Source organism: Crocuta crocuta, unplaced genomic scaffold (genome assembly GCF_008692635.1).
Source record: "Crocuta crocuta isolate KB4526 unplaced genomic scaffold, BGI_CrCroc_1.0 scaffold1, whole genome shotgun sequence".
NCBI classification, from domain to species: domain Eukaryota; kingdom Metazoa; phylum Chordata; class Mammalia; order Carnivora; family Hyaenidae; genus Crocuta; species Crocuta crocuta.
Window position 1 is genome coordinate 6,198,006 of NW_027527930.1, and position 72,089 is coordinate 6,270,094.

The 72,089-nt window shown below is 38.5% G+C and overlaps 1 long non-coding RNA gene across 1 annotated transcript; it reads left to right on the forward strand.

Moving 5' to 3' along the window:
* Window positions 1-13,322: 13,322 nt before the first annotated feature.
* LOC144220919 (uncharacterized) lies at window positions 13,323-19,559 on the forward strand. Its single transcript, XR_013331897.1, has 3 exons — window positions 13,323-13,528; window positions 16,104-16,193; window positions 19,422-19,559. It is a non-coding gene; the product is annotated as an uncharacterized LOC144220919 (long non-coding RNA).
* Window positions 19,560-72,089: the final 52,530 nt, after the last annotated feature.

The following is a 72,089-nucleotide window of genomic DNA, read 5'->3' on the forward strand; positions in this document are numbered from 1 at the left end:
CAGTTACTACTGTAATTATAAATTTTGATAAGAATAAGCAGAGAAAACCGAACAGCATCTTGTTCAAATAATTCTACTTAATCATAATTAAACATAAAGAGCAAATTCATTAGGTTTAGAATCGGGGTGGTTGAATGCAAATTCACAAAGCAAGATTTTTAGAGGTTTATATGCATAAGGAAGTATTTTAAGGCACCAAAGCAAATAAATGGCACCAGTGGTTATATCATTATATTGATGAAGGGACAGCCTCCGTATGTATCTTTGTGGAATGGGACCATATCCACCGAGTTGCTAATCCTATCTCATGGAGACCATCTGTGGTGTGGGTGAACCACAAGCTTGAAATCCGTACATGGCAAAGCCCACTGCTTATGTTGGGCTCTCATTTTATCATTTATTCTATTGCTCTCCAATCTTTTAATATACATACTTTAAAAACAAGAAATTCGTTTTTCTTGGTATCCAAGCAACTGAAAGGGGAAAAAGCTTATGACCATGGGCATCACAGTTTGAACTTTGCAAATCGCAGCAAACGTCCCTTTGGGAGTCTCTCAAAGTGAGTAGTGTGCTAGCTAAGAAAATACACTCTAAGAGATTCTTCTTATGGTCCTGTCAGAGAACAGCAAAGTCTTTTCTTCAGAGAGCCAGAAAGACCTATTGCTTATGGCAATACGTTTTTTAATCCTATTATTATAAATTTGCAAAGAGAATCCCTGTTACTCATGAAAAATAATATCCAGAATCACCTCTAGCCTCTCCCACACATGACTATAATTTTCTGGCGAGACAAACCCATCTTAGCCTTAACCTCAACATTCCACAGCATTACCTCTAGAAGATCATGCCATTTGTAATGATAGACATTGATGCCAATTGAAAATCAAATTTCCCAGGCATGAAATGTGATGTAGTGTATAGAATGTGAAAAGATGCCTTCATAAAGAAGTCATTCTCTGGAATCTACCTATATTAATGTAATTGACTTAGAAACACATGAAAATGAAATAATGTTGCACATTTCCTGTCAATATCTCTGGTGTCCTGTGTGTACAGCCCCAGTTTAAGCTCATTATTACTTACAAGAAAGTGAAAAGCTCTTTGGACAGTCTGAAGCAGGCCTCTAATCCAGATGGCTAACACAATTCCAACTTCAACACTCTTCCTAAAATAATCAGCTTTCCAAAATAATCAACAGACAATCCCATCAAGTTGGTAATTTGGATATGTTCAAGAGCTGTGTGACATTGCCAGAGAATTAATCTGGTTAATACATTAATAATAAAACTTTAAATCCTAAGATTTAGCCTTTTTAATGGATTCAGTCAATGTGCATGGGCAGTAGTACCCACTTAATATATTCCAAGGTGGACTGGACCAAATATCACAACCATGCTATTCTACCTGAGCAGTTTCACGGGAATTTATTGTGAAATCCCATGGCATGAAGTGTGGATGGAGTTATTAACTACAAGTCTTTGTCTTGGTTGCTTGCTTAACTTGGCTGGTCAGGACATAGCACAGAGGAAGACAAGAATGTGGTAATGATCACAGGAAGGATTTTATCTACATAAAATGACACTTGGCTTTCGGAATACTTTTAGCAATTAAAGTTAAGGTAGACTTACAAATCTAGGAATTAATGAACCAAACAAAGCTTTACCATGAAACCTTTACACAGAAGGTGCAGCAATGTTGCCATATCCTTCCTACTGCCCTTCAAATATTCCCCTTTTATAACATTTCCCTATTAATATTAATGGGGTAATATTAATACTAATATTTCCCCATTAGTTTGGGAAAAGAGAGAAACAATACTTAATACTCAAAACGTTAAATTCTCCCTTGCTCCTTCTGGCTCCAACTTGTTTCAATGGGATGATAAAAATAAATTAATAATGATAATGATATCATCTTACATCTACTGAGTACTTACTCTATGCCAGTGTTATATTAAAGGCTTTATTTTTTTAAGTTTATTTATTTATTTTGAGAAAGAGGCAGTGCAGGAGGGGCAGAGAGAGAGGGAGACAATCACCAGCAGGCTCCCGTGCTGTCCGTGCAGAGTCTGCTGCAGGACTCGAACTCAAGAACCATGAGATCATCATCTGAGCCAAAACCAAGAGTTGGCCCCTTAACCAACGGAGCCAACCAGGTGCCCCTATAAAAAAGGCTTTAAATGCTTTCTTGCATTTGGTTCTAACAACACTTTCATGAGGCAGAGAACCACTGTTAGGCTGAGGCTTCAAAGAGGTTGAATAACTTGCCCAGGATCACTTGATAAATGACAAAGCCAAATTTCAAGCCCTGCTTGACTCACGTAAACAAGACTTTTGTGTTTAATAGCATTTTCTGGTGCTAAGGCAACTCTAAGAAGAGAAACTTCTAAAACTACATCAATTCAGGAAAATTTAAAGTCCCACTCTATCCTCAACTCATATACAATCATTTGACCCTCACCACTAATCATTTAAATATTTGGTTCAGATAAACAACACTACGTACTGGTGACTAATGGAGTGTTGATAATGACCTTCTGGTTAATGAGGGAAATGTCCTGTTCTTTGAGAGGATGATGCTACTGAGATGATCCAACCATAAAAGGGCCATGAACTTTATGTTGATTTCCTAATTTTGATGATGCATTAGCTTTGATTTCCCCTGAACCATTCACTTTATTTTACGAGGATATAATCCTTTCTGTTTCCATTGTTGATACAACTGTGCAAGGTTAAAGTAAATGAACTGGGCCTCAGAGATTCTACCTACATCTTTGCCCTTCCCTGAACTGTGTTTTGAACATCTGAACTGAGAAAGTAAACCAAAGAGTTCAGTTAAAATTTCCACTCACTACCCACACTCAGCCTGAGAGTTTTACAAGAGAGTTTCTAGTGAAATTTCAGAGATGATAGTTATGAAACATAAGACCTTTGTTTCAGACCATCCTAGGACTGAGAGTACACTGTTGCTGTGCATTCTCTATGCCTATCAAATATGAATCAATTTGTTTTAGTCTTAGGGTGAACTATGGAATGACTCAGCCGTAATCAATGTCAGCCATTTGAGTTATCTTGAATACTGAATCAGTGGGATTACCAAAACAAAAGGCAAATTTCTTCTTTGGAAAGAGTACTGGAATTGAAATTGAGTTTACCACCCAAGTTCGGATGATGTCATTTTTGCCTTTTAACTAATGATAATACTAGTAATAATACCAGCTGTATTATCCTGAGTAGGACCTAAGAGAGAGGTCTCTGCAACTGTTCAGCTAGAAAATGGGTGAGATAACTGCCTCTTCAGATAACAACAAAGAACAGATGGAAAGGCAGAGGTCTTGGTAAGAATTCCGAAGAACTATATATTTAAAAAATTTTTTAACATTTATTTATTTTTGAGAGAGAGTAAGAGAGAAAGAGAGTGAGTGGGGGAGGGGCAGAGAGAGAGAGGGAGACATAGAATGTGAAGCAGGCTCCAGGCTCTGAACTGTCAGCACAGAACCCTATGCGGGGCCATAACTCAGGAACTGTGAGATCACAACCTGAGCCAAAGTCAGATGCTTAACCAACTGAGCCACCCAGGTGCCCCTAAGCAACTATATTTTAAACCCTTTAAGCCACACTGCTTTTTTAGCCAAACATTATTCACAGATTTTTTAAAATCCTTAACATGGGTCAATAATTTGGTCATGGTATTTCTGTATATGAGTAATGAATATTACTAGTCAGGTGATTATACCCTCCAGAGAATGAAATAAATGGAAAGCATTGGACTTTTTTAAAATTTTAACCTGTTAAGTCTGATCTAGCACTTTTGATTTCTTACATCAAATTTCCATACTTATTTGACTATTTATTTGGATGTATTTCGGTACTGCTGGTAGTGGTTGCGACTACAGTGATGTGTGAGAAAGAAGACACAGAAAATAACATGCTGAACTACAGTTAAAACTTTACTTTTGGGGTCTATTTTTTTAATTCAATTTTTTTAAGATTGAACTTTAAAAACTAAACTTTCTTGAAATGTTCAACTAAATAAAACAAAAAGGATTTTGGTGTGATTTGAGGGAACAACATATAACCAGGGAATAAACATTGAGATTTTTCTAGAAAAGAGTTTTAAAGGAAGTTGTGATTGCTTCAAAAATAGCTTCTATTGAGGGCCGCTTGAAAGTGTGGGAGATTGACCGCCAGCTACTTACCTTGTCTTTTGATAGTTTTGCAATGTTTCTTGCACTCTATTCAGATTAAACTGCCTGTTCTCCAAACAAGCTGGTGGGTCTCTTCACTTGATGTTCTTTCTGTGAGAAATGCTTCTCCTCACTTTCTCACCTTAACAACCTCTCCCTTCAACTCCTCCGTGCTGAGGGATTCTTGTTTCTGCAAGGCAGTGTTTGATGTGCATGCTTCCATACCTTCAATGCCCTTCATACATATTTCTACTTAGCAATTAATTTATCCATCCTTCCCTCCATCCATGAATTCATAAAGCATTTTTTGTGTACCTATTATGTAATAGGCATTGTGTCAGGTACAAGGGCTACAAAACAAATAATACACAATCTCTATTATAAAAAGTCTAAAGTGCGTTTCTTAACCTGGGCATTTTTTAACTCAAGTGAGCTTCTAGGGTTCCATTTAGCTTGTCAAAGTTTTATGCACAAATTGGTGGACATATGCACATGTGAACTCCTCGGCAAAGGTGGTTTTAGATTTCAGAAAGTTCTAGAGGAAATCAGACACCGTAAAAAGGTTTGACTCTGGTTTAGTGGAAAAGACAGATAATCAATTGATTACAATGGATTGTGTAATTGATGATAAAATAGAGGTATGCATAGGACCAAATATGTTGAATGTGTGATAGAAACCAGCAAGTGGTGATGGGATCTGATAAAACTTTGGGGAAGAGGTGCTATCTGGCTGAGTCCTAAAGGATGTGTGCGTTATCTATCTCTCCTTTTCTTCACTGGCAAATGTCTGTAATTCTTTAACTTCCTCATCACTCATTTATCTCTATTGTTATCATTGTTATTGTTATTATTGTTATTGTTTTAATTTCATTTATCTCCTAATCCTACAAAAATCTAGCATCCAGATCCACCACTGTCCTGAAACCACTCTGGTAAAGGTCATCAGTGATGTCTTCATTCCTAAAACCAACTGATTTTCTAAAACTAAGTGGCAAAATCAATTCTAATTTCAAATCGTTAATCTCAATCTCTATGACTTAACATAGCATAATTTGTCTCTTGTTCATGTCATGGCCCCGTGGGGGCGAGGCAATTCTGCATAGCTCTCCTCCAAACAGTGTTTGGGGGAATCAGGCTGCTTCCATCACACAATTTCTCCTCCCTAGAGTCCTTTTTTTCCCAGCCACAGAAGGGAAAGGGAATGCAGCTAGTTAAGAGCATGGATGGCTCCACACATTATTAACTTCAAAGGAGGTTGAAGAATGTGAGAAGAGTAGATGGGATATTTGTTGAGTCCTGCCCACCACTGCCACGTATTTAATATTTTGTACCACATCAGCCATTGTTGTCCATATTTTCTTTCATAATTTAGCAAATTTCTGGTTTCTCTTAACTTGGCTGATTGCAACTCAAATAAGGATTCCTGCTTCTTTTGTAACCTCCTGTGTAAGGAATGAAGGAGCTGGGGTCTATGTGTGTTTGCTGTTGGGGGGCCATTACCATAAGCGGGAAATACACTTCATTAGAGACTTAATGCCAAAGCAAACAAAATTTCATGTTGAGGTGATCAGCTCCATTTGATTAGACAATGAGAACTGTATAACCATTTATATCTTTCCATGTAGCCTCAGAAACTCCATTATATCTATAATTATAAATAAATCAGACTTGAATTTGAAAAATCCTATACTTTTCATCTGTTTTTGCAGTACTCATAGTTACATAAAATCCAGGAGATATATCAATTATTTTATTGCCAATTGTGTCTGAATGTCCTTTTTGCATTAAAACTACACCTACTATTACATGTAACAAGCTTGGAAGATAATAGCTAGAAACCCTTAAGCATTAATTGTTCAACCAAATATTCCCTATACATTTGTGTTTCAATCAACTTTATATGCTATTGTTATTTATCAAATTTTTACAATTTCATTAAGGGGGCAAAAGTTGGGTCTTATCATCTGATAAGGATGAGTACCTTTATTGAATTGATGGAACAGAAGATTTGAAATCAGAATTTACAAGAGGCAGCTATTGTTCACGTGTCTGGCTCATTTTAGCAATTTAATGCACATGCAAGTTAAATTTAATGAGGATCCACCCCTCTTTTTTTTTTTTGGTCTCAAAACTGTTATGGTGTTAAAACAGAGGTTATAAGAAAATTCTATGTAGAATGGTTAAGTTAAGGGTGGAAAATTTTAGGGGCACCTGGGTGGCTCAGTCAGTTAAACATTCATTCGACTCTTGGTTTCAACTCAGGTCGTGATCTCAAGGTTTGTGAGACTGAGCCCAGGTTGGGCTCTGGGCTGACAGTGTGGAGCCTGCTGGAGGTTCTCTCTCCCTCTCTCCCGGCCCCTCCCCCACTCTCTCTTACAAAAATAAATAGGCTTAAAAAAAACGATGGAAAATTTTATTGTGTACATGCCCCTGACTGGTGCAGACAAGCTGACAAAGTCTTTGAACTCACCTCGATCTTTCCCACACCCTGGCGGGCGCCCTGCCCTTGTGAAGGTGTCATCCAATCCGCCTTATCTTATTCCTCCTCCCCCTTCCAGAAAGAAATGGCAAACGACTGTCTGGTAACTTCCTGAAATCTGCCTCCTCTTCCGCAAGCAAGCTGGCTCTTCCTGCCTTCGGAGGTAACACAGCCATCATCACGACAGAAATGCAAACAGGTCAGTGCATTTTACAGTTTCTGGAGTAACTGGCCTGCCTTTGGGACCGGGAAACTGTCGGTCCTTGCTGATGCTGTGGCATTCAAATAAAGAAAAGAACAACTATATTTTATTCCCCCAAATGACATAAAGGAAAACATAAACAAATCTGGTTCCCACGTGGCAGCTTGCACAGTGAAGGCCATTGTTCCCTGGGAACTCCAACTGACACACGCCTCACTTGCTGTGCCGGATCAACTGGCTTGTCCTCAGTTTACAGGCGTGAAGTCACAGCAACGAAGGCCCCATCCCTTGGGTGATTTTCCTCTTTGGTTGCACTGTGCTGTTTCCTGATGTACCCGATGTGCCTGAATTCAAAGCCATGAAAACAGAGAATCTTGCTGACATCTTCCTTTGATCCTTGGGAGAAACAGTATCTCAAGGAAAGAATGATTATGGCAACTGGATCGCAGGTCATTTATAGATAAGTCATCCAGGCAACTAACAATGGTTTGGCCTGTTTAGTGTAAAATAGTTNACTGAAGACAAGTATTTTTGCTGCTTAGGGGATGCTTTGGAGATAAATGGAAACCTCTGGGGGAAACACATCAAACAAAAGCATAACAAGGTTTTAAGGAAATGAACACTTGCTGCTGTGCATGCCTGAGTCATGTTTATTAGTCAAGCCAAACAAATGAGGCCTATTCCCTGCGAAGGACAAGTGCCCAATGGCCACATGGCACCTCCCAGGCTTTTTTTGTAGTAAGAGCAGATCTGAGTTTCAGGAACTTATTCCAGTCTACATTTATTGACTTACTGTCTAATGAGTCTTTCTTCTACACCTCAGGACCAACAGTAAGAAGGAGTAAAATTAAAAGCACAATTTCTGTTTCAGTTCCAGGTCATGGGCAGAGGTAGTTCATGGTAGGCAGGGGTTTCTCTTTCCAACATGTGAACAGATGATATGATGGGCACAAAGAGAGATCAGTCCCATTGCCTTGTCTCAGCAAGGTTCGGCGAACTATCTACTGCATGTGTCAACAATCATGGACCAGGTGTGATGCTATGATATAAGCATACAAAAGATCAACATGATCTTCTTAAAGTACTTAAAATTTGATATGCATTGCCACACCAAACTGCTTTGCTCTGCCTCAAAGCTTAGCTGAAGCAGTATTGTTAACCATTAATTTTCTGTCTCTCTGGCTTTGATCCTGAAAGTAGGGCTTTCGGAGAGCCTGGGTGGCTCAGTCTGTTGAACACTGACTTCTGCTCAGGTCATGATCTCGCAGTTCATGGGCTCAATCACCAGGTTGGGCACTGTGCTGACAACTCAGAGCCTGGAGCCTGCTTCAGATTCTTGGTCTCTCTCTCTCTCTCTCTCTCTGCCCCTCCTCTGCTTGTGCTCTCTCTAAAAAAATAAATCAATACATACACAAACAAACATTTAAAAAAGTAGGGCTTTCATGTTGGTAACCCCAATATGTGACAGAGACTGGTGCATAGCAGTTAACTCCATTCATGAGTGACAATGAATAAACAAGTTAATGAATATTATGAACGAGCGAGTTCAGTGCATCTTATTAATTATTTAGTAGTTGTTAATCTGACCGTTTCCAACAAAAAGATAATCCTTGGAGAACAGCGATAGAAATCTCAATGGAGGGCAGAAAAGGGTGAGTTAGAGCCTGAGGTAGCCTTCAAGAACAACTAATCAAGTCTACATCTGTGCCAAAACTCAACCTTACTCGTGATATTTTTGCTGTAAATTAAATTTGAAAAAAATAGAGCTTGTAAAAAAGATTAAATCAATCCTAACTTCCCATTAAAGAAAATAAAAAGATTTTAGGAGACATCTCTTAGGCTTATCAGTCAGCGAAGGCTGATCTCCATGTGCATTCAACAGATGGATTGATCACAGCACTGGCATTTGGAATCTGAAGCCAGTAATATCTTTATTTCTGGCATTAAATAATCTCTTTTTCATTTGTGGCTCAAACTTGTTTGTTCATCTTTGTGTAACAACAGTCATCCAGGAGCTCTCCTCTCCTGAACAAAGGCTGATCATGGACCCAAAGAGAAGGTACATTTTCCCTGGGGAGCCCTGGGTTTCCACTCTGACTATCTTTCTGAAACAAGATATTTGCAAAGCCAGGTGAGTTCTTTAGGGCAATAGCCAACTATTTGGCCTGCCGGTCAGCTCGGACTTAAAAAGGCTGTCATTCTCTAACACACTGCCATCTTTTGGCAGTGAGAAGTATAGCAAAATAGACAAAAGAAGAAAGGAGCCCTTATTATGTGTTTTTTGGCCCAGGATGCAGCCCTCCCCCCACCCCCATTGTTAGACGTTCTCTGGAAATGACAAAACAAATCAAAATGGAGCGGCACTTCATGGACCTACTTACAAATGATTTACAAATGAAACAATTTTAGTTTAGACTCCACGCTGAGGTCTCCATTCTCTAATCAGTTAATGTACTCTAATTTGTTAACTACAAGACCTTTGAAGGTCTTTCTTTTTTAATTGAGGTATAGTTGACACTCAGTATTGCGTTAGTTTCAGGTGTATAACATAGTGACTTGACAAGTCTACACGTTACACTATGCTCACTACAAGTGAGCTACTATCCGTCACCATACAGGTCTATTACAGCACCACTGACTATTGCCTATGCTGTATCTCTCATCCCCAAGGCTTATGCATTCCGCGACTGGAAGCTTGTATCTCCTACTCCCCTTTTCCCATTTTTCCCATTCTTTCACCCTCGCCCCTTTGGCAACCATCGGTTTGTTCTCTGTATTTATGAGTCTGTTTCCGCTTTTTGTTTGTTCATGTTCCTGTTCTGTTTTTCGGAGTCCACATATAAGTGAAAAACGTATACTCTCATTTTGTAAGCGATCCTATAAGACAAAAATACACAACATCAGTTACGTAAAGGCTATATGCTTCTGGAGAGTCTTATAGCACATTTCACAATATTGCATGCACGTGTTATTCACTCAACAGATGTTTCTGGGCACCTCTGTTGTATGCCAAGCCACATGCGGGTGGTGGAGACTCAGCAATAAATAGGCAGATATGGTTCTGTCCCCATGGATGTTGCAGTTCAGTGTGAGTGTAAGACATGTGGAGTAAAGGTTAATGTAGAAAAGCGCGGGCTGACGTAAGAGTAAGAGGAGAATTTTATACATCCGAAATCTATGTTTGCGTGTTCAGGAAGTGACATTTAAAGAGAACCAGAGGGAGGCCAAAAGTTGGCATTGAAAGTAGGTGGCAGCGCTGCTTTCCAGGAACAAGAATGAATCTAGGAAGCACCAGGCATGGGACTTCATGAATTATCAACAGGGTTCGTGATTTGCATAAGATGCTTTACGGGAATGTTTACAATTTATATTTTTATCTCCTAAAATATATTATACACTAAACATAGTTAACAGGAGGTAGTATAGTGGTAGGCAGAGTGTTTTCAGAGACTTGAGTTCAAATCTAATTAGCTCTGCCATTTTCAGTGGCTTGCTTTTCTGACTATTTATCTTTAAAATGGTTACAAGGCTTGCTAGTTTCTGACAGTTTTAAAATGGGTAAATGTGGTTAATGGCCCAACCCAGCAGAGAGTCACACACAATGCAGACACTTAATAAATACTGCATTGTCTTTCTACCTTGACTACTTTGGGATACTTCAGATCTCCTACCTTTAGGAAGGCTCATTCAAACTTCGTCATATATGCATTTTTTAAAAGACCATTTTGATTACAGTCTTGTGATTAGTGTGTAACATGTTTGATGTGTCATTAAAACCCAGAATTTATTATTTAAAAAATTTTTTTTAATGTTTATTTATCTTTGAGAGAGAGAGAGAGAGACAGAGCACGAGCTGGGGAGGGACAAAGAGAGAGGGAGACACAGGATCTGAAGCAGGCTCCAGGCTCTGAGCTGTCAGCACAGAGACTGATGCGGGGCTAGAACCCACGAACCACGGGATCATGACCTGAGCCAAAACTGGACACTTAACTGACTGAGCCACCCAAGTGCCCCTACCCTGAATTTATTATTAATAAAATTATTTGAATGTACTGCTTCGGCAAGTGGTTGGCCAGGCTGCTTTTGTCACTCATTGAACAAAGTTTAGCAGAACGGAAAAGTGGGTGTGTCTTTAAAAAACTTAAAGCTTCTTTGATTATCCAGAATTACTCCAATTCGCTTAAAAAATTATGCCCTTCAGTAAGCCTTCACTATGTAGAATTCATCACAGGTCACTCCCCAAATAGCCGAAAGTGTGTGTGCAGTGATAGGTGGGGGGAAGGCGCAAACCCAGTCCTTTTACCTACATTAGCATATTTGGATGTGTTTTGAAAGTTTTGATAATCTTATAGATTTAACACAAGTTAGCAATCAAAAAAATACAGTAATATTTTAAAACATGGTAATAGCCCATTACCTGGTAACTTAAGTCCATTTTATAAAATGTATTTTTTTTTAATTAATTATCTCCTGTGTGGAGGCACAAAAATGGTAAAGCTGGAAGGGATCTTAACATCACCTCTTTTAGTCTGTTATTCTACAAATCAGGAAACTAAGGTACAAAACTGTCGTTTTCCTAAAGCCAGTGGGTGTCAGAACAAAGATTCTTATCCAGAAGTTCTGGTTCCCAAATCAATGCATTTTCCACCTTTTCATACCGCACCCACGAGGTAGTCTATGAGATGGGCTCTTTCTTCTGGAACAAATGTCACAAAATGCATGCAGTTAAAACAGATTCTAAAATAGCAGTATTATTATTAGTTAAGAGTAATTTAAGTGGTGCTTTTGTATTTCTAACAAAAATAAATTTTACCAAGTATTCCTTCAGATAACATTGAGAAGAAGTTGGTTAAGCATTCATTTATTTGACAAATATTTACTGAGCATATAGAGTTTGTAAGGGACTGTATTAGGTAATTGATTTCTATCCTACCTTATTAAGCAAGGTAAATAAGGGGTAAGGGAAGGCCTGCAGAAACATGCCATCAAGAACCCCCTCTCAGTCTCATCATATCCTGACCTCTATTGATAACCGGACATCTGGATAGCATATTGCAGTTTCAAAGCACTGTCTCCTGACATGAATTTCTATATCGTGTTATTTTAGCCTCATATGGCTCTTAACATTTTCAACTTGTTTTTAGTGTTCTTGGTGTTGATGTCATTAATCTAACTCTTGGGTGTTAAGTTCATTTTAAAATGGAGGCTACTTTATTTTATTATTTTTTTTTAATATAATTTTATTGTCAAGTTTGGCTGACGTACAGCGAATAGAGTGTGCTCTTGGTTTTGGGGGCAGATTCCCATGATTCATCGCTTACATACAACACTCAGGGCTTATCCCTCAAAGCCCATCACCCATTTCCTCTCTCCCCCATCCCCCATCAACCTTCTGTTCTCTGTATTTAAGAGTCTCTTATGGTCTGCTTCCCTCCCTCTCTGTAACTTATTTTTTCTCCCTTCACTTCCCCTATAGTCTTTTGTTAAGTTTCTCAAGTTCCACATGTGAATGAAAACATATGATATCTGTCTTTCTCTGACTGACTTGTTTCGCTTAGCATAATACCCTCCAGTTCTCTCCACATTGTTGCAAATGGCAAGATTTCATTCTTTTTCATTGCCAAGTAGTATTCCATTATATATATAAACCACATCTTCTTTCTTCATTCTTCAGTTAATGGACATTTAGGTTCTTTCCATAATTTGGCTATTGTTGAAAGCACTGCTATGAACATTGGGGTACGTGTGCCCCTATGCATCAGCACTCCTGTATCCTTTGGATAAATTCCTTGTAGTGCTATTTCTGGGTCATAGGGTAATTCTATTTTTAATTTTTTGAGGAATCTATTTGAGCACTATTTTCGAGAGTGGTTACACCAGCTTGCATTCCCGTCAACAGTGCAAGAGGGTTTCTGTTTCAAAATGGAGGCTATTTTAAACACCATCAAACGTGCTGCAGTGTGTAGCCTACTTTCTTGAATACGTCAGGTGCCCAAGATTTGATGAATGAATGAATGAAATTTCGTTAGGTCCACGGAAGCATAGCAGGCATAATTACCATGATGTTAGAGGACGCCATGCTGTGGCTCAGAGAAAGTCTTTGTTCTCATGGCTGGTAACCTTAGAGCTCCTAATGGGGTCTCTTTCTACTTTAATTCAATCAAAATCATGTGATAATCCTCACTCAAAAAAAGAATCATTTCTTCTGCTAGTACCCCTATTACAAAAACTACTAAGAAATATATTATGTTGACATTTGTCAAACTATCTGATTTCTTAAGTCAGTTCACTTCTTTTACATACAATCATGGAATAATATCTGTGTGGCTTTGGGCTATAATTCCCAGTTGTATTGCTAGGAAGGTGACTGTGATAAGAACACTAAGTTCTCTGGAAAAGAGCAAGGGATACAGAAGATACATTTTAATGTGTGCCATTCAATGTTACATCATTCGTGTTTTCTATTTTCCCTACATGACTTCCTCTCCTCTGTCACGAGTTTCAAAAGAATGAGACTAAGGCGCCCCATGTCTTATTACTGGCGGTGGCAGAACTCTCTGCACGGCGAACAGTGCACATGGCTTCTCAAGAATATATGGATTCCAGTAAAGGATTTTGTTTTAAAAATGAAAACGTGTCGGGGATATCTAAATGCTTAAAGGTATGTACCTTTAGCAACAACGAAAGAACTTACTCAGTTATGGACGAAAAAATGTATTTTCTTTATGTTTCTCTCTCTTTATGCCTCTCTCTTATGACCCTGCTACAGATAAAAGAATCTTTGAAAGAAATTTTCAGTCACATGACTGAATCTTCTTTAATACTGACTTGATTCAGGGCACCTGGATGGGTCAGTAGGTTAAGCGTCAGACTGGTGCTCAGGTCATGATCTAATGGTTTGTGAGTTCAAGCCCCTGGTTGGCTCTGTGCTGACAGCTCAGAGCCTGCAGCCTGCTTCAGGTTCTGTGTCTCCCTCACTCTCTGCCCCTCCCCAACTCGCACTCTGCCTCTCTGTCTCAAAAATAAATAAACATTAAAAAAATTTTAAAAAAAGACTAAAAACATTAAAAAAATTTTTTTAATATTGTAGAGGTTTCTTTATGTTTTATTTTACATTATTTAAAGGAACAAGTTAAACCCTGTTCTGAGGCTGATTCCTTTGTTCCTGGGGGAGAATTTTCTTGCCTTCACGCGAACAATTAGATGGCAGGTGACGGACATGCTGTATTACCCTGGGCTTTGTGGTTCAGAAGCCCTTTCATATACCTTATCTCTCCTGACCCTTCTCCCTGCCTTTTGGAGCAGGCAGGGGAAGCTCTCATTATCTTCCCTTTGCAGAGGAGAAAAGTGAAACTCTGGGAATGTCAGTGGCTTGCCTAAGTAAGGTCAAACCATAAAGGGGAAACAGAATCTTCGGACTTTGACCCCAGCACTGTAACTCTCTGAGCAGTAAAAAGGGAAGAATTGCAATGTCAAATCTTGCTAGGACTTTGGTGAACAAAATCCATTTACACTAAATGAAGTTGAAATTATAAGTTAAACGTAGTAGTCCTGTGAATGAGGTATTAGGTATAAATACAAGTATTATAATATGTAATTTTAATTACCAGGAAATTTTTTTTACAACCAACAGTTCAGCCCCCAGTTAAGTATTGAAAATTTCTCAACGGATGTAAACTTTAATAATTTTCTGCACTGAGGTAATTGTTCACCAATGTAGGTGTTCAATTATTTAGATTAGCTTTGTGAGTACAGATAATTAAATTCTTTAATTAATTAATTAATTTAAAGTGTTCTTATTTATTGGAGAGAGAGGGGTGGGAGGGGCAGAGAGAGAGGGAAAGAGAGAAAGGATCCCAAGCAGGCTCTATGCTGTCAGAACAGAGCCCGAGGCAGGGCCCAATCTCTTGAACTGTGAGATCATGACCCGAGCCAAGATCGGGAGTTGGACACTTAACTGACTGAGTCACCCAGACACTCCACAGATAATTAAATTCTAAGTACAAGTCCCTTTTTTGGAACAAGTCCCTTTTTTGTTTTTGAATTGAGCCACTGGGCATTAATTTGATGCTGTTACTTCATGCTTGTTTTTCAATATTAGGTTTTTCATTCTGATTTATATGTAGGATCCTATAATATATTCAACAATATGATGTTGAACAAGATTAGATATAAAATTTCATAGTTAAAAGTGTGTGTTCAAGCTGAGTAAACTTGGTCAAGTAACATAATCCTCAGTTTCTTGGAGATAATAGCACACCTCTAATTGGCTTGTTGTAAGATTAAAAGAATTGATAATACATGAGGTACTTAGTTTTTGCATATGTTAAATTTGAAATAAATTTGAACTATGGTCTTTTTATAAATTTATTATGTCACTGTTTAATTTCAATATTGTCTTGATGAAGACACTATACACAAAATTTAAATCCCTTTTTGGAAAAATTACCCTAATATTATAATTGTTATAAACCTTATCAAAATTACTTAAAGCTGTGCATAAAGTATTATAAAAATTGGTTCCTACAAAATGATTATGACTTAGAAGGGTGATGGTGTTACTGGATTTTACATGCATGAGGCATCAATCTGATCAGAAAAGTACGTTTTGCATTTACAATTTCCTTGCTGTCTGGCTTTAGTAATATGCTAATTACATGTGTTAACTGTTAAAGGTGGAGAAGAAATTTTAACAATATCAAATGTGGTTGCTTGTAATATGAAAACTGGAAAAGCATGTCTTTGCAGATTGAAATCTAAAGAAAAACGAAAGTTTGGATTGCATGTAATTGTTTTCTCTAAAGAATCCTAAACTGCATATAGTTTGCTTACATTTTATTCTGTCGTGTGTGTGTGTGTGTGTGTGTGTGTGAGAGAGAGAGAGAGAGAGAGAGACATACAGACAGAGACACAGACACAGAGAGAGAGGGAGGGAAGGAAGGAGGGAAAGTGAATATGTGTAAAGAGAAAGTGAATTTTTCTAGTGTGACTTACTTTGACTTACTCACTAAAAGTATTGGAAAGCCACTCTATTCAAAACAAATGTAATGGGATGAAATTTTAAGTAATTTTAAGTAACAAATTTTAAGTAATGAAAAAGCTTTAAAATGACTATTAGGATTAATTCAATAGAACATCAAAAACAGATAAACCAAAGAAATGCTCACAAGGCACAACTGGGGTGAAGCATGATTTCATTTGGGACCTCACTATGCTACTTTGTGGTTTTTTCACAGAAGTTTGGCTCCATCAGAGGAATGAGAAAGATGGCTTCCTCCTTGAAATGATATCTTCGCTGCAGGAAGCCAGGTGCTTCCAGAAAAGCAGTAAGTAATAAAACTGCAGGTAGGAATGAAGCTGATGACATAGCAGCTTTGATAAGGTTCAGGAGTTGATCCCATAGTTGTTAGGAACTTGAAGAGGTGAGAGAAGACAGGACTGCAAACAGAGAGGAATTTCATGTTGAAACACATGGGTGGGACCATGTTGAGTGATGTGGAAGCCAACATTATTACGGTAACATGAGCAGGTGACTGACATGAAATGGGTATTGAGATCTCCACATGGAAAATGTTGGGGAGCTCAGAGACCTGTGTGTCAGAAGGATAAGTAATGCTGAGAGCCAACTGGCCAAGCATATTGATTGCGATTGGAGCACAGTAAAATACAAAAACAGGTGCTGCTGGTATCATTGAGGATGGTGAGAATACTTTGAAAGTCAGTAAAACATACTTATGAGCACAACCACCATTTTGCCCTAACGTACATATTAATGGGTGGCAACCCTGTGGAGATCAGAAAGAGGAGACAGCCGTGTATGAAAACTCTCCCACTTAGTCACTTTTCATTGTTCGCTTGACCTCTCTACATTTGCTTTCTTCATTGGTGCTCTAGTGCATGTTTATAAAGATTTTTCAAATTCCTATATGAAGAATATATTAGAGGAAAGGGAAAAAAGTGGGACGTGATTGCAGTCTTCTAGAGAGAAGATCAGGTGGCTTGAGTTATGATGGTGACAGTAGAATGGAGAGAAAGTGTGTATTATAGATAGATTTTGAAAATAGAAGACATAGAGACAGAGAAGACATAATCAAGGTAAATTTCCAGATTTCTGTTGCCCTTTATTCAGAATGCCAAGAGAAGGAATAAATTTTAAAATGAACTTTTAAAAGTTCATTTCCAGGCATATTGTATTAGAAACACGGAAATAGAGATGTTTAATTAGGAAATAGACTATCATGATTTTGGTAGTCAGAATAGTAGTCTAGGCTCAACATGAAACTATGAAATTGGTTATTCTCTAGATAGTGTTTTAAACCGTAAGGATAGGGGTGCCTGCGTGGCTCAGTCAGTTAAGTGTCCAACTTTAGCTCAGGTCATGATCTTATGGTTTGTGGATTCGAGCCCGGAGTCGGGCTCTGTGCTGGCAGCTAGCTCAGAGCCTGGAGCCTGGAACCTGGAACCTGTCTTCAGACTCTGTATTTCCCTCTCTCTCTGATCCTCCCCTGCTTGCGCTGTCTCTCTCTGACTCTCAAAAATGAATAAAAAACATTAGAAAAATAAATAAATAAACCATAAGGTTTCTGTGATAAGGAATAGATGGAATAAGGATAGATGGAATCACTAGGGGAAGAGTGTAAGGAGAGAGAGGAGAAGCCAGGACAAAGTCCTTAGGAATCAGAACACCTGGAGCTGAGGAAGGTGATGAGCAAAGTCCTCTGAGGATGAGTGAACAAAGGGGTGAAAAGCAAGCCAGACAAGCATGGTATTCTGGAAGTCAAGAGGGGAGAGTGTTTCAGGTCAAATGTCGTGGGTAAGTCCAATATGATGAACTCAGGGAAGGGTAAATGGTTTTGATGAGCTTGGTGTGAGTTGTTCTGCAGACAGATTATTTAAATTATACCATTTCCCATTGAATAAAACCTTGACACGTTGCCTTCATGTTTCCAGCTAAAGGCTGGAGTGAATCCCTACAACAATTGAATACTCAGAAAATTTTGCTTGAGTTGCATATCTATCCTCAACCTCCCTTAGTTTGCTCTTTTACTTCCAGTCTACAGTCAGATGATTAGGTAGATACCAGTAAAGAGCTGGGCTGCTGGCCTGTGTGCTCTCCATCCCTGAATCTCCACAGAGGAGTTTCTGCTTAAAGAGCTTCTTCTACTTTATGACTAAAGTTGAAATATTTCAAGGAATAAGTCACACAGTGATCCTTTCCCCTTAGATGCCTGCCCTTCGTTGCCCTATTTACTATAACAACCCAATATGCATAACCTAAGAAGAATGGAATGCTGTATTGATGAAAATGGTAAAAAGAACTAACACTTTGGTAGCACTTATGTGCCAGACTGTGTTCCAAGTGCTTTGTATACATGAACTCTTTTGGTTTTTACAATGAATCTGTGAGAGAGTGAGTTCTCTTATTATTTCCAGGTTACACTTGAGGACACTCAATCCCAAAGAGATTAAATAACTAGCATAAGTTTAGCTATACAACTCAAGGCTCTTAGCTATTAGCATGCACACACACACACACACACACACACACATACAGACGCACATACACACTTCTTAAGCGAGTTCAAAGTAAACTTATAAAAGAGAACCAATGAACCTAAGAGCAGGAATTTAAAAAAAAATTTATAATATTTATTCATTTTTGAGAGACAGAGAGTAAGCAGGGGAGGGACAGAGAGAGTGAAAGAGAGAGGGAGACACAGAATCTGAAGCAGGCTCCAGGCTCTGAACTGTCAGCGCAGAGCCCAACGTGGGCCTCGAACTCACGAACCATGAGATCATGACCTGAGCAGAAGTCAGACACTTAACCGACTGAGCCACCCAGGTGCCCTAGCAGGGCTTTTAAATCACAGTGAACTAGCAGTAACTGGCTCCTCACGTACCTATGAGGACAATGTATGAAAATAAATCTGAGTAAGAGCTGGATTCTGGGCCTCCTTCTGGGACTCACCTTAACACATCTCCGAAATTCATTACAGGAAATTCCTAAGTATAAAGGTGGCTCCAATATTATGAGCTCTTAAGGTAGCAAACCAAGGATAAGTGCATACATTCGGTCATAATGGCAATCTTCAATCTGGGTATGAAGTTCAACTGAGTGGGAGCCGAAGATGATCTTGCCAGAGGAGCAGGCTTTTAATTTCACCCTGCCCTCTTTGTTATGGAAATGTCTTGTGCCTTCTGGTGTGTGCCATTCAGTGTGTTACCTCCTGGTGTTATCAGGTATGTTTAATTAGTAAAAGTCTCAATGAAACACATAAATAACATAAATGTTGCTGAGTTGTAACCTCACAAATTCTACCTTCTCACAGACGCCATTTCATATTTTGCTACCATTTGACATGTGTATTGAGATAAAAGTTCTAAGTAACATGAACTGAAAGACGCTTTGTAGTTATTACGCTGAGGAAAGATATTTTGGTTCTACGCCTTCTATCCAACAATTGTCAAAAGTAGATGAGAAAACATAGTTATTTTTCCTTCTTTCATTTATTCTTTCATTCAATAATCACTTATTAATGCCTACTATATTTCAGAACTTGAAGCACAATAATGAACAATAAAATTTTTGCTTGCCAAGACCTCATTTGGAAGAGATCTTTGGAGAGAGACGAATGATCAGACCACATTAGCATGGTGTGGTGAGTTTGGTATAAACATGAGTTGCTATGTGAGCATCTGGGAAGCCACTGGCTTATTTGAAATAGGCGGCATTAAAAAAAAAAATCCTCTCTCTCTTGACCCCTCGTGAGTGTGACTTTTCTCCTGAGGAATGTTTGTTTTAAAGCACTTCAGCCTATCTTTACCCTTCAGGCCTCCAAAGCTTTAACTACTGCCCAGGACTGCAGGAAAGCATGCATTTTTCTGGAGTCATCCATGGAGTGCATGAAACCCTTAAATGGGTTTATTTATTTATTATTTGTGTATTAATTTATTAAGATTTAGAACATTTTAGTGACAAATTCAGATGTTGTAGAGGGGATGAAACGTTGGGGGACCCTTTTAAGAAAAATAATACAAAATTACAAATGTAAAATTATCTATGAAAGTTATGATTATTCAGAATGAGAACACAATATTCATACTCATTAACTACATGATATACTTCCTAATACTTGTTTTCAACCATTTTTGGCTATAGTTTTCAATCATTTCTTCATGTGACAGCTGCAGTTTCTCATCTCTAATATCATTGAGTGTAATTCTCCTAGTTTAGAGGTCTTCAACATAGAGAGGAGGCTATCAGAGCATAAGAATGAAAATGCTGTCTGTAACTGACCTCATTTACTGCCCCAGGAATGCTTCCACTGGTGAGGCAGCCCAGAGAAACCAACTCTTCTTTGAGTATCAGTAAAATTCAGAAGTTTATAACACTATGCATTCACTCTCTCCATTTCTCAGCTACTGTCCTGGATGTTTTGCATGGATAATTCACTTAAACCTTATTGTAACTCTGGGAGGTTGACGTCATTCAAATGGTTTATGATGTGTAAACTAAGGCCTGGAAAGAGCTTTGCCCAAGGTCACACAGCTGGTAAGTGGATGAGCCAGGTATTAAACCCAGTTAGATCAATTCTAGAGATAGAGCACTTAACACCCATATTTACTTTTTATGAAAGTGAGCACAAGACAGAGATGAAGATGCTTCCTGCTTCTCAAAGACCCAGTCCTACATTGCCATGGGTTTCACTCTGAGGGAAGAGTGAGTGAAGAAATGATAGAAACTTCAGATACAATGAAAAAGAGTAGCTTATGCCCCCCATCTGCATTGGAACCACAAGGAGATGACTTCACAAGCTGTCCTGCTCCAATGGGGTTGGTGGCAGCAGAGAGGAAACAGCCCCATGGTGTTCTGTCAGAAAGTACTTTAGGTGGCACCATCTTGGTTCCCAACATCCCAACATCCATGTGTGTTCTCACCACAAGAAGCTACCTCAGCTATCATAGATTCCAGCTGTGGATGCCTGTGCTTCCAAAGGGTTAAGAGCAACTCCACACATCAGCGCCAACAGCAGCAGGCACCGAGGCCAAAACTCAAGGATATCCCATCAGAGGCCAATAGTGACCATGGCATTGGGCCTATTCTCGGAAGGAAAAGAATGAGTACAGACACCAAAATAAATAGCCACATATTTCAGAAGATATGATAAACCAACTTCTCTACCTACCATTGTCACGAACTTTCTAATGATACTTTTGACTTTTGAGAGGAACCTAATAATTTTCGGCTTGGAAAATTTCAACCCTATAAATACCCTTCCTACCAGCACCTGCAGATCTAGCACTTGTATAAATACATTTCCAAGATTAGTGGCAAGTGGCAGCTTTAAAAGGTGGATAGCATGTGGTGTGTGGCTGTTCAGCCAGGGTTAGTCTTATGATTTGTAGAGTAAGTATTAGGATAAATTACCCATTCAGTCTCTTAAGGAAATCATGACTTCCCATGAACATTCTTTTGTTTATAAGATTTCATAAGTTGAGCATTCAGGGTATTTCTAGAAGAAAGGAGAAGATAGAGGCACCAAACTTGGGAACTCCAAAGGAGCTTTGGTCAGTATGATTCTCTGTGTCAAGCTCATTCTCTCTGTGTGAAAGACAACAAATTCTTTCACTAAAGCCTTTGATCCCTTTATGTTTCGTTGTTCATTCTACTGATTGTGCTAGAAACAAGTTTCACTTCAGATATAATAGTTAATGACAGAGGCTAGAAAAGGAAGTGGGTGTGGAGCAGTAGACTTAATGACAAGCGCGTTGGTTGCTATTTATAGCATTTGTTAAACTTTCATCTCCTCAAATTGCTATTTTCATGCAGCAAACTTTAATCTCTCAGGCAACAGGGTAAGCAATGTGAGATTAGAGTTGGAAGTAATTTCTGGCATTAGGAAAATATGTAATGACTAAGAAAAATACCTTCTTCACCTTGAAGTGTCACCAGTTACCAACGAGGATAGGAACATAAACATTCACAAGTAATCTTGTAGTGATCAGTGTGGGAAATTGGTTAACTTGAAGACTGATGCTATATGATAAAATGTGAATATGGAACAAAAAGACCCTTAACAAGACTTGGGGGTATTTTATGAAAAAGAACTTGTCAGAAAACCCTTTCCCCATATCTAATAAGAAAACATTGGTGGGGCACCTGGGTGACTCAGTAGGTTACGCGTCTGACTTCAGCTCAGGTCATGATATCATGGCTCCTGAATTTGAGCCCCAAGTTGGGTGAGCTCAAGCCCCACTTTGAGAGAGAATGAGCCCCACTTCGGGCTCTACACTGACAGTGCAGGGCCTGCGTGGGTTCTCTCTCTCCTTCCCTCCATCTCTCTCTATGCTCTTCATGAGATTTTCTCTATCTTCCTCTCTGCCCCTTGCTCACTTGCACCCTCTCTCTCTCTCTCAAAAATAATAAATAAATAAAAAATGTTGACCCTCACCTTGCCTGCTCTTCCATTGCAAAGACTGGTTTCCTTCTCTTGTTAGACTTAAAATTCTTTGTTCACTGGAACTTTCATTTGCAACTTTCTGGACTTACTCCAGTCTGTGCACAGAACATGTGTACACTTATGTAAGATAGTGTTGCTAAGAAAATTTGGATGATTTGATCCTAATATAGCTTGTCTACTGACTTGAGTACATTTTACAAACTGGTGGCAGACAAATTGTAGACTGAGGCTAGGAAACTCGAGGAATGAATATGGGAAAGAACTGCAGTGGCTAAGAGCTGGAGGGAGTCAGACAACCATCCTCTCTGGTGAAGCCAGGGCATAGGTTGGGACTGGAAGCTAAGTGATTTTGTTGAAATCATCTGAAATGTGGTGGCATTGACTCCTAAGAATCTAGAGGTTTAAGTAACTGAAATATTATTTTATTTACAGGTCTAGCTCAAAACCCAGTTACAACATAAATTATTGCGTGTGACCAAGACCCTTATGATGCAGAGAATATTGTAAATAAAACATGAGAAATAATGAAGATACTAGCCCTGAGTCCCTCTCTACTAGCAATAGGAAATGTTCACCATCCAATATAGATGAGTTGAAAAATTCTGGTGCTCTCTCTTTGCCCTTCCCTTTACACCAGATAGCATCACCCTGAGAGCTGCAATCCTTCGTAACTATTTATCTTCCTTATGACTATGCTATCATGTATTTCATGCAAGGACTAACAAGTGGATAAGAAATATACTTATATCTATTTTTATTACATTAATTAAGGTCACAGATATGTATTGCTCACCTACTATGTATAACCTTCTATGGCAAAAGCTGAGGACACAGTACATTTAAGGACTGGCTTTACCCTTTTGGAAATAAGATTATCTGAAAAAAAAAATGACTGACACTACAAGGTCAACAATCTCTGGCAGACAAGGAATAAGAACTAAGAACACTGAGTGATGTAAGAGGTCAAGGGACGGTGAGCTCATTAGGTTGGGATATGCAAGGAAGACTTCCTGGAAAGGGTGTGGTTTGAGCTGGACTTTGTAAAATGAGCACAAGTTTAGTAGGTAAAGAGAAGGCAAGAAAGTTTTCCAAACAAAGGGAACAGAGCATATTCCAGTAGGGATTCTTTAGAGAAATCCATTTCAAGGTGTATTTAGAAACAACCTCCTTCCTAAAATAAGATTTATCAGCCCAGGTATTGAAAAGTCTAGGAGTAGCTCCAGCTTTGATATGACTGAAACAAATGCCCAAACACCATTGTGCATTGTCCTCATTCTCTGGTAAGTTCTCCTTTACAGGCGGGAATGGAAGCTCCAGATACATATCCTGCCAACTCAGCAATCTCACAGAAAGTGGACATATGCATATGTCCTGGGGTTGAGTCCCCTCAGCCTGACTTGAGATAAACCTTTCTCTGAGCCAGTCATTGAGGCCAAAATGGCAGACTATTTTTTGCCTGCTCTAGGTGATGAGCCACTGGAATTGGGTTATAAACAAGTGGGGACTGGCGGTGGGAGAATAGTACCATATTCACCTAATAGATGATGAGTCAGATAGAGATATCCGGCAAGGAAAGATCAGAGAGGTATTCCTGGAAGGAGAAATGGATGCATAGAGTCAGAAATCACGATGGTATAGATAAATATTCAGAAGTGAGAGACAGGTCAATGTTTACACCCACCTAGATGTCTGTAAATATGAGCACAAACGTCATGAGAATAAATTACTGTGTTTTCAGATGTTTGTCTTATTTGGCATCTGTTTTTCAAGTGATCCCCCAACCCAGGCTTTGAAAAACACTTAACTTACAAATCATGTGTAGTGCTCATTCTCTTCCTCTTATCTTTGACTGTTATTTTATACTACTACTAAAAAAAAAAAGTAAGCTGGGAAGTGGAGCAAAGCAAGGGATGTTCCCTGTTGCTCAGGACAGAGTATTAAGAAATCTTTTCTTGGGAATTCCCCATGTTTCAGATAGAATAGAAATTAAGTGGCTGATTCACTCCTTTACTAACAATAGGGAGAATGTTCTGAAGTGCCAATCCATCCTAACCCCAGCAGATCCTCCCTAATGCCTGTTCTTGCAAAAGGCCTCTGAAACTTCAGAGGTGTTTACTGACATTTGTTCTCACTAAATGCTAACACTCTCCTGTCACGATGCTTTGCTTCTGTCCTATACGTGTTGGCATACTTTGTCTTTATGCACCATCAATAGCATCTCAGTAACACGGACTACTCAATTCAGGTGACATTTCATGGTTGGATTTTTGTTGTTGTTACTTTCACAGTCTACTTTTTTAGCATTTCAAATTCCCAGCAATTTAGCCTAGTATACATATCAGTAAGTAGAAACTGTGGTTGAGGATGTGTTTTCATAACACATAATTATGACCACTCAAAAATCCTTTCAAAGCCCTAGTTCATTGAGCAGACTTCAGTGCCTCTTGACAGCAAAATACAGTGAATGCTTTCCCTGAGATGGATTTTTCGTCCCTTTTGGAATCTAATGAATTGATCACTTGTTTCTGACTCAAGTTTTTCCTTTATGTTTATATTTACAGAGCCTGGTAATAAATCTAAACCTAACCTCCGAATCACTTTAATCTCCTTATTTCAGTCTTCAACCTTCATTGTCCACTAGGATCTTAATATTTTATTGGACAGTAGATATCTCTAAAACTTTTTGAAAACTATGGCTTCTCTCCACAGAAAAAGGACATATAAACATCAAATATTGCTGACAGTTGTAGAAGGTTCTGTTACCCACCAATCCTGCACAAGTCTTCTACTGGGGAACACCTGCCTCTGATGTTGACAGTTGAAAACAAATCTGTATCCTATTTTCCATTTCATGGAAATAGGATGAATGCTTTATTCATCTCCTCCTTTGGCTGACCTAGCCCTTATCACCCCTCAGACAATAGAAGAGACCACAGAGAAAGAAGAGTACAGTGAATCATTTCTCTCTTCCTGCTAATCCTATTGTGGGATAAAAGGCTGCTCTGGACCCCACTCACTGAATTAGCAATGCCCGTTGAAAACAAAACAAAACAACAACCAGCCAACTGTCTGCTGACACATTAAGAGTACTGGATTGGATACTCAAGACCTAACCAAATCTTAGGGACACACCAAAAGGCTGGCCTTCCCTACCATTCATCAGATATTTCTTGGGTATCTTCTATAACCAAAACACTTAGTGTGCTTTAGTCAGATTCATCAGTGACTTGGGCAGTGCCTCCCAAATAAAAGGCACTCAATACATATTTGTTAAAAATGAATAATAACTAACATTTATTGGGCAGTTATTACGTGCCAGGAGGTTTAATTCTCAAAACAACTATGTGACAGATGTATCGTTAACTACATTGTGCAGGTGAGAAAACAGGCCCACAGAGGTTCGGTAACTTGACCCACATTATGAAGCTATGAGGCTGGATTTGTGCCGTGTATCCACTACATTCTACTCCTTCAATTTATTGTGGTAGGCATGACTGTTTAATCTTGTCCAAGAGATGACCAAGTCTAGGTTCAGATCTTATGAATAACTTAGCTCAGAAGAACATGTGGTACAGAGCCTGGATTAGGCCCAAGTTTGACTAGTTTCAAAACCTGAGCTGTTTGGTGACATCACTGCTATGTTATAGCATGAATCCCCTCTACACACCGTCTTTCCCCCTAACTTCTGGTCCCTCTGCTGTCCCACAGCCATGTGTCTGGAACTGCCGCTTTATCACTATGGACTGAGGCACCAAAGCCTACAAAGAAAATGCTTTCAATTTTGAGTCAAAGGCCCACAAAAATCCTGCAGAATTTCAGATCTCATTCAGTATAACTTCTTATCTGTCAGTACTTAGATATTTTGAACTTAGTTCAAACTTAGTGAAGTTGTAGTTCTCTGAAAAATCCATCGCAGAAGTTTGAGAGACATGGAGATGGAGGAGGGACAAAGCAAGCTTCTTAAGTTTCTTTCATTTTATTAATTCTTCCTCACAGGTTTCATATTTATTGTTTCTGAAAGCTTGCCAGTGGGGTCATCCCCTTCCCTTCATCTAGAGGGGCAGGTGGTGGGGCACCTGGGTGGCTCAGTGGGTTAAGTGACCAACTCTTGGTTTCTGCTCTGGTCAAGATCCCATGGTTTGTAAGATCAAGCCTCATGTTGGGTTCCATGCTGACAACACCTAGCCCGTTTGCGATTCTCTCCGCCCCTTTCCTGCCTCTCAAAATAAATAAACTTAAAAGAAAACAGAGGAGTATTTTCCTACAGCCAATCCATCTTATGACAGGCTTTATGTGAGAAATACCATCTACTCTATTCTATGTAGTTGATCTCTTCATCCTCTTATTTCCCTCATGTTCTCTAATTATGAGTTGATGTCACTGTCTAGAGCAAGACCTGTCAAAATTTAACTATTGGGGCAGCTGGGTGATCCAGTCAGTTGAACCTCTGACTTTGGCTCAGGTCATGATCTCACAGTTCATGAGCTCAAGCCCTACATCAGACTCACTGCTGTCAACAGCCTGGAGCCTGCTATAGATCCTCTGGCCCTCTCTGTCTCTGCACCGCCACCCCTTATGCTCTCTTTCTCTTGAAAATAAATTTTAAAAAATTTAACAAATTAAAAATTAACTATTAAAAACTATAGTTTCTGGCTGGCATCATGTTTCACATGTATCATGTGAGGCCTGAATTTCAAAATAGATTCCTAACAATGATGGCAAGCTAGGCCTGTCCTGGCTTACAGATTTACACAGGAATTTGAAGGAATTATTAGCTGACAAGGAACCAGCCTCACCATTTGGGAGCTGAAAGTCTAATCTCACACCCATGTAGACAGAGACAAGCACAAAGGAAAATAAATACAATCAAGCAATAAATACACTAAGCAGATCCTTATTCGCCAAGAGAAATAAACATTTGCTCTGTGAGACAATCTTTTCCCTTTCTGGGAAAATGGAAACACCATCATTCCTGTAACTGCACACCCCCAGGCAGCATGTTTATTTCACGTCTCTAGACTCCAATATCTTCAGTTATTAAAAGAAAGTTTTCCAAGAAAATATGTGTGTTTGCAGGTGACAGTCAATTGGAGGAATGTTCAAGGACTTAATCCAAGTCCAGAGGGAAATTCCCTTCTCTCTTGTTGCAACTGCTTTCAAGGATGGGCAGAAACCCTAAGCACAGAATGACAAGAAATCTGGGAAGATTATTTAAGAGTAGATCTCAAGCTTTCTTTGACGTTTAATTCAGTTATGCAAGAACCAACACTACACAGGACCTGTTTCCCTCTCGCTCACCTGTTTAATTTTCATTATGTTTCTTCTTAGAAATGCACAAGAAGAGATAGGCGAGCTAACAACTTTTCTAACACCAGATATGAATTTCAAACCAAAGGTACTTTATTTTATTTCAGCTGGAGATTTCCAAAGGACCACTTCCTTCTCTGTTAATTAGAATGTAGATATTGTCTTTTTGACATATTACAGTTGTCAACTCAAAGCAAAAAAAATTAAAATGCCATTGACTATTTGGACTATGTTAACACATTAAAATAAAAGAAAAGAAAGGAAGACAATCTTCCATTATTGGTGATGGCAACAATATGACATCTACTGTATACAAATATTACACTGTTGAGCCTTTTGGATTATTTTTTGTGATACGAGGGTGGGTTGTGTTGACCTTGACAAGACCACTCACCCTGCTTCCTTGTGACCACAATCACAATACATTTATAAGATGACATTAGGGTTTGGGCCACAGAACCGAAGAAAGACAGTAAAACTGTGATCTAACACTCATTCAAACAGGGCCTGGTCACCTGGCCAAAGACTGTATCTTTCCAGAATTTAAACTCTGGCTTCCTGAGACTATTCATGGATTCCTTTTCATACAGAATGTTGCACTGGATGCTCTGAGCATTTACCTCTCTGAGCAACACAGTGCAAGAGGTTGAGACTCTATCTCACTTATGTCCACACATCTAGATGGATGGGAACCAGGCTTTCAACCAGATCTATCTCCCTCCATGTTATTTCTGCTGCTATACATGCCCAACACTAGAGAGGCAGAGAGATATGTAAAATCAGCCCCTGCCAGTGGGGCCACCTTCACAGGTGTTCATCTGGCAGGTGCATGGGCTCCCAGCCCTGAAGGTCCTCAGGCTTGGTTCAGGGCTCAGCTCCCACTGTCTTGAAATTCTTAATGATCTTTGAACAAGGGGCTTTGTGTTTCATTTCAATGTGACTTTTGCTAATTATTGAGCCAGTCCTACCTATAAAGACAGCACAATGCAGAAGGAACAGTCCCATTAAGCCTCCTTCCTTGGGGACATTGGAATGAAATGAGCTGCCTTTTATACAGTTGTGTAGCAGACCAGTCATAAAATTGATATCAAAGTATTCTAGGGGCACCTGGGTGGCTCAGTCGATTGAGCATCCAGCTTAGGCTCAAGTCATGATCTCATGGTTCGTGAGTTTGAGCCCCACATCGGGCTCTGTGCTAACAGCTCAGAGCCTGGAGCCTGTCTTCGGATTCTGTATCTCCCTCTCTCTCTGACCTTCCCCTACTCATGATGTCTCTCTCTCTCTCTCTCTCTCAAAAATAAATAAAACATTACAAAATTTTTTTCAAAGTATTCTAGACTTTTGGGGAACTGCTCAGATTTCTGTTATTTTTCTTAGGGGAGATAGAAATGAAAGGTAGTATTTGTCCATTTCCCCCATAATTAGCTGTCCCCCTAATAACTTAATTTCCATTTTGAAATGTGTGGCAATGTCTTATACCATACAAGAGCTCTAACAGAAGATCGTGAAAATTAATGAAGTTTCTTCTTTTTAAAAAAGTTTTAATGTTTACTCATTTATTTTTGAGAAAGAGAGAGAGTGTGTGTGAGTGGGGGAAGGACAGAGAGAGACACACACACAGAATCTGAAGCAGGCTCCAGGGTCTGAGCTGTCAGCACAGAGCCTGGCTCAGTGCTCAAAACCAAGAACCATGAGATCATAACCTGAGCCAAAGATAGATGCTTAACCAATGGAACCACCCAGGTGCCTCTCATGAAGTTGCTTCTTATTGGGTATTAGTGTACAGAACATACACATCTCTTTGTATGCTCCAGAGAAATTAGCATCTCTTCTCAACCCCTAGATTGGTAAATGAGGCCATGTCCACTAGAAATGCAAAGGAGTCCCACGTGTTCCCAGTTTAAACTCCCCACAAGTCCTATCTGTACATATGCAACGAAAAAAACAGCTTCTCTTACTGGTTTGAAAATGAACAGTACTCTTGCTGTCAATAGATAATGATCTGGAATGCTCAGGGCACCATCTGATAATTATCCGGTGTTAACAACTACACCAGAGAGGGGAATTCTTCTCTTACAAGGCAGTGTCTAGATTAAAAAAACAAAACAAAACGATGAGATTTAGTAACCAATTGTAAGCTGGAAGGTTTGGCTTTAGATGTAGGTGGAAGATTATGTGATAACATTGTGGAGATGCAGAGAAGTTTCACCCCAAATTCTTACCTAACAACTTGATTCACTATTCAGAATTTTAACACTAAGTTATGATTCTTTGGGGTTAAAAGTTGCCTTATGAAACATCCTATCCTCATGTATTACAGTCACCAATCCCTTCTCTGAATGGTTGAGTGAACTCAGAGGTGCAAAATTAAGGGAAGAACGTGGTGAAAGAGAAAAATAGGTTGTAGAAAATGAATTTTTCCACATTTTGTCCTATTTGGGCCTCATCATTTTGTCCAAAACTAACGTGGAAATCTGACGGGAGAATCACTGCAGAAGCAGCAGTTTTAACATCAACAACATCAGTCGTGATGACAAGAAACATTGTTGTGTCTATGGCACTGACCCAAGCCCGCATGTTATGAGTATCTCATTTAATTCTCAGAACAGCTGTATTATTTGTATTTATTCAGATGCTTTCATCCACAAGACCTAGAGTTAGACTTGACTCAAAATGATGTAAATAATCAAAGAAATCTATTGTTACAAGTAATAAGAAACACAGAGTCGGGTGGCTCTAAGGATGGGTAATTCAACAGCTTAGTGATGCCGTCAAGGACCCAGATTCCTTTATACCATCTGTCCTGCCTTAATGGCACTGTTTAAGGCTTATCAGTCTATGGTTTCAAGATGGCAATAGCAGCTCTGAGCATCACAGCCCAAAGGAAAGCAGAGCAAATATGATGCATTTGAAAAAAGGAAGGCAAGTTCCCAGAAGCTGTCCTCAGATCCACTGCTTGACTTTTTGGCACCCCAAATTCTGTATCAGTTGCTCATAGTGAATAGAATTTCCTTGATTGACCTCATTTAATTAATATTGGCCTCCTTTGAAGAAGTCCACACTTTGTGCACGCAAGGCTGCCCAAAGGCTGAACAAATTAGCCACTCTGTTAGAAGGAAGCAGGAGGAGAATGGATTTTGCATAGATGACCAAAGAGTGCCTACTGCAGACCTGGTTGTGTCACATAACAAATAAGAATGCGGAAGCCCAGCAAGCCCAGTGACATGCTCCAGAGCACATGGCTGGCAGGTGATGACACCAGGGTAGAGTCAGCCCCAGTCTGTGGAAATTTAAAAGACATACTTCCAACCATTGTGCCTTTCCATGCGCTACTTCTGTGCATGTGTTCATAAACACTCCAAATTTTTGCAAAACTAACTTTAAAAAGTAAGCATCATTGTATCACCATAAGTGTCACAAGGAAATCAAGGATGACTTCTTTACAGCTGCCTGGCCTGTAGAGGATAGGCAGCATTTTGTCCAGTGGATACACACTTCATGAATAGCAAGTTCCACACTCCCAAGAAATTTTAGCCTAACAGGACCATTGTAGTCATAGAAAGAAGTTCCCAAACCCCTGAGAACGTCAACCACTGAGAATTCAGAGGACTCAAGAATTGTTCCTGTTGAAAGGCTTATAGTGTGATAACATAGTGAACTGTGCAGCAATAGCTGAATGTGGGGTATCTTTAGCCAATGACACTCCGCTAAGATAAACTTGTCTCTCACTAAGCCAGGAAAACTGGCGATTCCTAAACTACTAATTTTATTACAAAGATAACTTCTGGATCTTCTGCTGCTAGGTTTAATACAAGTTGAAGTTGGATAAAATGATAGTATTTCTTCCAGAGATTATAGAGAAATGGTTGTTTTGGAACAAAAATAGAAAGTACATGTATATTCTTTTTAATTTTATTAAAAAATGTTTTTCAACGTTTATTTATTTTTGAGAGACAGAACTTGAGTAGGGAAAAGGCAGAGAGAGAGGGAGACACAAAATCCAAAGCAGACTCCAGGTTCTGAGCTGTCAGCACAGAGCGCAACGCCAGGCTCAAACCCACGATGGTAAGATCATGGGTTTGCTGAAATTGGACCTGAACTTAACTGACTGTGCCACCCAGGCGCCGCCACATGTATTCTATATTTGTTTCTCTTGTAATTTTTTGATCACTTTTAAGTGAAGAGAATGGCGAAGAATTTATCCTGATCCTGTATTTAAATGGAAATAGCTAAACGCCGGTATATATGAGCATATTAAAATTCTTAGATAGTTGATTCTACCTAATTGAAAAAAATATATAGTATTCTTTAGATTATACAACCTTCAGTAGAAATAAGAACTGAAAAGTGGATCTGAATTTGACTACTGGTAGTAATTCTATAAAAATATCCCAAAATAAAGGGGGTAAAAAGCCTCACCAAATAAATTTAAAAATTGACTATGCCTAAGAATTTAATAAGAAGGAAACTCAATTTTGGCTTTATTTTCCCTAGTTTTTGTTTTCCTTTCCAACCCATGTCCAATTTCATTCTTATATTTAGTTGTAACTCTGAAGGCAAAAACTATATTCTTCAAATGGGGACATTTTTAAGCCAGCTAAGCATAGTAAAAAAAAGAACAAAACTAGAAAAGGCTTTTAACACTACTGTATTTATAATAAGGCTATCAATGAATCAACCAATTCCATGTTCTTTCTGACAATTCACTGGATAATTTATTATCACAGAGAGACACCATGGATTTAGCAAAAAGATTACAACTGTATTCGGTTAAAAAAAAAAAAAAAAAAGAAAGAAAGAAAAAGAAAAAAACCATTTTCCAACTAAGTGATTTCTTGTCCTCAAGATCATTTTGAATGTAAAGAAAAGAACCCTTGCTTTATTATAAAACGTTCATTACCTTTTGTCGTAGCATCAAAGGAAAAACCTTAACAATGACTATAAACAAGTACTTGTCCATAATTTTGTGACATATTTCATATTTAGATCACAAAGAAGAAGAAAAATGGTCAGGAAATGGAACTGGTTAAGATTTTATTGGGTGTAGGGGGTCCTAAGAATATTGTTTTATACTCTTACACAAACTAGAGGTGACAGCTGGGGAGTATGAAAAATCAAGGGAAACCAGAAAGCCATTTTGAATCCTGAAACTTCTCAAAGAGAGAAAATGAGATCAGGAAAATGACTTTTTTTCCCCCAGGAAGCCTGGCATTAGAGTAGCAATGAAGAAACTATAGATAGGGAGTGGTAGAAAATGGACTTCCACTTAGGCCTTCATAATAAGGGTGAAAATCAGAAAAGCTGCAGTTGCTGACTCATTCATACCCAGAAGGGAATTAGGAAATATCTGCTGAATGAATGAAGTAATCAATGGCATGAATGGAATGTATATTTAAATGTGTCTAGAGTCATTAAGATTGTTCAAAGGTTTGGGACACCTGGGTCGCTCAGTCGGTTAAGCATCAGACTCTTGGTTTCTACTCAAGTCATGATCTCATGGTTCATGACCTTGAGTCCCTCATTGGCTCTGTGTTGGCAGTGTGGAGCCTGCTTAAGATTCTCTTTCTCCCCTCTCCCTTCTGTCCATACCTGCCTCTCTGTCTCTCTCTCTTTCTCAAAATAAATACAATAACAACTTAAAAATTTTGTTTTCAAAGTTTTTTAAGGAAAGAGTCTAACATGTTTTGATGGTGAAAGAGATCAAAATAATAATTCTGGAATAAAACTAGTTAACAAAATTAAATTATTGCACATTCAGTAAATAAAATTATAATCTGAATTCATTCCAAGGAAAGTAATGGAATGGGAGTTGGATCAGCAAGGTCCAGAGGTTAAAGAAAAAAAAGATTGTGTTGCTGAAAGCATGTGTACTTCTGTTTCATTCTCTAAATGCTTTCTATTTATTGATCCAATTTCCTATTCACTGGAGTGTGTACTTTGCTCTAATCCATGGAATGTGATCCAGGAAGGGTTTGCACACCTAATCTTCCCAAAGGAGTGAGTCAGACATAGTATCCTCGGTAATCTATAAAGAATCCAAACATGGAAACTACCACCACTGGCATATGACCTACTTAGATGTCACCTGTGGCAACGCAGAAGAACCGAGTCAATCAACGTGCATGTTCTCTATGTTTTGGAAGACTTTCTATTGTACTTTTTATCTATGGTTCTACATACTAATGAATTTTGGGGGCATTCTAAAATATATTTGACCATTTCAATACTACCTTTCCTATACAGATAGAAATGTGACACTAACATAAATATTGGTTCCATCTCAACAATTGTAATTTCCATGTGACAGTTATTTGCATATAAATAGGCACACTGCCGGAACCACTCACTGAAACGTGTATGGCTCTAGACTGCACTGGCCTCTCCCAGATCCCTAAAATTACACAAATAACAGTGGCCACTTGAATTTATTGCCTTAGATACATGCTTTCTGACATACCATTGCAAACAAAAAGCATAGAAAACCTGTCAAGGGTAAGAATACAATGGCAAGAGTTCAACACCTATGCTAGACTCCCATAAGGACAGATATGCTACCTGTTCAAGGTAGGTCTCAGGCAAAGGCCAAAGTCAGGCCAGGATGAGAGAAGCTAGATTAATGATTGCCCCAAATGAGAGAAAAGTCAGGCTTCTGCACTTGTGACTGGCATGAAAAGACAAAGTGAAGGACCTACTTTAATGCTGATACAACGAAGGCTGTTGCTCACTCTTCCATTCGGCAATAGTTTTGAGCAATGTGCACAGCACTGTGCTGGGAGTGGGCCGTATAGTGGTGAATCAGACACACTAAGCATACAGACTAACAGAACAGTAAGACATTAGGAAATACTTGCACAGTTAATTAAACACAATTGTAAATCGAAGCATAAAAAAAAAGTAAAAGATGCCATAGCCATGTGTTATAGGTAGAAAGTGTCTATGTCCCGATGTGCTGGGAACAATTCCAGTTTACACCTGCTGTCCTAAAGCAATTGTTAGTGCTGCCTCCGTGCACTTGGGTGGGTGCCCCATTTGGATGGGAAATATGTGGTTACTGTTCACTCTCCTAAGAGGGGATCTGACTTCATCCAAGAGCCAGAAAGGCCTTTTTCAGAATGGAACCATTCAGCTGAGACATGAGGGTGTGAGGGCTACCCAGAGAAGGGAGGAGCACACTGTAAAAGAAAGGAAAGATGAAGTCGCATGTGCCAAGACCTAAGGAGTGAAGCCCAGTCCATCTCAAACGCTTGTGAACAGAAAGTTTTCTGGTTAGAGAGGCAGTACCCGAGGACAGGTTTAAGACCCAGAGCAATAGGAAGCCACTGAATGGTAATGATAGTAAGAAACTGCCACTAAAAGGTAGTGTTTGGGATGTGCCCACATCTGTTTACACATGGTAGAGTTCGCACAGCAACAATTTGAAGCAGGTGGAAGTATAGCCCCATTTTTTTTCAGATTAGCAGACTGAGGCACAAAACTTTAAGGTGACTTGCCCAGTCATATATGAAAGAGATGGGATCAGGCTTGCAGCCAGACCAACTTGTTTTAGAGCCCTTACCCTGTTCATCAAGGGAGTGACAATATCAGATTTGATAGCTTTCTTTCTAAACATTTAAACAAGCCTAGAGAACTTCAAATTTCTGAGTTTATTCTAAAACAATTGAATGACAGTGAAATGTTGAACTTGCTGTTACTTTCTTCTCATCAGGTTAAAAATCCCCATACTCAAATCAGTCAAGCATGATCCAGTCTGTGCTCAATAAAAATCAGGGTAAGAACATGTGCATATATATGTGGATGGAAAATAACTGAATGGGAACATTAAAAAATTATTAAGTGGTTACCTCTAAGGATTTGTTGGAATGAGGGAGTTAGAGAGCAAGAGATTTTAGTTTTCACTCGCAACTGTTGTTTTTTATTCAGTGAGTGCATCCCTTTTAACAATAAAAATCAAGGGGGGCCTGGGTGGCTCAGTCGGTTAACTGTCTGACTTCAGCTCAGGTCATGATCTCACACTTCATGAATTCAAGCCCTGCATCGGGTTCTATGCGGGCAGTGTGGAGTATGCTTGGGATTCTCTCTCTCCCTCTCTCTTTCTCTCTGCTCTTCCCCTCATGCATGCTCTCTAAACAAACAAACTTAAAAACAAGAAAAATTAAAATTAACTATCAACACCCCTGCTGTTTCTTGCTGTGAAACATACAATGTTTTTGGAGCTGAAGGGAGCTATTTGGAAGAAAGAAGTCCCTGATACCAACCTTCACAAGTCCTGTGAGAACAGAGAGTCATGAGGAGGGACTTAAACAAACTACACAGGATGTTTGTTTGAACAAGAAATTAGAGATGTTCATATTACCAAGGTACTGTACGTTCTGACAATGAGGGTAATCATGTTCTTTCCTAGTAATGAGAGCAAGCCTTTGAAGACAATGTAATGCTATCACAGGCTATAGACAATGCAGCTCAGCATCAAGACATGTTCCTGGAGTACAGACCCATGTTAAGCAAAGTTCAAGTACAATGGCTGTGTAGCTGGATGGAGTGTTAGTCCAATACTACACATCTAATTTCCAAGACATTGTCTTAGATTGATTTAATTGATCAGCAAATCAATCAGTCAATCAAGGAATCCAATTTTTAAAGGTCCTCCAGCTATCTTTTATCAATAATATAGGACTGGGTATGTGTACCGCTGATACTACTGAACCATGGTGGTGATTTTCAGGTTACAATATCTTTCCTAGAAAAAAAAAAGAGTTGCTCTTTTTCTGAATGAAGTTTCAGACTTCCCCCATTCCCTTACCTGACAAACAAACTGAAATTCCCCCTTGATTTATTTATAATCTTAGGTCTATAGTTGTGTCTATTTCATGTTTAGTCACTTTTGTAATGTCCGTGGGAATTTTTTTTAGAGTAACACTCTGGATAGTATTTATGTATGCAAGTGCTGTTTTGAAAAGAAGTCGTATTGATTTTGCTTAATTATGATACTGATGCTGTAAGATCTGGTCTATAATGGGGTCTATTATTTTCTGGAAAATTTGACAGGTTCTGGGGACTCTCAGCTCCAGGGATCCTCAGTCTCAAGACTGCATGATCCTTGTATTTAAAATGCCTTCTTTTGTCTATGAAGTAGTTATTTTCTTGTGTTATTCTGTGGAGGACAAGTGTCAGGCTATGGAATATTCTATTTAATTTTAAGTCAGGTGCAGTTGACAGTATGGCTATATTTCTGACTCTTAGCATTGGGTATATGATGCAGCACATATTAGAAACTTACAAATATTGAAATATAAGAACACATTCATCTTTCTTTTGTTCACTGGACATTTTGTTAGATTTTATGTTAAAAAGAAGATTTCTCCTTTTTGTGTCCATATAGCACAATTTTCCTAATGTTATTACAATATGCATAATTTTTCTTTTGCATTATCTTTTGTTTTTATTTCCTGTTCTAATTATGTTTTTGAAGGGTTAATATTTTATTGTTATTTCTCTAACACTGAAGAACAGTGTAGTAAGTTCTCCAAATATAGAGATTGAATGAATGAAGGAAGAAATTAATAAACACATGAGTGGTTGTAGATATACATATGGTTTGGGATAGGTCTTTTAATTTCAATAATTATGGAAATAATCAATATTCTGAGCAGGAAATGATAAAGAGTGAATTATTATACACCTTTTCCTGCATTTTCAAATGGAGTGAATCTGATTAAGAGAAAAAAAATGAGCAGCCATGATTGTATCAGTTGTGGCAGGTGCATAAAAGAGATGACATATGAAATAATTTAAAAGAAGTAGCTAACAGTTACTTCTATTTTCAGAGCAACTGGAAAACAGAGGGAAGAAAAAGAAAAGAATGTTTGTTAGCTTTAGTCTTAGAAGGCAAGGTAAGAGGGGCATCTGAGTGGCTCAGTTGGTTAAGCCTCCAACTTTGGCTCAGGTTATGATCTCATGGTCCGTGGGTTTGAGCCCCCCATTGGGCTCTGTACTGACAGCTCAGAGCCTGGAGCCTGCTTCGGATTCTGCGTCTCCCTCTCTCTCTCTGCCCCTCTCCTGTTCATGCTCTGTCTTTCTCTGTCTCAAAAATAAATAAACATTTAAAATTTTTTTTTTAAAAAGGAAGGTAAGGTAACAGTTGAACACTACTTCTTCAGACAATAGATTACTGTAGAGCATGTGTGGTCTGTCTCATCCTACAGCAATAAAAGAAAAACAGCATCTATTCTTCAGGACCTAGGACAGAGATATCAATAGCAAAATTACCTGAACACAAAACAACTGGACTAGAAGTTCTTGCATAGGTCAGTAGAATGAAAAGGGTCCTAAGCATGGCTTCAATCTCCTTCACCACCAGACAGTCACAATGGACCCATAACAAATAGCAACCACAGATGGTGCAACCTCAATTCTCAAAGTACCTGGAACAAATTGCCACAAGTCTTAGTTATAAAATGTTTCAGTCCCATGCTTACATACTCTTAATGACTAGGTAGTGAAAAGTGAAAAAAAAAAACCTTTACAAAAACCTATCAGAAGTCTGGTTCATTGAGGATTTATAAGGATCCTAGCGTTCTTGAGGTGAAAGGGGAAATAGAATGGTTTACATATGATTTCCAATGATTAAAACAAGAACCAGATAATTAACCTGTTGACTTATTCTTCTTAGATAAGCCTACAAAAAGCCCAGGAAACTATTGAGTTTTTCTGAAAATCACAGCTGTTGATCTCCATCTTATCTTCCATTTACAAACTAATATCTATTGGATCTGATATATGTGGAATGATCAGAAAGGGAACTTTAAAAAATGGTTTATTCTGAATATCTTTGAAAATCACATAGCTTCACACCTGGCAAATGTATAGCTTCACACAGAGTTCTGAGAACCTCATCACAGGAAAAATTGAGAAATGATAAAAACCTGAATACTTTTCTAAAGAACAGGCAAGAATGTTCTCTCACAACTCCTACTGAACATTATTCTGGAAGTCCTAGACAGTGCCATAAGGAAAAAAGGAAGGAGGAGAGGTGGTGGGAAGAGAGAGAGAATGAGAGAAAGAAGTGGGGAGGGGGGGAGTAAAGGCATACATATTGGAAAGAAAGAAAGTGGTCTCTTTAATCTCTATTTTCTCCTTCTGTTTATCTCAAAGTTTTACATAAAGCCAATAATTTGCCTTTCAACCATGTCTAATATATTATTTGCAGTTTCTATCATGTTTACACATTTTTCTTTAGTTTGAAATTTTTTTTCTATCTTAATCTTCTGTTGCTCCATATTTTCTCATTTGTGTTATGAAATTATATTCTTTTTATGTTCTTCTGCGGTACAAAGCACTCAAGGAGAATTTTCTCTTCTATAGATTGTTTCTTCCTGACAGGGCTCATCGCACTTTTATATCCAATGGTCCTTCCTTTATTTTGTTTAATTGTCTTGTCATTTCTTTGTATCTTTCTCACACTTAAATTAGGCTGTATAATAAAAACCATCTTTTGTCTCTCACAGTTTGAAAGATTTCTCTTTGACCCTCTGCATAACATATTTTCAACTAACTCATCTTTACCTTAATGAACTTCTATTTAAGGACTGGGAGTTGATTTATAGTGAATATTCAGAAAGAGAAAGAGAGAGAGTAGGAAAGGGAAAGAACTCAGCTTGTCATGGTGTAGTCCCTGCTGAGAGGACTTGGCCATGGCTTCCTCTTTGAGAACCTGGGAATATCAAGTATCAGTGTCCTCTCTACCGTAAGTGCAACTCTCTCTTGTAGAAATGTTTTCATCTACCCCAATTCACCAGACCTGCAAGATGGTAAGTTTCAGCAGCCATTCTTCCTTCCCTCTGAGGTTTTTGCCCTAACTTTGTAGATCTTCCTATTTACTTACATCTCAGTTCACCTTTTCACAATTTGCAAGTGAATTCCTGATAATTCTCATGATCTTGTTAACTGTATGAAGATGGACGTGAAGTTGGAGGCCTTTTCCCACTGCACTGCACTAGAGTCATCAAGGCTTCTAGGTTTCCTTGTCACTTTTCAAAAGCTTATGCACTGAGGTTATGACCCTTCATATGTGTATTGGAGCTAGTCATTCTCATCTCAGAGACCTTTAGTAACTAGTGTTACTAAACTAGGCTTAGTTTACTAAGTTTATTAAGCCTGTTACTAAACCAGGCTTCACATTGCTTTCATTTTATATCTGCTAATAACAATTTATTTGGTCACTTTTACAATTGTCTAGGAAAAGGAGGGAAGGCTACATGAAGGGTCTATGCAATAAAAATTTCTCTTATTTCTCTTTCATCCAAAAGATAGAAAGATTTTAATAGTACCGCAATCAAATAAAAGAATTTTGGTGTGTTTTACCTTTAGAAATTCAAGTAAACTTATCTAATATGAATATCAGTGGTACTTCAGGTTGATTTGTTCACACCTTCCCACATTTACACACACACACACACATGCACACACACTTTTAATGGTGTTATTGAGATATAATCAATATATCATCAAATTTACTCATTTTAGTTATATAGTTCAGTGAATGTTAGTAGTTGTGAAACCTCCATGTAATCAAGTTACAAAATAGTTCCAACTCCCTAAAGTGTCCTTATGCCCATTTGCAATCAATTCCCTTCAGCCTCAGGCAGTGATGGATCTGCTCTCTTGACATTGTGCAGTTTTACCTTTTCTAGGTTTTCAAATAAATTCCATTATACAATATGTAGTCTTTTTATCAGCTTTCTACTTTTTACATTTAGTGTAATATTTTTGAGATTGATCCATTTCATTTTTATTTTCATTCATATTTCACTCTTTTTTGTTTCTTAGCAGTTTCTCCAGAATGGTTCTATCACCAATTACTTATCCATTCACCAGTTCATGAACATTAGGGTTGTTTCCATTATTTGACTATTATGGTTGCCGCTGCTGTAGACATTCACATATAAGTCTTCGAATGTAGAAATGTTTTTATTTCTCTTGGATAAATATCTAGGCCAATTTTTTTTTTCTAGAAGTTTTATCATCTTAGCTCTTACATTTAGCTCTATGCTCTATTTTAGGTTGTTTTTAAAAGTATGGTGTGAAGTAAAGTGTGAGATTCTTTTTATGCATACAGACATACAGCTGTATTGCAACATTTGTTCAAAATATTAGTTTTTCTCTCACATAATTACTTTAGCACTTTTATTACAAATCCATGGACTATACACATTTAGGTCGATGTCTAGACTCTCAATTCTATTACATTGATATATGTCAATCCTATGCCTATACCACACTGTCTTGTGTATTATAGTGTAGTAACTCTTGAAATCATGTAAACAAGGCCCTCCGCCCTTGTTTTTTCTTCTTCAAGATTGTTGAAAGATGGCCTATTTCTTTTATCATCAAAAGAGAATGTTTTTTAAAAAACAAAATTCTGGGGCACATGGGTGATGCAGTTGGTTAAGCATCTAATTCTTTTTTTTTTTTTTTTTTTTTCTGAGAGAGAGAGATGCAGCATGAGCAGGAGAGAGTCAGAGAGGGAGATACAGAATCTGAAACAGGCTCCAGGCTCTCAGCTCCCTGTGAGCACAGAGCCTGATGCGGGGCTCAAACTCACGAACTGTGAGATCATGACCTGAGCCAAAGTCAGATGCTTAACGGACTGAGCCACCCAGGCTCCCCAAGCATCTAACACTTGATCTCTGCTCAGGTCATGATCTTCCTGTTCATGAGTCTGAGCCCCACATAGGGCTCTGTACTGATGGTGCAGAGCCTTCTTAGGGTTCTGTCTTTCCTCTCTGCCTCTCTCCTGTTTGTGCTCTCTCCTTCTCTCTCAAAATAAATAAATAAAACTTAAAAAAATTAAAAAGCAAAATGCTATGCTTTTAATAATAAAATTATCATAAGGACTTAGAATTCTTTCATAGGTGATAAACTTCCAAAAAGTATTAGTGGAAATTTAGTCTACTTTTCCATATAAAATTTAAAATCATCTAGTCCATTTCTTCAAAAATATTTTTAAAGTAATAACCTTTATTTTTTAGAGCAGTTACAGATTCACAGCAAATATGGGTGGAAAATACAAAGAGTTCCCACATGTCTCGTATTTCTTTTTAAATATTGGAAAAGATTTACGTCACTTTATTTGTTTCCTCATTAGACTTTAAAAGCCTTTCATTTCTGTCATTTATTTAGCTCCACCTCAATAAAGACGACAATCCTTCATCTTAGTCTCCCCTTGTCAAGTTACTGGGTCTCCTTACAAGAGCTGGAATGTGTGTTCACAACAGGGGTGGGTTCTTCTCAGCTTCCCTATGGGTCAAGCTGTTGGGGTCTCACTGTACTGATACAAGGCATGGAGGACTGTTTTACTGGGTTAGAGATAGATGATCTGTTCATCATGTCTTGGGTTTTTGCCCCCTCTTCAGACCTAAAAGATGAAGGGTTCGATCTATTGGATCTTTTACACTGTCTGGATTCAAGTTCCTTAGAGCCTGAAGGCTCAATAATAGCAAAAAAGAGGAAACCAAGAATGCTGTAGCCAGATCCTTTGAAGTGTTGCAGGTGAGGAGGAAGCTGTACCCTTTGTATATAAATGTTGCCCTGCAGTCACCAAGCAGTGCACTCTAGTTTTGGCCAGAACCGGTACAGCTGGCTCTCGCCCAAGACATCACAAGTGGAAGCCCCGAGGGGACTGATTAATGACTCTCCAAACATCTGTAATCCATTGGTGGGGAGCTCTGAAACAGAATAAGATCTTTTTATCTGATTTCTCGGGATGTCAAACGTGATAATTTTTACTTTTTGACATTAATGACTAGCAAAGCAACTTCTGTATTAGTAGTAAAAGGCAGACATTAGTTATAAAGATGGAAAGACCTGGAGTGATCACTACTATTTTGATCTCATAGACGGAGCTCTGAGCATGTAAAATGTTTGCTAAGATGACTAACTTTTTAAATCAGCAAAATAAAACATTTAAAGAAGTAAAATACTACGGTTTTTATATTAAAATTATTATAAGGACTTAGAATTCTTTCATAGGTGAAACTTTTAAGTATTAGTGGAAACAGTCTGAGTTTTATGTGATTCTTTGTCTCATAAACAGCAGTCTCTCAATAAAACATTACTGAATGTATAAAATAATTTCAAGGATCTTATCCAAGAGCACAATCAATATTGAAAATATGTCCCTTATTGATTCATAGTCAGGAAAACCTCAGGAATCGCAGCCAATGCAAGAAAAGGGTGGCATCCAGGTCGAATTAGTATATAACCTTTTTGAGATAATGTTTGTAAAGCTGGCTGCATTAAAGCTTTTGGAACCCTGTAAAATGAAATTTAAAAATTAAGAGCATCACTGTTATTAGATACATTTTACATACATGCACTTTAATAATTTTATATATAGAAACTAAAGTTGTGAGCATTGCTTGTTTGTGTCATTGTATTTTTAGGGTACTTGTTTCAGTGAAAAATAAGGCATTTCTCCCCATAGATCAATCACATATTTTCTTCAAGTCTTGTTTATAATATTAATTTGCTTAATAAAATCCAACCAGAACCAATACTACATAGGTATACTTTTACTTAGTACATATTCAAATAGTCCTTGACTGTAAGTTAGTGGCAATCTAGTATAGCAAAGTTTTATTCTCTATTCAAGACACTTGCTAAAGCTGTACAGAAAGGCGGTCTCCATGGAGTTAGCAGTTTAATATTCCTCACTCCAATGAGCAACCAATTAAATTCATTGAACCTCTTTCCTCCACAGAAAATTCAACTCAGAAAAAGTGGTATATCTAAGAGTTTCAATTTTCAGCTCTTGAATTTAGAAGTAGGGATAAAGATTATAGTCTTTGCACTTGGACTCAGCCAGAATGGTGTGTAATTAATATCTCCATGCCCACACAATGGATTGGAGTCCGATGAATTTGAAGAAGAAAGAATCAGATGAAAGGAGCTATCCTTTGCAACATCAACACAGTGTCTATAATCTTTTGTTATTAAGGTATTTGTTTGCGCAATTGAGAGTTTTAAAAAGATGGCTACTCATATTGACAATCTGTACATGTGCATGTGTTCTTGGACGGACACACACACACACACACACACACACACACACAGAGCTGCAGTAGCAACTACATTTCCTCCCTTCCTTCTTCTTCTCACCGTCTTAATTCTGCCCCCAAACTGAATGTGGTAAGGAGAGTAACCGCCCCCAAACACGTCTACATCCTAATCCACAGAACCTGTAAATATTCTATCTTACATGCAGATGTGATTAACATTTAGGACCTTGATCCAGGGGGATTTTCCTGGATTATCTGGGTGGGCCCAATGTAATCATAAGAGCCATTGAAAGCAGAGAATCCTTCTTCACAGTGGTCAGAGAGAGATATGACAAAGAAAGAAGGGTCAAAGGATAGAAGGAGAATCACAGAGAGATGCTGCATGAAAGGCACTTGACTTGCCATTGCTGGATTTGAAGGTAGAGGAATAGGGCCATAAAGTCAAGGAATGTGAGAATCTCCTAGATGCTAGGGATAGCCCTCCATTGACAACTAGCAAGAAAATGGAATCCTCAGTTCTACAGTCACAAGGAACTGAATTCTGCTGATAACCTGAATGAGCCAAAAACCAGATGCACCCCTAGAACCTCTAAAAATGAATACAACTTCTTGGTACCTTGATTTAGCCCACGGAGACCAATGTCACACATACGAGCTCCAGAACTGTAAGATAACAAATTTGTATTGTTTAAAACATTAAGTTTGTGGTGATTTATCTCAGTAGCAATAGAAAACTAATTACACTCATATACGCAAACAAGGAAACTTTGTGAGGTCTCAGAAACAACAAAGACAGCTCTGTGTCCATCTGCTATATTCCAGATGGCTTTTGTTTGAATGTTTATTTTTGAGAGAGAAAGACAGAGACAGAGACAGAATCCAAAGCAGGCTCCAGAATCTGATACGGGGCTTGAACTCATGAACTGCAAGATCATGACCCAAGTTAAAGTCGGACGCTTAACCGATTGAGCCACCCAGGTGCCCCCATATGGGTTTTCTACCTCATCCTTTCCCTTTTCTTCAGAGATAAAAAGTTGGGTGACCAACTGTTCTATGCCCATTCATTACAATGGCGCTAAAAACACTTCCTCACCATAGAGAGTGTGTAAAACTTGAAACGATGTGTAACAAGACACCGAGACTTGAGGTGGCCTCTTTAGCATCCAGGACCAGTGGGCTACACAAGTCTTTTGGAAACACGGAATCCAGGGAGCAAAACCAATATAAAACTTCCCACCTTCCCACAGTTCTCTGGGAAATCTGCCTTCCTAGAAGTAGACCAGCTAAGTGGTGAGTGACGTGGAGTGACTGGAGCAGCTGCCACTCATCACAGTCATTCCTTTCCTGAAGGAAGGCTTGAAAGTCTAGAGGACCCTGGTGAAATAGAAAAAATGGCTTTTGTTTTGTGTGGGAGGAAGGAGGAAGGACAAGAATAAACATAGAAATACATGGCTTGGAAATCATCCATTAATGGATTAGTATCAAAAGCTGCTAACAATGGAAAGAGGCACTGGATTTTTTTTTCTAATAAAAAAGGACAGTAAATTTTATTTTTTTACCAATATTTAATAAGTAAATACTCACACGTGATAATTTTTATGTAAGCATCATATATTTATTTTCTTAATAAAAATGTCTTATAGATAACCACTCTAGATATTTTTAGTGTAGTTTAATTGAAGTATAATTGATACGCAGTGTTAAATTTATGTAGCTTTTATTAAAGTTATTCATGCACACAGCTTAGAGTCACATAGTTACATAAGGCTTGCTTCCTATTCCCCCAACTAGGTTTCTTGTTCCCCAGAGGCAACCCTTTTCATCCTGTTTAGCTGACTACTTTTGTATTTGTTTCCATATCATTAGATAACATGCTTATATTGTTACTTCTTGATTTTTCACTGTTAAGGTCTACATATTGGCTTCCAGATGCGGATAATAATGATTTAGCTCTTTCTCACACATTATCCATAGTCTCACCATAAACAGGGGCACCATGTCCCTCTCTCCCAGGGTGGTTAAAGTTGTCTAAATTGGTACTCATTGTTTACATCATCATGATGACACAGGTGTTACTGACAGTGGTGCCATTTCATGGGTCTTAAATACATTTCCTTTCTTTCATATCTTTTTGTTTTCAAGTTCTTTGGAATCCCAAGGATGTATCTTCCTAAGTTTCTTTGGTGGCTTTTCTATGTGTTTGTCACTAATTTATCAAACTCTTCTCTGACTACAAAAATCTTCCTTTTATACATTAAGTACATTAAGTAGTCTATACATTTCTCCTCCTCCTCCTCCTCCTCCTCCTCCTCCTCCTCCTTCTTCTTCTTCTTCTTCTTCTTCTTCTTCTTCTTCTTCTTCTTCTTCTTCTTCTTCTAGCTTTTCTCTAAGTCTTCTGATCTGCCCCAGTCTAAGTTGCTTACTCTCTGCTGTTTTACCATGATATTGGGAATTGCCATCTTCCACATCCTATCCTGGATCCCTGTTTCTCAGATTCTGTGTTTTTCTCTTTCTTGGTTTACTTTCTTGTGTGCATGGACAATATACTCCAGTAGTTTCCTCCTCAATCGGTCAACTGACTTTTGCTGACTACCAAGTGCCATGCTCTGTCCCAGGTATAGAGGCTAGAGTGGGATCCCATCTTCATGGAATTGTATTTTGAAGAGCACCAAGGTGAAAATGGACCGAACTTTTCCCATACATTTGCTTCAGGGATGATCCTTGCCCATGAACTCTACTGAGCAGTGAGACTGTAGGAGGGAGCTGGCACCTCCTTCCCAGTTAGCCCACTTTCACCTCTGCACGTAACAGCATCCTTTTCTCTGGGGGATAGTTCCTGTCTTTCCAACTCAATGTGGCCATGATCACATGATCTGTCCCAGGGATAGGCATATAACAAAAGCCCAAATTGGGTACCCAGAAATCCTACATCGCCCTATAGCCAGGGCTTCCTTCCTTTCTTCAGCACCTAGAGATTTGCCTTGCCCCGTTCAAACCTTGTCCCATTTTGCAAAAGTAAAGTACACCTAGTCTCAGTAAGGTGTTCTGCTAAATCCCATGGGAGACACATGGAGGGAGCCTGTCTGCATAAGGATAGAATGAGACTAATGTACAGAAGTGATCAGAATCTGTAGACAGATCTGGATACTCTATTTCTAAAAGCCTTGTGTAGCCCAGAGATGTTGGGGTGTTAAAGAGGCCACTTCTAGTCTCAGTGTTCTGTTATCCATCTCTAGTCAAGTGAGACAAAGAGAGACAGGGAGGTGGAGATGGGGGGCAAGAGAGAGAGAGAGATTTCAGCATCATTTGCATCTCCTATGTCCCTCAATATTCCACCCCTAGAATTCCCTCTCCAATTCTCTCAGGCACTAAACTCTCCCTTTTGCTTAGTTAATTTGATTTTGATTTCTGTCTTCTGCAACAAGAATCCTGAGTAACAACGGGCAGTAAAAGAGAAACTGCCTGTTGTAAAAAAAAATCCTTGGGAATATTCTCTGCTGAGACCCTGAGAGGTCTCTGACAGTGTCATGTAATAATGTGTTCCCTCTTCCAGAAAACAAGATGCAATCAAGTAAGATTCTCCAAGGTCTTTGAGCCCCTTATAAATGACATGTCAAATATCTGAAATAAGAAGAGTAGATGAATATGCATAATTAGTTAATTCCTATGAAAAAGACATCTTTATTGAATCGTAACTTCCATGAGGTCAAAGTTTTGTCTAATTTTACTCACTGCTTAGAAGAGTATTTATAAAATAAGTTAATGTATGCATGTATACACAGACTTTTAACATGTAAAAGATTAAGGGAAAGGTTGCCTGTTCTTTTTTTCAATAAGAAAAGAGGATTGTATTTCGGTGGTCACCATTGACCATAAATTCTGTCTGAGTGAAACAATAAAAGAAACAGACATGTCTCTCTGCACCCCTAATCCTGTCAGATGACTGAGAGATCATGATTGCTAGTGGGTCAGACAAACCCTCAACAGGGTTAGAATCACAGCTTTAGGCAGAAGTCCTAGGATGATACCTACAAATTTACAAAAAATTATAAGAGACCAAGAAACGCCAAAAAGAAAATAATATATATTTTAACATCTTTATGTGAGACCAGGCTTACCTTTGATCGTCACTTATCTCTAGGGAGCTATAGTAAATAATCCACAGCGCAATATCCTTAACATCACATAACTCTCCAGAATGCTATATATTAAATTATTAAAGAGTACTGACAGAAAACAAACTCTGGTTGCCATTTATTCAGAGTTTTAGAAGTACATAAACAATCTGAGATTTTCCCTGTAGAGAATAGGAAAGGTTTAAACATGCAACCCTTCCTTTCTATTCTATTCGAACACTTTTCAGCTTCAGGGGCAATAGAACTCCACTTGGAAGTTGAGAGTGTATTTTTTAATCCCTCAGATGGATTTCTCTTTGAAAAATAGTGACTAGTCTCAATGACGCCACAGGAAGGAGGATTACTGATCAAACAACCAGAGGCAACTTCCGTGTCGATGGTGTTGTTCTTGGACATGCTACACTCAATGGCAACAGTCCGCAGCAACTTGCATGATACAGGCTAAAAGATACGGCAAAGCAAACCCTTATTTATGGTGAGGGACAGAACAAGTGCATCTTGCTGGAGTGTTCATCTCCCCACTATTGTCCTTGTGGGACCCAGTCACTGGTACAGAGGGTCTGTGGTAAAAAGAGTATTAGCGACGGCTTCTGTCAAGTAAACAGATGAGCCAATATGCAAGATCTGTAGTGGATGGTCTTTCTCCTTTTCCTCGACATAAATCTAAATTTCCCATGATTATTCACAATGAAAGGAATTAACTCTGAGGTAGTTATTTCTCCACTTTTTCTTTTACTTCTGCTGTGTGTTAAACCAGATGGTTGTCTCACAAACACCTTCACTTTCAATTCTCCTACTCGTTTTCACAGGACTTCTGATCTTCATGTTTTTTATGTCTATTTTTTTTTTATCTCCCACAGTTGAAAGTAAACCCCGCTTTTTGTCTAGCTTGCCCAGCAGTGTAATCTCAGCCCCTACGACACATATTAAGTCTTCAATAAGTATTTAGTAAATGAAAAAAAGGCATCACCAGCAGGTGGCATTCATCATCTTGCCTCAGAAACCTTCCATCTCTGTCTAACTTCGCTATTTGAAGTGGAAAAGAAACTAACGCACTGGGATACTTTCCCTTGAAGGTGGAAGATTCATAGGTAACCTTACCAGCAGGACTGGCATTTGGAAAAAGACATTAATCCTATAGTGAGATACCTACTAAAGGAAGATTGCTGATAAACACAGTTATAATTACCTTGGCTTGTAACTCTATTTTGATGATGCATTAACTATAGCTGGGTTTTCATCTTCATACTTCTCAAAATCTACACACGAAGGGATTAACACGAGTGGCCAAATCAATATGCCTGTTAAAACTAGCACGTTAAGCAGGTGTCCAATAAGTACAAACAGATGACTGAATATAATATTAGAATAGCTTATTACTCATCCTTAAATAAAGTAATCGTCTATATTTGGACAGAGCATACAAACAACTTTATCCATAGCAACTCACAGAAAGAACACACTTCTTTTGCATATACAGCAGAAACAGAGATCATATATCATGAAGTAGTTTCCAAATACACAGAGGCAATATGGCCTACATTAATTAGAGGGAGATTACTGCTTTCTCTCAACCTAACTTGCCTCATCTAATCAACCAGTTGGTGAGTCAGTTAAAATACACATCTTATCATATGGCAAGACAGCAGAGGGGTGACACAGACTTGGGTTTATGTATTTGCTTCCAATTGCTGCTGAATAAATAATGATGAGCTTGGTAGTTTAAAACAACACACATTTACTATCTTATAGTTTGGGAGGTCAGAGGTCTGAAACGACTCTATACATGGCTAAAATCCAAGTGTCAGTAGGGCTGTGTTCCTGTGGGAGGCTCTGGACAAAGATTTCTTCCTTGCCTTTTCTGGCTTCTAGAAGCCACCCACATTCTTTGGCTTATGGCTCCTCCCTTCCTCTTCAAAGCTATAACTTCAAACTCTGTTTCTGGAGTCGTGTCTATTCTTTGACGCTGATGCTTCTACCTCTCTTTTATAAGGACTCTGGTCATTACATTGAGATTCAGGATAATCTTCCCCTCCAAAAAACCTTAACTTAACCATTTTAGTCCCCTTTGCCACATAAAGTAACATATTCACAGGTTCTGGGGATTAGGGCAGGGACTTCTTTGTGGAGTTGTGTCTACCACAGTTTGTATTCCTACTGTGCCATTTATAAGGTGAAATTTGGTATCTCTGATCCTCTGGGGGGCATTTTGGTTTTTGCTTTTGGGGGGTTTTGGTCTTTAGAAGAAGAATTAGAAATCTCAAAGCTGTAAGAATTTAAGGGGGCAATGAGTATAAAGCTCTTAGTGCATTGGGCTGGTATCAATACATGATGGCTAGTATCTATTCTTCTTCTTGGACTTGGCCAATCTCATAGATTGGTCCTTCCAGTGACTCTGATCATAGAGTCACACACAGAACTTAAGAATACAGAAGCCTTAATTTTACATTTCCTTAATTGCTAACATCTTGTGTTTCAATTTTTACATCAGGTCAAAATGACTATTTCTCTAGAAGGGAAATAATAATGAAATTTCAAGAGAGACATAGAAATAAAGAAGAAATATTTTAGGGAGCTCTAGCTGCAGGAATTTTAACAGACCCTAATTTCATAATAGAAGGCGTGCTGACCCAGACGCTGTCCAGAGAGTATCTCTATAGCATTCATTGTCAGGGAGCATTTGTCAGATGGTTTTTAGTTCTGCTTGTTGCCCTAGTAGTCAGCTCACTGGATGCTAAGTAAGGAGTACAAGCCCACACATAGGGGATGCATACACATATCACATGCACAGGTATGGACACACACACACACAATTTTAAAAATAAGCGACATATCCGTAAAGTACTGTGAGCACTGGCCTTGTGTGGGTACATGTGTAATGCCTAAAAGTAAGTTTCTTCCCTTTCACTTACTTATGAAAATTACTCAAAGGAAACTTCACTGCACAGATGTACAAAAGATATAAAATGTGTATTATCAAATTAGTACTTTTGATTTTCTTCCTAAAAGTTATATAATAATTCATCTGTATGTAACTAGTCAATCTTTAAAACTCTGTCCAATTGAGAAATTTGCTTTAAAATCTAACTTAATCCCAATTTTTCTCTCAGAGATAAAAAAAGTCCAGTTATATTTTGTGTGATAGAAGTCCAATACTTGAAGATTGCTGTAAAAGTCACACCATCATTTATAATAACACAACAGTCATTACTATCTGTCATAAGATACCCATCTGTGAGTGTGTCTTTATTTACATCTTAATTACATTTAACTTCCTACACTGTGAAGAAATTTGGTCATCAGGAGATTTTTGGTTCTCTCATAACTTGGTTTTCATGTGTGTTTAGGAAAATTAGCAAGTTGTTGAATAAATTCACCCAGCAGATACATGTTGAACATCTATTATGCTCCAGGAGAATACAAAGTTAGTGACAATGAAAGAGGTGAATCCAGATACTGACTCTTATGGAATTTACATGTAGAAGAATATAGGTAATAGACAAATAAGCAACATGTTTGTTGTACCATGGTGGGAGTGGCATGTACCATGAAGAAAAATAACAAATAAAAATAAAGCAGTGTAAGGGAAAAGAAACAATGAGAAGTTGTATTTTAAATTGAATACGAAAAAAAAGAAGTTCCTGACTCCTGTCAGCTTCGAAGTGGCCACTGTGTCTTCCTGTTGAGCACAAACAATTTTACAAAAAAAACCCTAAAATCAGACAAGACCACTTTTGTAACCATATTAGCATAAGACCGAACAAAAGCAAACAGTATTCATATCTGAGCTCAGATAAAAACAGGTACACTGTGCAGGTCACAAAAATAACCAAACACCCCCCTCATCCAGCTACCATGAGTAACTAGTTCTTGTTGACTCTTCCAGTTACAGCTTTAATCTCTCTTCATTCCTCCTGGCTAAAAATTGTTAAGGAACCCAGTTATGGAATTGCTTCTACTTTCGGGCAGCCTCAGAGAAAAACCGTGTTTCATTGATCCTCCCCAAAATACTTCTCCCCAAATGACACAAACTTGAGCCCTTTCAACACCCCCTCGCTGGTACACCACATGAGCCCCCATGGTGTACTGCATCTTTCACTGCAACAAGCCAAGAAGCCCAACATTGTCTAGAGGTGTGTGCTTAGTACACTTGAGCTAAGAGAAGCAATTTCTGATGAACTGACATTTGAGCAAATACTTAAATAAGGTAAGGGAATGAACCATTTGGCCATGGAAGGAAAAACGAACAGTCAGTGCAAAGATCCCGAGGCAGGATCATGCCTGGGTGGGTTCAAGAAAGAGCAAAGATACAGAGATGGTTGGATCTGCATAAGTGAAGAAAAAGAGGTCATAAGGTCAGGGTCTTAAATTAGGCTACAATGTTGAACTAGTTAAATATGAGATGCCTGTTCTGCATTCAAGTAGAGATACCCAGTATGCAGATCTATGAATCTGAAGCTCCAGGGATTAAGATTAGAAATATAAATTTAGAATTTATTATTTAGCAGACGGCATTCAAATTCATGAGAATGAATGACCTAGGGGGTGAGTAGACCAACGGTTGAGCCCTGAAACATTCTAACAGAGGCTGAGAAAATCCAACCAAGACCAAGAAAGAGCTGTCATTGAGTTAAGAAAAAAACAGCAAGTGCGGTGTCCTAGGTCAAGCCATGTTTCACAATATAAACGATCACCTAATAATAAAAGTGTCAGGAAAAGTGTAGCATGTGAGATACATGTTTGTTTGACCCCTTTCAAGAATGTCTCATGTAGGTTCCACAGGACGCTAATTGAAATCCTAGGTGTGGCGAATTAGTCTTAATGTATTTGTAATCTTATTCCCTCTTCTTTATTCTCTGTATTGAGTGGAGATTAATCTAGCTATTTGTTAGGCAAGTGTTTCTCACACTAAGCATCACAATTACCAGGGCACTTGTTAAAAACTGCACATTCCTGAACCCCATCTCAGACATAATGAATCAGAAACTATGAGAGTGACACCTTAGAACCAACCACCATTTCAGTATGTTCCCAAGTGAATTGCCATGGACACTAAATCGGAGAACAATAAATTGTACCTATATCCTTATCCTGTCACGAAGAAGGAAGGGAGCTGATCTAAAACAGTCAAATTCAGGACATCACAATGGGCCATGGATCTTTCAGGGAAGATGGCAAAACCAAAACCATAATCAGATATTGGGATGACTACCATCAGTCATCCATTGCTCTATAAATTTCTTTCTCTCTTTCTCACCGCCTTCCTTCCTTCCTTCCTTCCTTCCTTCCTTCCTTCCTTCCTTCCTTCCTTCCTTCCTTCCTTTCTTTCTTCTTTTCTAGAAAATTAAACAGTGTATAGTATTTTTCCTAACAGTATCTTGGCAGTAAAATGAAAAGGTTTGTGCAAGGGTTGTAGCACAATCAGAATGCCCTACTTTAGTTTAGAAAAACATCATTCAAGCCTTTGTTTGCAGAAATGCTGCAACATGTCACCAAAGGAATTTAGCGACCACCATAGGGAAAGATTTTNCTTCCTTCCTTCCTTCCTTCCTTCCTTCCTTCCTTTCTTTCTTCTTTTCTAGAAAATTAAACAGTGTATAGTATTTTTCCTAACAGTATCTTGGCAGTAAAATGAAAAGGTTTGTGCAAGGGTTGTAGCACAATCAGAATGCCCTACTTTAGTTTAGAAAAACATCATTCAAGCCTTTGTTTGCAGAAATGCTGCAACATGTCACCAAAGGAATTTAGCGACCACCATAGGGAAAGATTTTGTATCCTCTTTTTTCTTTTAAGGGATTCTGTATCTTCTTGCTGAGCTGGTTCTGTACACTCTCTTTTTGCTCTTGAATGCAAAGATGCCCTCCACTTGTGGATTCTGATTTGACAGAAATATAGATTTGACTAGAAATATAGGAGGATGAATGATTGAGAATATCCTTTAGCAAAATGAGTTTTGAGCAACAGTAATAGTGGTTTCTCCCACTTACTGGACTTATAATATGCCAGGCACTATAGTAAGACATATGTGATTTGATTTCATCTTTACTATAGGACTGTGGTACAAATGCAGGGTTCAGTTTAGTAAGTGTTGCTTTTGAGAAGCAGATTTAAGATGAAGTTTTACAGGCAGGATGTTTATTAGGAAGGAACGCCTTGCCATTAGCACTAGTCTAGGAATCTGTGTAAAACTTCTGAACATGAGAAAATCTATTTTGAGACTAACAACTTTATCCTGTGTTTTTTGAAACAGGAACCATATTGAATTATCAAACTGGACAGAAGCATCTGATTGAACACAAAACTGCTACACCTGCATTCTTGATAAAAACTAAACATTCTACAAAAAGTATTTTCCTAGGAACTGACATAATGTACTCAGAAAACCAATGAGTTGTAAAACGTATTTATATCTTCCAATCATAATTCTTGGAAAACCATGTGTAAGCCTTTAACACTGCTGCAATTTGCTATTGCAGACCCCTGGTTTTTACTCCTCATTGAGACACGATTTGGGTTGCTGCTTGAATCTGTGCTCCACAAATTGCAACTCTAAGACCCCAGATAAATGCTACTATTTTATTTCAGTGCTTCCTCATTTCTCAGGGGACAAGTAACAGGGCTAGGAGGGAGAGTAGTAGGCAGAGGGAGAGGAAGACTTAGAGCCATGGCGCTACTTCAACGGCCACCTCAAGGATCCAGGGAGCTCTGTAGTCAGAATGCCCTTCACAGTCATCTCCAGTTGGATGAATATGGCCCTACAGCCCAGAAGCAGTCACTGAATGGGGACCACTCTGGAAGAAGGGATGACTGAAGGTGAAGAGTTTTCTGCAGCTGACACATTCCCTGTAGGGGCTAATGGCTGAATGTTATCTACAGAAAGCTCCTAAGCTGAAGAAACAGATCCTTCACCCAAGGAGGAATTTGATGATTATCATTCCAGTACATGTTGGTATCCATACACATTATTCAGTATTTTGTCATGTTTTGAAAATTACATAAGGAATATTGCATTGTTCATAAAGTTCTCCTACTTGTTTTACCAAAAAAATATGGATTTTTTTAGCTTTATTTAGGTACAATTTACATGTAATGGATTCCATTTATTATAAGTGGTTCGTTTTGATGAATTCTGGTAATTTTACCAATCATGTAAATACCAGTCCAAGATATGGAAGAGGCCTTTCACCCCCAAAAAGTTTCCCTGTGCTCCGTCCCAGTTGCTCATAACCCATGGCCGATCTTTCTTATAAGTACTAGGTAGAGGTCCAAGGACAGAGCTGATAGGTGAGTGCACAGGGGAGGCACACCAAACTCACTCACCATTAAGAATTCCGCTTCTATGACAGCCACTTGGTCCTCTCACTGCTGTGTCAAATGCCAACCAGCTCATTTCTGTCCTGTCTCTCCTCAAAGGAAGCAGTAACTCTCAGATCTCAACGCACTAGGTAGCATTGCCACTTCAGTTCTTTAATGAACGCCCGGATCCAGGATTTTTTTACATTTTCTGGCTCATTCTCATCATTAGAGAAAGAAAGCGACTTTCTCTTGTGCCTTTCTCCATCCTGACTGGAAGCCAAAATCTCTTTAGATGGATGATAGCGGGTAAAACACTTGGGGTATCCATTCTCTTTGATGTAACAGTTTTATTTTAAAGTGTGAATATTTACATCTGCACCAAGATTTCATATCCTTTGCAACTATCTAAATTTCTAACAAGACAAAGCCGATCTCAACTTTAAAATATTCTAGGCTTTCCAAACTTCTCCTAAAGGGTAAATGGCCAAAGGAGACCACTGACCTGTATTATACAGTGTCCCCAGAAACCTTACTGTATTCCCTGAGTCTAGCAGGAAGGATAGGTTACATATACTGTCATGCATTTTGGAAAAGAAGTGTGTCCAGGGGATTGTGGAAGAACAGAGTAGAGATGCCCAGATTAACACTGGGATGCTGGAGCTCCGAGGCTGCTTCTTAGAAAAAAATTCATTTCTTATGTTCTAAGCCAGACATTGGCCAACTTCTCTGGAAAGAGACTGTAAATATTTTAGGCTTTGTGGGAACATGGTCTCTGTTACAACTACTCAGTTCTGTTGTGGCCGGAAAGCAGCCACTGACAATATGTAAAGGAATGGATACACAGTGTTCCAATAAAACTTTGTTTTCTACAAAAGCAGACAGTGAACAAGATTTGGTCCATTGGCTGTAGTACAGACAACCATCCCAGACTGTAGTCAATTATATTTAAATATATTATCTATCTAAAAAACACTTAGAAATTGTCATGGTCCAAGGTGTATAGAGATGAGTGCTGTTAAGTATTCTGTCAAGAAAGCCACAGACAAGAAGGGAAAAACAATGTGAAAATAAATAGTTTCAACAAAATGTGTTAAATGCTGTAAGGAATGTATACAGCCCAGTGCTGGCATAGAAAAGAGTGTGGCTCACTTACTTATAAGAGTGGGATATATATTATCCCATTCCTGGTCCAAGGTACCACTAATAAAGGGCAGAGATCTAGAAATTTCAGACTTAGAAGGAAATTCTGTGTTCATAAAGTCTGACTTCTAATATACACATGAAGAAACTAAGGTAAGTCTTAGGGAAAGTAGCATATTATGTGTTATTGGACTTGCTACACATTCACACACACACACACACACACACACACACACACACGTATTAAGTTGGACCATTCACACAAAGGATTCATTCACCAAAATTAGCCATACCTTATTTTATTTTAATTGAAGTGCAGTTGACATATAACATTGCTAGTTGAGGTGTCCAGCATAATGATTCAATATTTGTATATATTGCAAAATTATCACCACAACAAGTCTTGTTATCCCCTGTCACTATACATAGTTATGTACTTTTTAAGCCATATCTTATTGTGCAGAAAGTAAGTGTGAATAAGAAAAATTAAGAAACGCTTCTGTACTTTTTATTCAGCTAATACTGAGGAAAAGCTCAAGTCTATTAAAATAATTATTACATTCCTCATCTGGAGCGCTGTCTTTATTTAATTTAGTATGACGAGTTTTTCAGCACTGAATATTTGCTAGATTGGCACATAGGTAAGTATAGGGCCCAGGATACAATTTCACTACAATTTTTTTGCAAAGCATTATGGTAGCAAAGTGAGTATCAAAGAAAGGTTAGGATAAATAGAACGGAAAAAGGAAGAGCTGGCCAGCAGCAGGAGTCAAAGGACACATACGGCCTGAAGACTCTAGGGAGAAAAGGAGAAAAGGGGTAAAGTGGGTTCTGTGGGGACCAGCCAGTTGTCTAGTGCTGGGCTGTAAAATCAGCAAGACTTACCAAATACACAGGCTATGCATCCCATTAGCTAAGCCATTTCCTCCCTGGGGCCATGGCACTGTTTATTTTTAAATTATTTGACAGGAAGTGAGAACATCTCAGCATTCTACTATGAGGTCCTAGAGGCAATGGCCTGAGGACCATCATTAGGATAGTTATCAGAAGGCTCCTAGAATTTGCTCTCAACAAAGTGTGCATATAAGAAGGGGTGTATTTATTTATTAATCATTATTTTATTGACTTAAATAGACAATAAATGCTTGACTAAGAGTATATGAGAATGAATCAGTGACATTTATGTCTGGGTGGCTCAGGTACAATTCTATCGATCGTAGAAATCATTTGTACTTTCTGTTTGAATAACAAATGAGCTGGATTCTGGCCAAACTAATGCCCAAATCTAAATCAGGTCCAGCGTGCCTAGAAACACCATGAAGAAATAATGATAGAGTAAATTACATTTTAAATGCACATTTCAGCCTTTGAAAAAAGGAGCAAATCACTCTGCTCCACACTGGACAGCTGTCATAGGGGCCAGAGGACACAGATGGCTACAAAAGTGAACGAAAGCCTGACAGATCGCCAATGGCTGCTTTCAGGATGAAGCCTGTTGCAAGCTTACCCAAATTCAAGATGGGTTGAAGTGTGCACAATTAGAAGCCGAACACCTGTAATAATTAAATCCTTTGATTACAGGTGGCCTTTTTGTTTTCTTTTGTTAACCTTTATTTATCCATGTCCTATTCACGGACACGTAGGGTGTACCTAGTTTTTCTCTCTTAAAAACAATGCTGCAACAAGCATTCTTGTATAATTTTCTCCCAAACAAGCAAGATTTTCTCCATGGGTGAGCTTACTAGAGTAATTGACGAGATGAAGCTTATTATAAGGCCTTAGCTTCTCCAGATATTGCTAAGCTGCTCTCCAAATTGGTTGGGCTAATTCATCTGTTGTGGTTTCCTCCTCCACTGATTTTGTTATAAATACCTTCTCTCCTTTAAAGTTTACCTTGCCTTCTAGCTTTTAGAGGTAGTAAACATTATAAGATGAAATAGACTCAACTAATTTGCAAATAATTTCTCATTTTTCTGACATTTTAAAAATATGTTATAATGTTAAGCAAAAGATGGAATATACAAAGAAAATACATGCAGTATTAATCTAGTTATACATGAATCAGAAACAGACAAAACTAGTCTATGATGAAAAAGGTTCAGGAAGAAGAGAGGCGTAGAGACTGAAAAAGAGATGAAATGATCCAGAGTGCTATTTCTTCACCTACATGGATATTTTTAAATGGTGATCATTGCTCAAGTGTACCTTCCTAAAGGTATATGCTTCAATAACATGGTTCTAATAAAATAATTCAGAAGTCACTTATATTTTCTTTGAAGAAAGTCATTTATGATAAGTAAATAATTACCCATAAATCATACAGTGGTTAACATATTTTACAGGAAATTTTCCCATTCCTTTGAACTCCCTGTGATTTGATGCACTCATTCAAATTTGTTTCAAATTATTGTAATTTATAACGTATTTTCCAACTAGAGAGAACAAGATACCCTTCATCAGTATTAATATTAAATTTTTCTTAGCTTCCTTACCTGTTTATTCATTATCTAAAGATAATCTTTAGAATTATTTTTTCAAATTACAGAAATAATACCAACGGAAATTTTCTAACGTAAACTTTTAATACCATAAATTGGATTTGCCTCTTAAATTTCATATGAATGGGGGGCGGCACCTGGGTGGCTCAGTGGTTTAAGCCTCTGACTTCATTTCAGCTCAGGTCATGATCTCACGGTTCATGAGATCCAGCCCCGTGTCAGTCCCTGTGCTGAGCATGAATCCCTCTTGGGGTTCTTTCTCTCCCTCTCTCTCTCTCTCTCTCTGCCATTCCCTTGCTCCCATGCTCTCTCTCTCTCTCTCTCTCAAAGATAAGTAAATTTTTACAAACTATTTCACATGAATGGACTAACACAGCACATATCCTTTTGTGTCTAGCTTTTGCTCATCATTATGTTGTGAGATTTCTCTATGCTGTTGTATGCACTGGGAGCCCGTGCTTTGTGACTGCTGTGTAACGCTCCACCAGGTGACTATGCCCAATTTATTCATCTGTTGGCTGTTGAAGGACATACAGACTGTCTGTACTTTGGGGTTATTATAAATGATGCCGCTTTGAATATGCATGCATTTCTATAACAGCGTAAGCCCAGGAATACAGTTACTGAGTCACAGGTGTACCTCTGTTGAAAATTTAGATAGGGCCAAATGGTTTACTGAAATGGTTGAATTATCTTTACACTCCCACCAGATACATGTGTGAGAGTTTTAGGGGCTTCCCATCTTCACTAGCACTTGGTATTTCCAGTACTTTGCTTTTAATTCATTCTGGCTTGTTTTGTTTGTTTGTTTGTTTAGCAGTATCATATTGTGATTTTCATTTTCCTGAGTTAATGAGATTGAGCACTTTTAATTTGTAACTAATACATGTATGATATATTATTTATTATTTGTGAAATATTTTCTCTAGGAAACAACTTAATTTATAAATATTTATTTATTTTACAGGCTAAAGTGTCATAAAAATACAAATTTATTAAAAATACCAACTGGAAAATTTAACTTTCCACCAAAGAAATGAACACGAATTAGGCATTATTTTTCCGCATTTGAGTCAAAGTGAAATTCCTCATCCACAGATCAAACATGTAAGAAAAACCACATATTGATCTCAAAATTCAGTTTTTGGAGAAATGTCCAATCAACTAGGCACTTTGAAAAAATTTCATTGACATTCTTTTTTTAAGTTTTAAATTTTATGTAAATCCAAGTTAGTTGACATATAGTGTAATAATGGTTTCAGGAGTAGAATTTAGTGATTCATCACTTACATATGACACCCAGTGCACATCCCAGCAAGTGTCCTCCTTCATGCCCATCACCCATTTAGCCCATCCTCCCCCCCCAGCACCCTTCCAGCAACTCTCAGTTTGTTCTCTGTATTTAAGTGACTTTAAGTTTCTGTATAATATTCCATTGTATAAGTTTGTTGCCCTTTATTTATCCATGTCCCGTTTATAGATATGCAAATATACCCAGTTTTTCTCTTAAAAACAATGTTGTGAAAAGCATTCTTATATATGTTTTCCGCACATGAGCAAGAATTTCTCCCGGGGTTGGGCTTACCAGAGGAACTGCAGAGATGAAGGTTATTATAAAGCCTCATCTCTAGAAATGGCTAAGCTGCTCTCCTAGCTGGGGGGACTAATTCACCTTCTCACAAGGATTGTGAGTCTGCATTTCTTACATTGTCTCCAACATTTGACCTAGAAGTTTAGTTTTGCCTACCCAACAGGTGTCAAATATCCCATTGTGTTAAGGAGCATTTCCACAACTACTGGTGGAAAAGGTATGCAACTAACTTACTGCTGGGAAAACTGAGGGTCAGAGTGGTTATAGGAGTACACAAGATTTTGTAGCAGGTGGGGAAGCCAGAGGTAATCTGTTTATTTGACAAATGTATTTGATAGACTATTTTTGTCAGGCACGGGACTCAGGTTTAATGCAATGGAAAACAAAAGACAATTTCCTTCTCTGCATGAGAGTTATGTTCTAGAATGGAAGCAGATAATGAGTAAATCCACTCAAAGCCTAAGGAGTAAATGGAACCAGCTATGTGAAAAGAGTGCAGCTGAAGGAGTTCACAGCCCACACTGGGCACAAAACATTGTCTTTCCTCCAAGAACTGGCCTCTGAGTCTCTCAGCGCTTCCATGGCATAATTTCACCTGTCTTGAGTTTGATATTTTCAGACTCATTTCTCTTCAAGCAGTAGATTTAAAAATAATGTTTATTTTTTGGGGAGGGGGAGGGCAGAGAGAGAGGGAACAGAGGATCTGAAGCGGGCTCCATGCTGACAGCAGACAGCCTGATGCAGGGCTCAAACCCATGAACCACAAGACCATGACCTGAGCCGGAGTTGGAGACTTAACTGCCTGAGCCACCCAGGCACCCCAAGCAGTAAACTTTAAAAAAATAAAAATAAAAATAAGGGCATGGTGGCTAAATATTTAGAAATAGGAGTCTATCTTGATGCTTTTACAGATTGAATACCCATACACTGTCATATCCTCAACTGTTAATTAGGACATAAAAAGCCAAAGTGAGACTCTCCACCCACATGTAGGAATGGACACTTGGACTTTCAATGCACAGTGCTGTGTCTGCCTTTCTGACCCCAGAGCAGTGCCTCTCAAACTTTAATGTGCATGAGTGATGACCTGGGGACCTTGTTCAAATGTAGACTCTGATTTGGTAGGTCTGTGACCAGCCTGGGATCCTGCATTTCTAACAAGCTCCCCTGTAATATTGAAGCTGCTATTCCATGAACTACACTATGACTTGCAAAGCCTTAGATGATAGTAAACTGCATTATTACAAACAATAGTATGAGCTCACAAGTGTGAGAGACCCTGCCAACTGACCCAAATGAAATACATCATATCCTTCATCCCAGAGATTAAAATCTATCTAACGTTCACCCAGATCTGCCCTACACACAAGGTCAGAATGGCCTTAAAGCTCAGAGAAAACAGCCCACCACTGTGTAAACTCTTTCTGCTGATTTATCTATTTAATGGGACCATTTCTACCAGTCCTCATATTGTTAATAAACCAAATATATTCACAGATGATTTTAATCAGCTTCAAGCATTGGCCTCTGCAAATTGAGATTTCTTCCTGATCTCATCACCTTTCCTAATATGGGAAAAAAAGTCTGTTGACACGAGAGAGATAAGACCTTTTCTCAAGAACTCCTAATGACATAAACACAATGTAATGGTACTAGTGTCCTGTACTCTGTAAAGGAACTGAAATAAAAGTCTGAGGTCATCTGTAAATAGCAATCGAAAATTACACTGAGAGTCACCATTGACTGCTCTGGGCTTCCTAGAATATAAATCTGGATAGTGAATGTAACTTCTAAGATAAAACAGACATTCTACTATGGACAGGAAAATTGGTTGTAACAAAGTAAATTTTATTTAATTACTATTACTATATCTATAGATACCAAGGAAATTCAAGACTTAAAAATAAACATCTTCTAATTTCTTCTTAATACCTCCTAAATGTTGGGTATATGCTCTCATGTGCCTTAAGCATTAATGAAGAAATCCACATAATATCACTGCCTTACACCTGAAATAAAAAGGGAGAAAAATGACTAGCTAATAGTGAACACACATTTCATGTTCTAAGTACTAACCAAACTCATGTTCTAAGTACTGACCTAGTATCTCTAGGCATTAATAATAACAAAGCCATTTCAATATATATATAATTATATATATATGTAAAACATATATATTAAAATGTAAGAAATGATACGTAAGGACACTATGTATGTTCATGAAGATTTTGGTCTTAAAAGCGGGGGCTTTGAGAGAGACCCTCAAGAGGAGTGACTAGTAGCGGGACCTCTACAATTGAAGGAAGAATAAGATCAGAATTGTTCTATAATAGCCAGCTCCTGAATCATATATTGCTTACTAGTAAGACTCTAGGTGAAAGAGGAAGAAATGTCTCAAAGCACATATATGGTATATCTGTACAAGAAGTAATGTTTACCAAGCTACTCTTTCATTTACTGTGGCCATGTAACAAATCTCCCCAAAACTTCGGGTCATAAAATAACCATATTACCATACCCACCAATTCTGTGGGTCAGAATTTAAAATGTCACAGAACAGATGACTCCTCTCTGCTTCACAATTTCTGGGACCTCAGATGAGCAAACTCAAAGGCTGAAGTCTGGATTCATCTGAAGGCATGTGTGGCAGTTCATGCTGACTGCCAGCCCACTCTGGAACTTTCAGCTGATACTCTGCACCAGGATACCTACCTGTTGCCTCTCCATGTGGCCTGAGCTTCCTCAAAGCATGGATGACTTGAATGAGTAATACTGTTTTGCTTTGTTTTTTTGTGAAATTTGTTTTTATTTATTTTAAGATCGAGAGAGAGAGGGACGCCAAGGTGGCACAGTCGGTTAACCACCGGACTTCGGCTCAGATTATGATCTCACAGTATGTAAATTTGAGCCCTGCATTGGCCTCTGTGCTGACAGCTCAGAGCCTGGAGCCTGTTTCAAATTCTGTGTCTCCCTCTCTCTCTTTGACCCTCCCTGGCTCACACTGTCTCTCTCTCAAAAATTAAAAACACTAGAAAAGTTAAAGAGAGAGAGAGAGAGAGAGAAAGAGAGCAAGCATGGGAGAGGAAGAGGGAGAAAGAGACAGAATTCCAAGCAGGATCTGCACTGTCAGCACAGTGCAGGGCTCAAACTCAGAACCCTGAGATCACGACGTGAGCCAGATCTTGACACTTAACCGACTGAGCCACCCAGGCACCCCGAGGATGAGTAAAGCTTTTACCACAGTGCCTCAGAGTTCCAAGGCCAATGTCCCAGTTAACCAGACAGAAGCTGCATCACTTTTCACCCCATGGCCTCAGAATGCACACAGCATCACTTTCCATGCATTTCAATTGCTATGAGCAAGCCATCAGCACACTTCCATTCAAGGGGAAATGTTATTGCAGGCATTATTGGAAAATGCAATCTTCCACAAGTATTAATTTCTCAAGATGTTTTTCTTTTTGGTTGGCCTTATACCTTTGTAGTTGAGCCATGGGAACAACTTAGTATATATAAAATGGGAAGATCGCATCATTTTCCATTAAAATGACTCAAAAATGGCCTTGCTGCCTTCTAGAATTCAGTGTTAGAGAGCAGGTACTCTAGGCTAGTCTTTATTCTCTTTACATAACCTCTTATTCATGTCCCATACTTAGAGAATACTTGAAGTATTTAGGAGTTTGAATTCAAATAACTGTAAGGCCCAGGGAAGGCTTGCCTTATAAAAATTGTCCAAGTTCAAGTTCAGCCTTCCCTAGCTGCATTTTCTAGTTAGTATCAACTGATAAGAAACTTATGCCCCTGAAAGCAGCTGTACTTTATGGACTTTTTCAGAGGAGCTGTGTGGCTCTTCATGGCACTCTTGGAGACACCTGATGTAAAGAGATTAAAGCCAGGGCACCTGGGTGGCTCAGTCAGTTAAGCGTCCAACTTCAGCTCAGGTCATGATCTCACAGTTTATGAGTTCAAGTCCTGCATCAGGCTCTCTGCTGTCAACACAGAGCCTGCTTTGGATCCTTTGTCCCCTTCTTTCTCTACTTCTCTCTCTCTCTCTCTCAAAAATAAATACATATTTTAAAAAATCCTAAAATAAAATAAAGAGATTAAAACCAAAGCGACACACAGAAAACTTGAGGAAAACTGCCTCACTCTTCTTAGGAAAAGTAGGTGGTAAGCTTTAATTTCACAAGCAAGCTGTGTTTGTTTGCTAGGGCTGCCCTAACAAAGTACCACAAACCGGGTGTTTTAAACAACAGACATGTCTTGTCTCACGGTTCTGGAAGCGAGAAATCCAAAGTGAAGACGTTGCCAGGTTGGTTCCTCTGACATGTTCCAGGTCTCTCTCCTGGCTTCTGGTGGGGTGCTGACAATTTCTGACATTCTTTAGCTTCTGCTTCGTGACCCCCATGTCTACCTTCATCTTTACATGCTGTTCTGTGAGCATGTGTGTCTCCAAATTTTTCCTTTTCATAAGGACTCTGCCATGTCAGATTAGGGGCCCGCCCTCCTGAAGCATGACCTCATCCTAACTTAAGTAATTGTGCTTACGGGCAGCCTGTTTCATATTCCGATGTAGTAGGAATGAGGACTTCAATACGTGAAACTGGGGGGAGGGGGGACACAGTTCAACCCATAACACATGCCTGATTGGCATTATTCTCTACACAAGGATCTTTATAAAACAGATATGATCTTGTCATAGTACTTTTTGTGGGAACTTTCTAATCTTGACTTCGCTTATCATCGTTGCTGTAACTTCAGAAGCTCACACACTGTCTTCATTTTTGTGTGAACTATGCGTGCACGTTTCATTATCCATGAACTTTTTAATTATCTGCTAATAGAGGGGGACAGTGTTGTGCCTTAAACCCCAAATCACAACAGTAAGAACTCAGAATTTGTTTTTATAGTACATTATGTGCATTTCCCCCCACCTGAATACATATATCATTCTGTCTTGATTGGATAAGCATTACAATTTAGCTTGGATTCCCTTAGACCATATCAAGTGGTATCAGAATATCAGGCTAATAATTGTGGAAACTATACAGGGATTCAACAGGGACCAGAAAATACATTTAGATAATTATGCTTTGATTCTTTCCATCAGCTAGAGAATTATAGTCTATGTTAAATTAAAAAAACTTATAATAGCTTTTCATGCAACTGGGAAGATTAACAAAATTGGGACTTTGCAAGGGCCTGTATTCCAAACACCCAAATAAAATTCTCTGTGTAGCTTTAATGTGTGTGTGATTTGTTATTATTTTAAGGACCTAGAAATTTCTCCTCTACTGGTCTTGCACAATTTATGATTGTACCTACATTATCATGTGATCTAAAACACACATTGCTCTGGAAAAATGACACAAAACAAAACATATGGATCCTGGTGGCCCAGGATCACTGGAGTGTCCTCTCATTAGTATCATGTGGAAAGGATGCAACTGGAAAAGAAAGTCCAACCAAAATGAGTCGCCTTTAAAATAATTCCTTTTAATGAGGGACATTACTTAAAAGATGCATCTCATCTTCATAAACAGTCATTTGGAGATTGGACACTTCCAGGACACCTAAGCGGCTGAGCTCTGGACACTCCATGAGAGATGACAAACAAGATTCAATAGATACCAATGCTGTTGACTTAGCTATTTAGTCTGCTTAACACTATGTAATATTCAGGAGAACTAGACCGTGCTTGCTTTTCTCCATTTACACTCCAAGTGAAGTTTGGGAATTGACAGGTAAAGCATTCTTTGTCTCCCTTTGTTTTTTGACTTTTGCTCCTATTTTAGGAATTGATATTGAGGAGTGAGGGTCCAAGAGTAACACTCTAGCATTGCCACTTTATAGAGCAGAAGGGCTGCCAACTGAAAAGAAAGGAATAGAAAGAATCCAATCGTAAGTTAAATACTCCTTTGTTTTCTCATTTCCATATGTCCCTTTTAAAAAATTTTTAATGTTTATTTATTTTTGAGAGAGAGAGAGAGAAAAAGAGAGAGACAGAGATAGAGTATGAGTGAGGGAGGGGCAGAGAGAGAGTGTGACACAGAAGCTGAAGCAGGGTCCAGGCTCCAGGCTGTCAGCACAGAGCCTGACTCGGGGCTCGAACTCACAAAACGTGAGATCATGACCTGAGCCGAAGCCAGATACTTAACCTACTGAGCCACCCAGGCTCCCCGCCATATGTTCCTTTTGAATGTCAGTCCCATTTCATATGCTGTCTGTTTGCACAATATTTGACACACAGGGAATCACAATCAATTTTCTGGCTCTCTGAATAACTCCATAAGCTCTTGCACAAGGAAATTCTACTCTCCAAAATTAAAAGCAAAACAACTTTTCATGGAATCTTTGTGAGGGCTTATCCTAAACTACATTTTATTGAGCCCATAATAAGGAAATACTCTTTCCCTCATAACCCATCCTACAGAGAACATCTGCTGGTATCAGGGCTGGGTTTGAGAAGAGAGGATTTGCCTCCATTACAAACAGATGAGTGCAATAACCAGTCATGTTTCAAATATGCTTAAACACGATTGTGACACTTCAAACAGGGCATCCAAATTAATCACCCACAAGGAGAAATAAAAACACTGGTAATTTATGTGGCTCAGTAACTCTGTCACTAAATTGAGGTGTTTTGCTTTTCCAGTACCTTTGCTGTTATATTAGCCCTGCCAACCGATCATTACGCATTTATGCAAGTCTCTTGGCTGGAAAGGGGCCTGATCTCTTCTTATGCTAATAAAACATTGCACCAATGCACTATGGAATAGTAGGTGAGGCGCACATCACCCCAAACACTCAGGTATATCTTATTCCTATGATTTAAAAGAAAGTCATTTTTGCTATCACTAAGGAGTGCAAGCAATTCAGGTTTTATCACTGAGACAAAACTTTAAAAATCTTCCTTGGATATGCAATCTCCCTCTCTCTCTCCCTCTCTTGCTCTCTCTCTTTCATATTTTTTGAGTCCTTCTTATGTCCTGGTCTAGGAGTACTACATAGATTCTCATCTGAAAACTTCAGGATATCACAGGGAAGACGTGGTAGTCATTTATCAAGTAAAGAAAGAGATTTTTGAAAATGCACCTGTCATTTGCTTAAGTTACAACAGTCAAAAGAGTCAAAATTACTTCATACTGCTTCTTTGAGAACCAAGATCTAATAGTAATATAACCATGAGCAAAAGAATTACAGATTAAAGAGTTATTAAGTTCAATTCTGTAATACATACCAATTGGGTAATTGGAGTATTGCATTTATAATGTTCTTCAAAATGCCTTACTATTCCCTAAAGTTCCTCAGCAATAATTGATAAAGTATATTTTAAGAGTTGATAGTTTAAAGCAAAGTTAAAAAAAAAAACTAAAACAAAGCAAAACTTTAATTTTTCTTTTGCATGAAGTCAAAGGCAGTAACGTAATCAGATTGCAGATTTTCATATGGATATGCCTTTTTTTTACCTTCCACTAGAGAGTAAAGCACTGATTGCCACTTTCAGGAGTGATAAATTAGGTTTTCTTCCACCTGGGTAGTTCTAGAATTGCCATTGAGCTTGATTTAATGTCTGTTACCTTCTCTAAGGAGAATTCTAAAATGTCACTTAGTAAATAAAGTCATAGTTGCAGAAATAGTATGAGGGCCCTTGATTTTTCTTTTCTTCTTTTAAAGTCTAGGGGTGTCTGGGTGGCTCAGTCGGTTAAGCATCCGACTTCAGCTCAGGTCATGATCTCACAGTTTGTGGGTTCAAGCCCTGTGTCAGGCTCTGTGCTGAACACTTGCTCAGAGCCTGGAACCTGCTTCGGATTCTGTGACTCCTTCTCCCTCTGCCCCTCCCTAGTCATGCTCTGTCTCTCAGAAAAAATAAATAAATAAATGTAAAAAAATAAAGTTTATTTATTTATGTTGAGAGAGTGAGTGAGAACAGGGGAAGAGAAGAGAGAAAGGAAGAGAGAGGATCCCAAGCAGACTCTGCACTGCCAGTGAGGAGCCTGATGCAGGGCTCGAATCCATGAGCCAGGAGTTCATGACCTAGGCCGAAACCAAGAGTTGAACGGTTAACTGACTGAGCCATTCAGAAGCCCCAGGCCCTTAATTTTTATAATTATCCAAGTATACTAGACTTCCTACATGAAATGCAACATTCACCTTTCAAAGTAAAGGGTAAGGCTGAAAGTTCCGATTTCCTAGATTGGCTACTTACCATCCATCTGTCATTTAAAATTTAATTCAAAATAGCATGGATGATATGAAAGATACCAATTGGATTGAGGTAACTTGTGTTTTCAGATTCCAGTTTGCTCTTACAGTACTGTGTTCTACTCAAAAATGGGTCATCATTTTCTAAAATGTAAGTTGGAAAACTTACATTTTAATGAGATAAAATTCTGGGATATTTTTAAAGATACAGCTTCAAGTGTTCATTTTTTTTCTTAGATTTGGATAACAATTCACTTAGTAACTCATTTTGTAAATGCACTGATTGTTCTTTCCTGATTTCTAGATGTTGTGTATACTATTTCTTTTACTTGGAGTATGCTCTGTATCCCATCTTTGTCTGAAAAAATATTTTCAATTATTTAAAGGCCAGCCCAAAGACCAGGAACTTTTGAATTAGTCACTTACTATGCTGAACTTTTATAGAAATGGGAGGTTTGCTGTTATTATTTGTTCTGTTGTGTTTTTTTTTATGTTTAGTCCCTGTACTGAAACTTATCACCATTTTTCCTTTAAGTTACAGTGTCAGAATTTCTGTGAAGCAATAAGATAGAGAAGTTTGACAGGAGGCCAGCTATCTGTCTTCCACAGGAGCTTCCCAGGGTGGGGATGTGATCATCTTCTTCTGACCGCCATCTTCACAGACTCAGAGACCTAATTTTACCAGCTAACCAAAAGCAAGAATAAATAGCATTAATTTACATAAGAAACATATATTTCACTGTATGTCTCTACCCAACATATGAAATATATACCTAGGAAAGCCAAATTATAATTTGAATCTTAATAAGTTTGGCTATATTAAGCTTATTATGCCAAAGGGACCTAGTGAATCAATCTTCACAAGGATGGCCTTGTGATGCTGGACCCTCCTCTCACAGATCAAGATTCCCAGTACCCCCAGCGAGGTCTTGAAATGGGCACCGCCAATATTTATCTCTGTCACTCTCTGCTCTATCTATATCCTTTGATGAGCAAACGTTCTTCTGATTGTTTTGAATCATGTGACTTAGTATTTTCTGTTTTAATCCATTAAACATCGACTAAATCATTCACCATTAAAGGTAATTTTCCTAACTGTATATCCTGTCTTTTCAAGCTTTTGGTGGGGTGCCATAAATATAACAGACAGCATCCATTTAGTAACACCCAATCAGGACAAGAAAAAGTAAACAGCACCAGAAAAAAATGTACATGTTGACTATAAGACTCAGAATTAGAATATGGTTCAAAATTAGAAACATGAAAATGAATGTTTTTTTAATGAATGTTTGTTTTAGAATGAGGAAAATAGGGATCAATGAACAATCTCTAGTCCTTACCTCATCGGTATCTCTGTGGCATTTCACAGACTATGTCTCATCTAACATTTAGGATACCCCTCGCTTCTAGTTTTTATCCATCCAGTGTCAACTCTGTCCAATCCCTCTTCACTGCTTTGATGAACCTTGGGTCCACCCTCCCCCTCAGATGTTAGCCTTTTCCACATTTACCTTCTTGTCTCTCTTCTCTTCTAACATGATTGATTCCCCTTGAGCAATATCCTCTTCAACCAAAATGTCAGCTATCAACATATAGGCTGATAACTTTCAAAAATATATTCTTACTTCAAAAGTATATTCTTACTCTTTCTGAACCATAGGACCATATTTACAAATGATTATTGAAAATGTGTGTGCAGACAAACAGAATTCTCTAAAGAAGAACCTTAGGAATGCATCTTGGGTAACCTATTGAAAAGCTGTCTGGGACTATGGGCTTTATTTAACCCTACATTCCCATGGGACTCAGCCCCTTAAAGCCTAGGCCCCTAACATCTGATATTTTGTAACAATGTCTTAAATAGCTGCTAGCACCCGGTTCCTGGCTGCTTTACCCTTGCCTCCAAAATGTTTATTACTCCCAGGAAGTTGCTCTCAGGTTTGCACTAATGAGAAGGGAGAGCCTTGGGAAGTCAGGGTCCCTCCACTAGAGTCCAGTCCTACGGAATATTCAACTACACCCTAGCCCCAGCATGTCTATCTGTAAGACCTGAGGGAAAGAGCACCCAGGCACCTGTTTCTGCTTGAGGGTCTGAACCTAGTCCAGAGGGATGCCTGCTGGACTTCCCCTGCACTTAGTACATGACCATATGCTCCTTGTTGGGCTATCTGCCCCTTCACACACCTCAACTCTAGCAAAAGTCTGCTCCTTGTTCTAATATTTCACCTCTGAATGTATTACCATCCACCCAAGTTGGGAGTCCAGAAGTAATTTTATACCTTTTTTCCTTCCTTAACTTCTCCTTCACCTCTAACTTCTAGTCAAAGTTAGAGCCCTTGATATTCAACTTGTCACAGATATGTAACCGTCTTCCTCTTCTCCATACTTCCATTGTCCCTATTTTAGTTCAGACCCTTTTACCTTTTATAATTTCAGCATGCACAATCTTGGCTCCCTGTCTTAACTGTGTCAAGTCCACTGTCCATATTAATACCAGAATAATCTTAATAAGGTTAAAATCTTATCATACTTTATTGCTTGAAGACCTTCATGACTCCCTGTTGCTGACGTAAGAAAACCTATAGTCTTTTATCAAGACTATATGACATCTGCCCAACATCTTGTTACTCCTCCACAGGAACCCTACATTCCAACCACACCAACCTATTTGAAGCTTCCTAAGCACATGTTGTTTCAAACTTCTATGGTCTTCTCGTCTTTGCCAGAAATATCATTCTCCCTCCTTAACCCACATCTTTCAGAAACCTCCTTCTCATCAATGTGGTGAAGCCACACACACACCCACCTCCCCCCAGCCCTACACACACACACACACACACACACACACACACACTCCACAAACCTGAGAAGCTAGCCAAAGAAATTCTGCTCCAATTGATACTGAATCTGCCATTAGGCTTTTAGGTAAGCCAATAAACTTGTTATGTTTAAGTGATTTTTGGATTTGATTTCTGATAGTTGTGACGTGAATTCTCATTAATATGTAAAGAGTTTATAGAAATAATTTGTGTGGAGGGTGTGGAAATAATAAATTAATTATTAACTATTGTATGATAAAAATTGAGCAAAACTCATGAATCATGCATCTGCTAGTATCACTCAATTACATTACATTACCACAAAAATGAATAGCATAATTTGGGGGGTATTATTTAAGGGTCAATTTTTTATCTCTTCTGAATTCTACTAAAGGGTGTCTGGCTGGTTCAGTCAGAAGACCATATGGCTCTTGATCTCACGTGGTGAGTTCGAGCCCCACATTGGATGTAGACATTTCTTAATTAATCACTTAAAAATATAAATAAGTCTTCTGAATTCTACTGTTCTTTATTTAAAATTTTTTAACAGAAATAAATAAGAAGTCCCCAGAGAATGTGAAGACGTAGGCAAAGAGTTAATTGATGGCTCAGCACTTGGGACGGGCATTCTAACCATGAAGAGTCCAGTTTACATGGGGCAGATAAGCAAAGAAGATTGAGATCTTTAACTGTTGTTCTTTCCATTCAGGAACG